We start from the raw sequence: 72,089 nt of genomic DNA, 5'->3' as shown, positions 1-72,089 counted from the left end.
GTATGCTTTTCACTTAGAGCATATTCCCTACTATCACTAGAAATGGCAAGCAACAGTTGTGAAAAAATGTGTTTCTGTCGACAGAAAGGGGATGGGGGAGGGGGGAGGACTGAACTCATGATCTATTATTTGTAATGAATTTCTGAATGGGACTGCTTGTAACAGTTCCCCTTTTTACTAAAGTGTGTGTAGTGTTTCTGTGCCATAAATAAAAGAAACATTATGTCTCAGTTGGACACACATTTTGCATGCTAAGTGAAATATTGGAGTAAATGGGTTTTTAAAAAGAGTTTCCATACATTCTCCATCATTCAGTCCAGAAATGTACAAGACGTACTGTCATACTTCAAAATAAGCAGAGAAAGTGAAGCATTATTCCATTCCTGAAATGTTTCATTGCCCACAGACCTTTAGTTCTCATGACTTCCTTATTGTTCAGCCATTTGTATCAAAGATATTTTAGCCATTCAGGAAGTGTATTAAGCTTCAGTACAGAACGTTACACACTATAGTATCTTTCATTCAAAATGGGCCTCTGAATAATTTATGGAGAACGATTACAAAGGCAACAAGAAATGCTATTAACCATGGCTATAAAAAAGGGTCTGTTTGTTTTTTTAAAAGATTATATTTTCCAGCAATGGTATTTTTAAAATCTACCTATGCCATTATTGGCCAGATTGGAAGCTGTATCAGAGAGATTGATCTACCGGCATATTTTCTCTAGGGTTGAGCTGAAATATCCCTCAATTTCTCTTTCTCATTTGCAAGTAATGAAATGGGAGCAGGCAATTTTGTTTTATTTTGTTTTGTTTCAACTTATATACCACCCCATAGTGCTAGAGCCCTCTTCATGGATTGCTGCCTTGTCATGGCAAAGGGGCTTGAGTAATTAATTCAGAGAAGCTATGGGCTATGCCGTGCAGGGACACCCAAGACGGACAGGTCATAGTGGAGAGTTCCGACTAAACGTGATCCACCCGGAGCAGGAACTGGCAAGCCACTCCAGTATCTTTGCAAAGAAAACTCCATGGACAGAAACAAAAGGCTAAAAGATATGACGCTGGAAGATGAGTCCCTCAGGTCAGAAGGCGTCCAACATGCTACTGAGGAACAGCGGAGGACAAGGACAAGTAACTCCAGAGCTAATGAAGTGGTTGGGCAAAAGCCGAAAGGATGCTCAGCTGTGGATGTGCCTGGAAATGAAAGGAAAGTCTGATGCTGCAAAGAAAAATACTGCATAGGAACCTGGAATGTAAGATCTATGAACCTTGGGAAGCTAGAGGTGGTCAAACAGGAGATGGCAAGAATAAACATCGACATCCTGGCATCAGTGAACTAAAATGGACAGGAATGGGCGAATTCAACTCAGATGATTATCATATCTACTATTGTGGGCAAGAAGCTCGTAGAAGGAATGGAGTAGCCCTCATTGTCAAAAAAAAAAAAAGAGTGGGAAAAGCTGTACTGGGATATAATCTCAAAAATGATAGAATGTTTTCAATACAAATCCAAGGCAGACCTTTCAATATCACAGTAATCCAGGTTTCTGCACCAACCACCAACGCTGAAGAGGCTGAAATTGACCAATTCTATGACGATTTACAACACCTTCTGGAACTGACACCAAAGAAAGATGTTCTCATTATAAGGGGCTGGAATGCTAAAGTAGAGAGACAAGAGATAAAAGGAACAATGGGTAAGTTTGGCCTTGGAGTTCAAAATGAAGCAGGGCAAAAGCTAATAGAGTTTTGTCAAGATAATAAGCTGGTCATTGTAAACATTCTTTTCCAACAAGAGACGACTCTACATATGGACATCACCAGATGGGCAATACCAAAATCAGACTGATTATATTCTCTGTAGCCAAAGATGGAGAAGCTCTATACAGTCAGCAAAAACAAGACCTGGAGCTGATTGTGGCTCTGATCAGCTTCTTATAGCAAAACTCAAACTTAAACTGAAGAAAGTAGGGAAAAAAACCACTGGGCTAGCCAGGTATAAGCTAAACCAAATACCTTATGAGTACACAGTGGAAATGAAGAACAGATTTAAGGAACTATATTTAGTGGCCAGAGTGCCTGAAGAACTATGGATGGAGGATTGAAACATTGTACAGGAGGCAGCAAGAAAAACCATTCCAAAGAAAGGAAGTGCAAGAAAGCAAAGTGGCTGTCCAACAAGGTCTTACAAATAGCAGAGAAGGGAAACAAAATGCAAGGGAGAAAGGGAAAGTAACAGAATATTGAATGAAGACTTCCAAGTGATGACAAACCTAGACAGCATCTTAAAAAGCAGAGACCTCATTTTGCCGACAAAGGTCCACATAGTCAAAGCTATGGTTTTTCGAGTAGCGATATATGGAAGTGAGAGCTGGACCATAAAGGAGGCTGACCGCCGAAGAATTGCTGCTTTTGAATTGTGGTGTTGGAGGTGACTCTTGAGAGTCCCCTGGACTGCAAGGAGAACAAACCTATCCATTCTAAAGGAAATCAACCCTGAGTGCTCACTGGAAGGACAGATCCTGAAGCTGAGGCTCCAGTACTTTGACCATCTCATGAGAAGAGAAGACTCCTTGGAAAAGACCTTGATGTTGGGAAAGTGTGAAGGCAAGAGGAGAAGGGGACGACCGAGGATGAGATGGTTGGACAGTATCATTGAAGCTACCAACATGAATTTGACCCAACTCCGGGAGGCAGTGGAAGACAGGAGGGCCTAGCGTGCTCTGGTCCATGGGGTCATGAAGAGTTGGACACGACTAAACGACTAAACAACAACAATCCTGAGTTCCGTAGTCATGCTGGCCATGATGATGATGATGAGTCGGACACAACAGTGACTAAAAAACACAACAGGTGATAGAGCTCTCTCTGGGCTACTTACAACATAATTATGTAAAGAACAACTTCCCCCCTACTGAGCTGGGTACTCAATTTACTGAACTTGAAAGGAAGGCTGAGTCAACCTTGAGCTGGCTAACTGAACCCATCAGGATCAGGTTCAAGTCATGAGCAGAGGCTTGACTGCAGTACTGCAGGTTTAACCACTGTGCCATGAGGCTCATTTCCTACTATTCAGATCAGAGATGAGGGACAGAAATCAGGGTGAGGTGGTAAAATTCACAGCTTCTGCCAGCATTGATCCTATTGGCTGCTTGTTGGCAGTCAGGAATGGGAAGGAATTTCCCATTTTGGACATCATGGGAGTACTGGTGGAAGAAAGCACACCTCCTTCTGGAAAGATGTACAATTGTGGGACATGTGATGTGTCTGGGAAACAAAAGTGTATACAAAATTCTATGCATGCTTCAGAAGTCTGTATAACTGAAAATGTGTGCATTGGAAAAAACATGCTTTAATTAATTCCAAAATGGAAAAAATGTTGTATGCTAGAAAGATGAGTACAAAGCATGTACATATTTTATTAAAATGTACACGAAGATATGCAGACATTTATGTGAGGAAAAAGAGATTCTTGCAACCTGATATAGGAATGGTATCAGAATAAGAATTCTGACGAGAATCATATTAATTAACTCATTAGATTAAATGTGTGAACAGGGAGTGTTACATTTGTCTGCTTCTATCATCACTTCATAGAGTCTGAACAGAAGAGGCTCCTGTTTACATGGAGCTTTTTATACAAGTAAAATCCTGTAAAATCAGGGGTGTTGCTTGTGTAGAGAACAGGGACCCATAGGAATGCATTGAAATCTAATTAATGTATTCCTATGGGCAAAAAAGTCAGAACAATGTCAAATTTGGTTTACAAAGGGTTTATTAAGTGCTCTTTAAAGCTATACATATTGTGCAGATGATTTTAAAAATTTCAGTCAAAAAGCTTTAACTTTTTAAACATCATAGAAAAACATTTAAAAATCAGCAAACATGAGGCAGGAACAAACAACGGAAAACATTCATCTTGCAAAATACGGCCACAGGAACATTTGTCTTGCGAGTCATCAACCCCATTGACAAACCCATTTGTCTTGCGAGTTTTTGTCCTGCTAGGCATTTGTCTTGTGAGGCACCACTGTAAACTCAATGAGAATGTGAATGATAGGTTTACATATCTCCTTAATGTTTCTCAGAGACCATCCCTCTGATAGAAACTTCTGAAGATTGGCAGTCATCCAGGTGAGATTATCTGGAAGTTGAGCCATGGCAACTATAAAGGTAAAGGTTCCCCTTGACATTTAGTCCAGTTGTGTCCGACTGTAGGGCGCGGTGCTCATCCCCGTCTCCAAGTTGTAGAGCCAGTTTTTCTCCGTAGACAGTTTCCATAGTCACGTGGCCAGCATGACTAAACATGGAACACTGTCACCTTCCCACTGTGGTGGTACCTATTTATCTACTTGCATTTACATGCTTTTGAACTGCTAGGTTGGCAGGAGTTGGGACAAGTGACGGGAGCTCACTCCGTTGCATGGATTTGATCTTACGACTGCTGGTCTTCTGACATTGCAGCACAGAGGCTTCTGTGGTTTAACCTGCAGCACCACCACTGTACTTGTTTCTTATTTGGTTGAAAAGTTTCACTACTCATCCAAGTAGCTTCTTCAGGTTCTGAAGGTAAATGGTAGTCATTAGTGGAGCAATGGCCTTCAACTCAAGGTAAGGAATGCTAAAAGTTCAGTATAATGGGCTATATTATCGGATTTAAAAAATAAAGATAACATGAAAGCAATATATCAAAGGACTATACAAAAAAGATGCAATGTGACAGATTCTTTCAAAGAAGAAACCTATGATGAAGACAATGCAGTTTTAGAAAGTAAAGTGAAAGTTTTTCTCAAAAAATGGAAGAAATAAAACTTCAAGACTAGATGAAGTATTCATAGAGTAATTTCAAGCAATAGAGGTTGAATCTTATCAAAATCTTGACAAGAATACGTCAACAAATATGGAAAACAAAATAGAGTGATCCACAGACTAGAAGTGTTTAATATTTACTCCAATACATCTATAACCTTGATTTGGGAGACACTGTAATATTATGAACAGAATATCAGAGTAGGATTCAGAAGACCTGGGTCGAAGTCCTTGTCTGGCCAATGAAACTCATTGGGGGAGATGGCACAAGTAAAAGGTTCCCCTTGACAATTTGTCCAGTCATGTCTAACTCTAGGGCATGGTGCTCATCCCCATTTCCAAGCCAGCATTTGTCCGAAAACAATCTTCCGTGGTCACGTGGCCAGCACAACTAGACATGGAACCCAGTTACATTCCCACCGAGATGGTACCTATTTATCTACTTGCATTTGCATGGTTTCGACAAGCGATGGGAGCTCACTCCGTCACGTGGATTCGATCTTACGATGGCTGGCCTTCTAACCTTGCAGCACAGAGGCTTCTGCGGTTTAGCCCACAGTGCCAACACGTCCCTCGGCACAAGTAAAACTACTCCTTAAATATCTCCATGAAACCATGTTTGAAACCATAACAGAGTCAACATAACTTAAAATCAACTTGATTTTTATTTCATTTTGTTTTCTTGGATCTTGCGGGAGGGATCTTTTTTTCCCTTTTTGTTGTTTTCTTCCATTTTTTCACCGATTTTTATAACAGCTTGTTTTCTCCCTATGTGCAAGTCACTGAAAAGTTGCAGCTAAGATTCTGACCCTGTTTCTGTCACCTTTTATTTTTGCTTCTTGTCTGTTCTTAACAATTTTAAGAATCTGGTCCAAGGAATTTTATTTTTGAGCACCATCTCTTATTAGGGATTATCCTGTCACAAGGTTCTCAGGGTGTAATATATTTAAAGGAGGTTTACCATTGCCTTCTTTTGCACAATGCTAACAGAAGTTACTGCTGCAATCTATGAAAAATCCTATATCTATGTCATCTTCCACTGCTGTTGCTGCTCAGTAGCTGCCATTCAATACTTCCTCATCATCACCTTTGTAATTTTCAATTCTCTTTTGCTGACCATTTGTTTCTAAAGTGGATAAATACATAAGAACATAAGAAGAGCCATCTGCTGGATCTGGCCAAGGACCCATCTAGTCCAGCTTCCTGTATCTCACAGTGGTCCCACCAGATGCTACTGGCAGCACATGAGACAACTAGATATCTGTCTCCTGATATTCTTCCCTGCATCTGGCATTTGAAGCACCTTCCTTTTAAGCCTGGAGATTATAAATCCCCATCATGGCTTGTAACCTGCGATGGACTTTTCCTCCAGAAATCTGTCCAATCCCCTTTTAAAGGCATCTAGGCCAGTTGCCATCACCACATCCTGTGGCAAAGAGTTCCACAGACTAACAACATGCTAGGTAAAGAAATATTTTCTTTTGCCTGTTCTCAGTCTCCCAACACTCGATTGGAGTGGATGTCCCCTGATTCTGGTATTGCGTGATAGGGAAAAGAGCTTCCTTCTATCCACTTTATCCATCCCCAGCATAATTTTATACGTCTCAATAGTGTTCCCCCTCAGGCTTCTTTTCTCTAGACTAAAGAGACCTAAACGCTGTAGCCTTTCTTCATAAGGGAGGTGCCCCAGCCCAGGAATCAATTTAATTGCTCCCTTCCGCATCTTTTCCATTTCCATGATGTCTTTTTTGAGGTACGGTGACCAGAACTGTACACAGTACTCCAGGTGTGGCCTAACTAGTGTTTTGTACAATGGCATTATAATGTTGGCTGTTTTATTTTCAATAAATAATGATACCTAGCATGGAATTGGCCTTCTTCACTGCCACTGCACACTGGGTTGACACTTTCATCGAGCTGTCCACCAGCACACAAAGTTCTCTTTCCTGATCTGACATGGACAGCTCAGAACCCATCAGCTGATAAATAAAGTTTTGATTTTTTTTTTTGCCCCCATGTGCATTACTTTGCATTTTCTTATATTGAAACACACTTGCTATTTTGATGCCCATTCTCCCAGTTTGAAGAGATCCTTTTGGAGCTCTTCACAATCCCTGCTGGTCTTTACCACCTGGAAAAGTTTCATGTCTCATCTGCAAACTTGGCTACTGCACTACTTACCCCTGTCTCTAGGTCATTGATGAACAGGTTAAAAAGCACCAGTCCCAGGACAGAACTCTGGGGCACACTGCTCTTCACCTATTCCGTTGTGAAAATTGCTAGATTAGTAACTGTGCCAAAATTCATAACTGCCCACTTTGGAATACACGTCATATTACCACAGATGGTGAAGAAATTTGTTCAGTTCAAGTTTTGCTGTAAACTTAATTTGTGCTTCTGAAACTGCTTACCTGACTCACAATGCAGCTACCCTTCAGTCTTCATTCTTCCCTGATTTTTTAAATGAGGTTTTTGAATTTAGAAAGATTTGTATACCAGGAAAAGGAAATGGGAGCAAAAACATACTTATTAATGAACATAACATGCAGAAATGCTTTATGTTAGGAGACATTCATGGAAAAATAGGTATGCATTTTGCATGCAGCTTTTTTAAAAATCCAGAACTGGGAATGCAACGGACTGGAATAAGCCTGATAAGAAAATTTGGAACTGAGAGTTTTATCCATGGTATGAATGGTAGCCGATAACCTCTTCTAGAGTTTCAAAGATTGCGGAGCACCATTTTTCACAAAATTTCTTTCCTCTCTCAGCCTGTAAAACTATATCCTACACATGAAAAAGAAAAGGTGCACAAATTGATTGTTTCCAAACACAGTTGAGGAGAATAAAAAGAAAAGCAGCGGCGGAAAGGGGATGCACATTCTTTCATCAAGGGAAATACGTTATTTGTATTTGCAATTCTTAATGAAATCTCCTGGGGAATTCCATAGCTCACTAATGCAGAATAATTTGAGTGTTATACATATACTGCAATTTCAGAATGCTGTTTTTGAGCTTTGGTACTGGTACTAGAAATTAGACCAAGACAGAGAAAACAATAAAAACTGTATGGGTGAAAAGAAATGTGATCATTTTGATCAGTTGCCTTTCCCATCCTATCTTATATTCAAATTAGACAATAAAGTCAGCCCATTAATAGAAGTGATGCTCCCTGAAAAAAAAAAGCAAAGTGTGCTGCTTATATACCGCCCCATAGCACTTCAAGCACTCTCTGGGCGGTTTACAATTTAATTATGCAGGCTACACATTGCCCCCCCAGTGAGCTGGGTACTCATTTTACCAACCTCGGAAGGATAGAAGGTTGAGTCAACCTTGAGCCGGCTACCTGGGATTTGAACCCCAGGTCGTGAGCACAGTTTTAGCTGCAGTACAGCAGTTTAACCACTGCGCCACGAGGCTCCATGTGTGTGTGTGTGTGGGGGTGTGTGTGGGTGTGTGTGGGTTTGTGTGTGTGTGTGTGTTTGCCCATTAACATACTTTTGTCTAGGGACTGGTTGATGCAAGAGAAACATAGGCCTCCTATGCAAGTCTGATTGTGCCTTAAAGGAATTGCACATCTGGAGAGAAAATGTTGTAATAATAGAATATACATATGTCTTTTAACATAACTACAGAATAGCTACCAAGTGATGGCTGTTAGCTGGACTCCTGATCTGGTTCCATTTCACTTCAGTTTGCATACCTTCATGTTTGATGTACACCTGATAGAATAGGTGTCTGGGCCCTCTTTTTTCAGTGCAAAGAATATTGATTGCTAAACAGGCAAATATATGTGAGACCAGATTGTGGACTGATCAAGAAGGACTGAAGTGAAACTGACTCATGTCTTCCTAAAACACAGGGAAAAGCTTCCCAAAGCATATTTCCTGAAGCATTTCTCATGATATTTGCCTAGCTCTCTCCCGGCTGAATACACTTTCACCAACCTATTATCATTCTTCTGCTTGGCTTTCTGGTTATGTGTTTTCCACCCACACTGGTGAAGTGATTCACAAAAGGGCAGGTTGTCTGACAGACAGTTTTATGAACGTGTGGTAAAGTGTTGTTATATAAGAATCATAACTGTATCAGGTAAAATAAAAATTCTCCTTTCATTCTAGCTGCTGGCTGGGAACGAAGGAAAATATTCTGAGTAGCTTTTTAAATTTTAAAATGGCTACAGTCAAACCAGCCAAAATTACTCTGACAGCTTTTTAATACATGAGTTTGGCAACACCAAAACTATCTTCTTGTTAGAAGACTCAGAATGACTGCAGACATCCTGACCCGACCGGGGAGATCCGGAACAGGCTGGCAAAGGTGGAGGAAAACACAGTATCCTTCCTCTACCTAGCTTCACTTTCTCAGTCAGGCCTTGGCAATGGAGTTCAAAGGCCTTGCACTGAGCAGGCACAATAACAGAGAACCACTTTCCTTCTTTGGTTGCCCTACAGACCAAAACATTTTTCTGCTTCAGGTGGAGCACCAGAAGGGAGTCACACCCTCTCACCTGCATCAAGGCATATATCACCTGCAGCCAGCCAATTTATTTTTGCAACTGAAGCAGAAAACTCCCACAAATGCCTCTATCTATTCCTGATATTAAAAATAATTAAAACATAGATAACAGAGAGTTTGTTGTCTTTTTCATGACACTCCCTTTGTGACATCCCAAATCTACTCCCCTGGGGGGGGGGGCTGCTCCACTTTGCTAATAATAGGGCTGGCCTTGACTCCAGAAATGTACAAAATGAAGTGAATCCAGGCAGAAAGGAAGGGACTATCATTGCTATTAGGAAAACCACTGCATAGCACTTAGAGGCAATTAGGTAATGATATCAGAAACTTTACCAGCCTTGAACCAACCTTGAGCTGGGCAATGGTCACTCATTGTAAAAAGTCCAGTTCCCTTTCTCAGATAAATGGAACAGAAGCTTTTTTTTTGGGTGGGGGATCAAAGTCTACACCAAGCTAAAATATTGCCAAACAAACAAGGCATTAGGACACATGACACCTGGCAGATTCTGTTTGCACTGGGAGCTAGAATAGCTCTTGTGGGTTTGTTTTGCTTTGTCCTTGGATTTGTCAGTGTTATCTTTTGCCAAGCAAAGGGCATAGTTTGAGAGCTCCTTGGGGCCATTCACTAGTAAAATGGTACACAGGCTGATGTAATCACACCGGTCCATTTCATTCTGTTGTCTCCCTCAGTCATTTTGTATTAATGCCATCAACTTCCCTAAACATGAGGGAAAACATGGAAAAATATTACAAGGGATGCTATCTGTATTTCTACTAAATAAATTCCCTTACGGGCCATTGTAGTTTCTTTCAAACATTTTGGTCTTTTTGTGTGTATTTGTTCCATGTGCAAGAATACAGTGGCATCTCTGTCCAGACATGGGAAGTAACAAGTTACAAATATAATTTAGTTACAGGAAGCAGAATGAGAGTGTAACATGGTTAGATTTCAAAAGTAACACAAGAAATTAGGTTGAAATTGTTTTATTGGTACACAAGTTTCATTTTCCAGTTACCTGTACATGGTATTTTAAGACATATTGGAGCATATTGTCATGTTTAAGAATTATGTCATTATGTTATTAATCTTGATTTTAAAGAAGTAACATTAAGTGATGGAAATACAATGCATAGAGTAGCAAGCAATTAAGTTACTTTATTTGACTTTATACTGTGTAAAAATAACAGGCTATTCTTCAGATCATGTAACAACTAATGAGGATGGATTACTTTGAAAAAGTAACTTTTCCAACTCTGGCTCTGTCAGACAGCGCTCACCACTGTGATTCCGAATATCTGAAAATTGGCTGTTGGCACCAGTACTTGGAAGATAACTCTGCCCTTTTAGATGGCATCTAGAATGTGATGGCACATTTGTTGTAAGGACTTGCATGCTAGAAGCCTATTGCATAAATTCAACAATTTTTTAAAAAAGATCATTGGCATCCCATTTGTTTCTGGATTAAATGTAAAGAGATTGTTATGATATCTAAAGCTCTTACTATCCTAGAGTCTAAAATGGAGGAATCACCACCAGTTAAAAAGTCAGCATAAGCATTTGTTGTGCCTGTGCTAAATTCCTGTGACAACCTGCCAACATGTTTTACACCAATTGTGTTACCCTGGCTGGTGTAACTAATAAGATTTTGGCCACTGTTCATCTATTAGGAAGAGTGCCTGATGGGACTCTTCCTAATAGATGAGATGGTTGGGATTGTTGATCCCATTCTCTTTCTGAGAGAAATCTGCCAGATCTGCATCTATGGTTCTCTTAGAACAGTGGTAGGGAGCCACATTAGATATAGGGGCTGGAGTGTACCCAGGTGTCATCCAGAGAACAAGACAATCTGAGGGTGTGTGTGTGTGTGGAGGCCTCTCCAAAGCCTCTACCCTTAAGTTATTTTGGTTCATGTTGCCTTTCTGTGTCTACAGAAAAACACGGAGCTTCTCAATGATAGGCTACCCCAATTAAAAAAAAACAGGGGGCTGCAGATCCATATGGGCTAATTCCAGCAACCAAGTAAATTTGTCTGTTATTTTTACACTGCTCTCAAAATATTTATCATTCATACACTGCAGGTCTGCATGTTTCAAGATCTCAAGGGCAGAGCAGGGCCTGATTTGATATATGAGAAATAAGCATGCAATCATTTTCACTTAGTATGACCTACCCTTAAAAATCAAGTCAATCCTTATCATGACTCTGATCATGACTAAAAGTGGGTAGAGTGCGAGTGGAAGGATCTCTTTCTTGTGCACAAGAGCTCTGCTGGTGCAGACAAAAAGCTTGTCACATCCACTATCCTGTTTCTCACGGGAGCCAGCCAGATACCGAGGAGATGCTCATAACCAGGATGTGAGTGTAACAAAATTCTCACTCTGTCTCCATCCAGAGACCTGCCTTTTCAGGAACAATTTCTCTCTCTGCTAAAATAAAGGATTTCAAAAGGCAATTTTTTACTACAGCAAATCAATTTGTAGAATTTGTCTTACTGCATTTTGGTCCTACTTGTTTAAGACTGCATTCTGAATCATGTTCACTCAGAGACTGAAAAATTAATTTTAAAAAAGTATTTCATATCCATTACTCATTACATGCTTATTTGTTTCATGTTTGCATTTTTTTTAAAAAAAAAAATAATCCATTGCTTTATTCACTGCATTCTTCTTCTTCTTTTTTTTAAACTCTGGAGGGAACACACTGCTAATAGAATTGAGTCAAACTTGAAAACTTATTTCAGTTTGTCTTTAATGATGACCTTTCAAAGTAACTTTAGAAAATAATTAGAAACTGTAACATTTGACATCTATACATAAGACACTCATATGCGTTTTCAGATGTGTAACTTTATTATGTCCTCATTATGGAAAAGAGAGTAGCTCCTTGCGAGTAACCATATTCCTTCTTTCTTCCAGTCTCTCCTTTCACAATTCATTAAGATTAGGGTTTCCAGATCTCATTATTCAGATTATTGCTATGATTCTCGAGGTCTGCTGGTGGGGATGCAAATCTGAGAGGAAGCAGCACTGGAGTAGAAGACAGTTTGATTTTTATGTGTGAGGGAGGTATAAAGCTTGGGCATCCATTTATGTCCATTCCCTGCTGGCATCAGGACTCACTGGCTCAGTGCGAAGAGGAAGTGTCTGTGTGTGTGTGTGTGTGTGTGTGTGTGTGTTGCTCCAAGTGGCATGATGGGACCAAGTCTATGTACCCACAGTCTCTCTCTTCAGTCCCCCTCACCTTGTTTTTGACTTCCCAGTGTGCTAGTACTGGGCCCACTGAGCCATTTGGAGCAAGGCATGGAGTGAAAAGCTCCTTGTTGCACAAACCGTAACAGCAGCGGCAGAAATAGGGAAAAAAGCCTAGGGAGCAACCCTCCCTGCAACCCTCACCTACCTTGGTTCTGTGGAATTACAATCTTCCACTCTTGTGACGTTCTGGATATTAGGCTTTAGCCCTGAAATCCTAGGGAATGGGAGCATGTGACATGACAACACTAATTAAGATCTGAATGATGATACATTCAAGAATGGGGATTGTTTAAAAAAATATCCAAATGTCAATAAGAGTTGATAGTTTTTTTCCTCTGGTCCCCCCATGACATTCTAGTGACTTCAACCATCTGTAATTGCTGAGCTTCTCTCAATGTAATTTCCACTGTCTGGGGTTTATGTGGGACAAATGACTTGTCAATGAACTAGTTGAGGATTCAAATTAGCTCGGTCCTCTGGAGATAGCATTGCAGAGGTAAATATGTTGCCAGTTAATTTTGTTATATTTTACTCCCTATTTCTTGTTTAATTCAGTTCTTATAAATCAGTGGCACCCAACCTTGGGTCTCTAGTTATTCTTAGACTTCAACTCCCAGAAACCCTGGTCAGCATAGCCAGAGGTGAAGGCTTTTGGGAGTTGCAATCCAAGAACATGTGGGGACCCAAGGTCAAGAACCACTGTTATAGATCCTTGTGGTTGAGATGGAAGAGAAGCTGGAATTGAAGGGTTCTATTAGCGATATTGAATATACATGTTGGAAGTACTACTGGAATATACACTGTGCTATTGCCTAGCATTCAGAGGCACTGATGTGTTTCTTTCTGAACAAAGTTCACTTTCTCAAAGTTGTGGTGGGCTTTGCCTGTAAAGGCACTCCTATCTGGCCAGTGAAAACACACTGCTCTCATCCTTAGGCCATTTGGATGAGAAAAGAGGAGAGCACAGAGTTCCTCCATTCCTTTCTGGCCTGGGGCAGTTATGGAAACTGTTTTATGCATAGGCCAGATAAATGTGAGAGTAATAAAGTGGATGGGAGTTTCCTGGTAAACAGAAAAGACCTAGCCAGCTTACACTCATTTGCCAGGAATAGGGCTTGCTGACTTCATTGACTGTACATCTGCAGTTACACTCAATTCACAGGCTCTAGTTCTCCAACTTACATCAAACATGTGGGTTGCAGAAATGCATTATCTATCTTTTACATTTAGAGACATCAGGTGATAATATGATTTGCCCAGTAACACAAAGTGCAGGGGCAGATATCCTGATTGCTACTCCAAGTGAGATGGATAATCTTGCAGAGCAGGAGAGATGCTTCTCTCTCTCTCTCTCTCTCTCTCTCTCTCTCTCTCTTGTGGAGATATGATATGTGTAGAACTCAGGAATTGTGGTAGGTTTTTTCCCCAGTTTTCCCATAAAAAAAGGATATTTTCGTGCTGGGAAATGGCATAGTGTTTCTCCCATTCATAAAGGTACGAATGATGTTTTTCTGAGGGCAGGGGGAAATCACTCTGTTGTTAGTTTTTCACATTCTGACATCTTGGTGATGTTTGCCACCTGTGTTTATTAAACTGTTTTATATATTTGTATTGCATATCATTGGTGTCTACATTACTTTATTGTGCTGCTGACATTGCATTGTTTTTCTTGTTACCTTTTATTGATATTGGTTGATCTTTCTAGATTTTATAATATTTTATTGGATCCTTGTTTTTAAATGTTTGCATAGCTGCTAGAAATTTATTGGGAGATGTCTCATCAATAAAAAAATGAAATTAATGCTTCAAGAGTTACAGACAAATCAACTGAATTATTGGTGCTGGTGACGATAATGTATGTAGGACTGTTAATATACATGTTTGTAATACAAGCAAAAGAACACCTCACATATATAACTCTTTCATCACCTAGATGTATTGAAGGCTGTAGTCCTATAATCAGGTAAGTCTTACACTCCGGTAGCCTAGTTATTTTATCCTATAAATGTCAAATTCGAAATATATACTTATTTCCAATATGGAGACAACTGTATCATAACTGCTTCACTTAGGTGTGCCTGCCGTTTTGATATTAAGGAGGAGGAGCTTATCTGGGGACAAAAGGGAGGTGATAAATGCCATTAAGCATGAACATGATAAAAACCATCGCAGTTCAAATCCAGACTTTTATGAGATAAGCACAAATGGTGGTTCCTATCCTTGGATCCCCAGATGTTCTTGGACTATAATTCTCAGAAATCTTGGCCAGTATATCTAGTGGTGAAGGCTCCTGGGAGTTTTAGTCCAGAACATCTGGGGCCTAAAGGTTGGGAAGCACTGATTTAAGGGGTTTAGCACAACATTACTTGAAAGCTACATAGGAAAGCTTTAACATTTATTTTTTGTCAACACTGAACATTTAGAATAGAACTACATTTTAGTTAAAACCCAGAATTCCTCAGCCAGCATGACCCACTAGCATGTTTTGTTATTTAAAATCAGCATAGCTGAAGAATGAGATATGAGGGGGAGCAGTAGGCTGTGGCAGGATATTTCAGGACACATGGTTTATGACACATGGTTTGTCCTTAGCCCTTTAAGTTAGTACTCTGCCCCCAGATGCAGTGGAGAATCCACTTAACTTCCACTGCAGTTGACTGCAATACATGGAAGGTGAAGACTGTCATCTTGGTGTATCCCCCAGGCTGCACAATAATTTTGGCCTTCCTCTAGTCAGTTAAGCCATGTTAGTCAGCACCTGATGCTAAAAATGACAGGAGAAGCGGATATGTTGCACTATAAAAGATGAATTATTTTACATTCTAATGAAGTTTTTTTTTTACCTAGCAAAAGAAAGCTTCTTTCCCAGCATATGGTATGGGCCAAGCTATTTCACTGTTTGTTGCTATTTAATTCATTTTAGCCACCCTTGCCAAAAGTGTCTTACAGTTTGCTTGTTCTCAATGGGAAGATAAATCGTGTTGAAAGATTTAGAGGTTGGCTTAAGCTCACTCATGGCACAACCTCTGGGTCAACATTTTATTGACTTCTAAAAATGTCTGATTTGATCCAAAATTTACTGATCACCTACTGAAGAGGCTGGGTGCCAAACAGACAAGTGGCTTCATTACAAATGGAAAACTGAAAAGCTCTCTTTTTTAAAGAGTCATTATTGTTTTCTGAACTCCATTTTATGCTATTACAGTATGTACAGAAAAACAGTGGAGCCAAACAATTCTACAGTGTCCTCTCTTTATAAACCACCTAAAGTAAAGGTTCCCCTTGACCATTTTTGTCCAGTCGTGTCCGACTCTAGGGGGCGGCGCTCATCCCACTCTTCAAGCCATAGAGCCAGCGTTTGTCCGAAGACAATCTTTCCGTGGTCACATGGCCAGTGTGATTTAGACACGGAACGCTGTTTACCTTCCCACCGAGATGGTACCTATTTATCTACTCGCATTTGCATGCTTTCGAACCGCTAGGTTGGAGGGAGCTTGGACAAGCAACAGGTGCTCACTCCGTCGCGTGGATTCGATCTTATGACTGCTTGGTCTTCGGACCCTGCAGCACAGGCTTCTGCGGTTTAGCCCACAGTGCCACCAAGTCCCACTACAAACCACCTAATGCAACCTTTTTCTTTGAAACCCTTGACAATTTTTATAAACAAAAAGCAAACTTTATATTCAGAGACTTCAATAGCCAGAGTAGTGCCTGGGGTATGCACTTGATGATAACAGCAAAGAAGCAGTGCTGAAATGGGCAGAACCCCCCCCCCCCAACTATACCTTTTTCATGATAGGAAATGTCTCCCATATTTCAATAGTGTAAGATGGTAATGTAGTTATACCCCAGACTTTATATTTGCTAGTCAGTCTATAGCCAAATAGTGCATGAAGCCTTTCTGTACCCCAATTCCAAATAAGTGGCACCAGTCCATACTATGTAAACTCATGGCAACAGTCTGACTATCAACAGTACTATTTCACAGAAGATATAATTTTTGAAAAGCCAATTGGCAGAAGTTCAGCACAACTTTGGATGGAATTATATTGAATAGTTCTCCTGCCCCAGAAGCCTATGAACAGTTAGTTAGGACTAGGAAATGTCATCCTAACTGTCCATGGCCCAAGAATGCAGACCCAACTACCTAACATTAGAAATAGCCACCCAAATGGATAAATATTTTTCACTATTTGAACAAAAGCCTTTGAGCAAAGAAACCATTTTGGCTGGGCAGCAATTAATTTCCTTGCTCTCAAAAACTAAGAGAGATAATTGGATGAAACTCATGGAAGAAGTAAACATTAAAAAGCAGTCAAAAGACATGGAGAGTACAGTGGACCTTCTACTTACGGAATTAATCCGTATTGGAACAGTGGCTGCAAGTTGAAAAGTCTGTAGGTCGAATCTCCATTGACCTACAATGCATTGAAAACTGATTAATCCCATAACCAGCGGGTTTTATTCTATTTTTGTTCCATTTTGGTTTTTTTCTGGTCTGTAAGTCAATTCTCCAGCTGCAAGTCGAATCTAAATTTTGTGGCCAGAGAAGTCTGTAAGTCGAAAAGTCTGTAAGTCGAGCCGTCTGTAAGTCGAGGGTCCACTGTATTAAAGAGGCTTAACAACTACCCAACCAAAGTTCCTATTTAACTTCTCAGTGAATCGGATGGCCCTACTCCTGGAAGACTTTGGAGTTTGATTTTTCTCACTGTGCCTCCTGGGAGAAGAGCCAGCTTGTGTAGCCATGGCAAGCTGCACAATCCCAGATTGGCCCCAGAAGAAGGGAATGGCTAGCTACTTTCTCTGGCTAGAAAAGCCTGGAAGGGTTTCCCTGAGTTAGAAGCAAGTTGATAGCACACAGTTATTATTAATTGCAGAGACATAATTCATCCCTTGCTAACAAATTTTTGAAATGCATAGGGGTTTGGGGGAATTGAACAATTTGTGGTTAGCATTCTCCACAACCCAGAAAAAACACAGATATATCATGGTTGCATCACAAAATAGGTCTTGTTCATCCCTATTCAGGGATGACCAGCATTCTAAATCTCTGAAAGCCCAGCATTGTCTTGGAAATGGAACAAACCTATTATTCCACTGTTCAGTCTACTCCTGAATAGTAGAACAATATAGAACACAGTTCTATTAACCACACACACACAAGCTTAATGCAGAGGATAACAAGATGGCACCTATTTCCTTTATATTTTTAATGCACTTACAAATTACTGGAGACAACCTGCTTTCTCTCTGCAGTATCGTGGGTTGGATTAAGGCTCTCCCTTTTGCTGGTTTACAGGACACCAGATCTTTTGAAATCGGATCTTTTCTGGGAATGATGATTTCAGTTTAGCCCTGACGTTAGTCTCTTCCACATAAGCCCTCCATGCCCATCATTATTTTTCATGAACAAACAGTCCATCTGCCAATTCAGGCCTCTCAAATTAATCAATATGAAAATGTATAATAGATCAGAAGGATATTTTGTACTTCTTAATAGGCATATGAATAGAGGCAGCCTAGTACACACCTGTCCTTAAGGTCTGGTTTAGTCAGGAGACACATCTTGTGAATGTGCAAGATTTAAATTCTGTGGTTCAAACATTAGCCATTACACACAAAAAACACTTCCCCCCCCCCTTTGACATCTTGTCTGCTGCAAAGTTTTGGAGACCTTGGAAGATTGCATGGTATTCTGTGTGCTTTCAGTCAGCCTATTAAAAAGTATTATCCTAATATGAATTATTGTGTTTTCATGTTTCTCGCACATTATTTTGGAACTGCCCTACAAATCTAAGATTCGGATTATGACCGAGAGCCAAACCAAATATTATTATATTTTGAACAGCGGAGATACAACTTGTCCTCTGGATCTTTTATAACTTCCTCTACTATAATTTCTGGCTTAAAGAACAGTGACCTATATTGGAGCTTCTTTGGCTCTTTTCTGCAGTCATAAAATGAGCAGGTGATAGGTTAGTCATATGTCTTCCTTTTGGAGGAGAGCCTCCCATTTCCAGGGCTGCTAGAGGAAATGCTCTTTTGAAACATGTCCTCCATTTGAATGGTTATCTTAACTTCTTCAATAAGATTCACTATAATTTTGTTTAAGTTATAGAAATCATTTCTAAATTTGCATGCATAGTATAATTCAGGACTGTTTTATACAATTGCAGGCTTAAAAAATTAAAATAAAAAAACAATTAAAGAAGACAAAAACATAGTGATATATTAAAGACTAACTTATATTTTTACAGTCCTGGGGGACTGCAGTCCAGGGAGAGTCCCCTGCAAGGAGAACAAACCTATCAATTTTAAAGGAAATCAACCCTGAGTACTCACTGGAAGGACAGTTCCTGAAGCTGAGGCTCCAATACTTTGGCCATCTCATGAGAAGAGAGGACTCCCTGGAAAAGACCTTAATGTTGGGAAAGTGTGAAGGCAAGAGGAGAAGGGGACGACAGAGGATGAGATGGTTGGACAGTGTCACCGAAGCAACCAACATGAATCTGACCCAACTCCGGGAAGCAGTGGAAGATAGGAGGGCCTGGTGTGCTCTGGTCCATGGGGTCACGAAAAACCGGACATGACTAAATGACTAAATGACAAATTTATATTTTATTGTGAGCTTTCGAAAACAAGTCCACTTCATCAGACATATGAGAGAGTTATAACATGGCTAATATTTATTTATTAATAATATTTATACATGACATGACATAATAATATTTATACATGACATGACATAGGTTGTGGTTGGTTGGTTGGTTGGCTAGCTGGCTGGCTGGCTGGTAAGAAAGTCAGTGAGCATTTAACAGTGGGGTGATAGCCTTGTTGATATATAGGTATATTTCATTGAAGCCTATGCTGTAAAGGACATAATAACTTCTGTCAGGAATAACTGTATTATTATACTGAGGAGACTGGCTTTTTACAGTTGCTAATGACCTTTTCTTTATAGGAGGTTGTCTGGGTAATTCAAACATCACAATTATGTTTTATACAAATGAATATTCTCTTCAAGTCTCCCCCATCTCACCTCCAGTAAGTTGATGGCATGAAAAAAGAAGGCTGAGCTTAGGCAAAAGTATCCACTAAAGCTGAATCAAGGTCCATATGAAACAGGAAAGTGTAACACTCCATACCATCACTCAATGAGTTGAAAAACTTGAGGTGATCCTACATTTAGGAGCTACAATGACTGAGACAGCAATACAGTTTCATGACTTGCACCATGTTATGATGCTTTAAGAGGCAGATCCAGAAATCCTCAGTAGTAGCACGCCTTGTAGAAAGAACAAAAAAGGGTGGTTATCCATTTGAGGCAGAAAGTAGGAAGAGTTTGGGGTCTGTAGATATCCGAGTATGATGTTGTTTCTCATAATTACAACAATAGGAAGTAGAAATATTTGGGCAGAGTTCAAAAGTGTCCAACTTCAGTATCCAATGTCAATAGAAATGGGGCATTTATCTCTTCTCTGTAAGCCTCTGTGTTGCCTATGAGGGTTTTTCCTCCCAACTCTGCAGACTGCAAGGGTGGGAATGGGGGCCAGCAGGAGAGAGAGGTTTACTACTTCAGACAGATCAAGTGAGATACATTAGGTCGCAGCCTCTTGATTAACAAAACGAGGATAAAGAAGTCCAAGCATTTCCTAAAGCATTTAAGACAGACAGACAATGGGGCCAAGACTTACTGTCTTCAGTAGCGTTTCAACACTCTGGCCTCCATTTTCCTTTCAAATTGTATATGTTGCCATCTGTGTACTTAATTTGCTTCGAAGCATTCTTAACCTTGGCTTTTTCTATAAGAAGTTGGCAAAGATCAATGGATCTTTAATTGCTTCAAGGCCTCATTATTTGGAATATTTGGTACATTGATTCAGAGCGGTAGGTTCAACCTTATTATTATTATTTTTATTTTTATTTTTATTTTTATTTTTATTATTATTATTATTATTATTATTATTATTATTATTATTATTATTATTATTATTATTATTATTATTATTATTATTATTATTATTATTATTATTATTATTATTATTATTATTATTATTATTATTATTATTATTATTAAAGTAGTTACTAATTTTTTTAAATACATGCTATTTAAAATTTAATGAGGCTGAACATTTAGCCGTTCAGTGCCTAAACAATGTAAGGAGATCATTCTGGCTTTTTAAAATAAACCACTGCAAAAGAGTAATGGCAGTACAGATGATATTTTATTACTTCTTCGGCACCACAAGTGAGTTCACTGCTAAGCAAACTCTGTTGCCACCACTGAGATGGTTCCCAGGCTTAAATTTAGACATGTGGTTAAGTAGCTTGCTGAATTGGAGCTATTTGTGTTGATGTTATTAAACAGATCCAATTTTGTGGAAGATCAGCGCCACTTTTAATTTCATTTTTTGCTATTAAAATAAACCTATTTAGGGCCATATAGTAAGAAAAAAAATGTAACCTCTGCTGTTTTATTTTGGAAGAAAAAGGCAACGCTTGCTTTGAATCATCGTCAGGAACTAAATTGCTGGATTCCAAGACACCTTTCAACCTCAAAAATTATTGAAATGCTGGTCATTTAAAAGGAAAATTGAGGAAGAGTTTAAGCGGAGCATAGACAAAGGGATCATTGTCCAGGCATGAAAACATGAGTTTTAAACACGCATAATTATCTGTACAACAGGTTGCATGATGAATTACAAATGACTGGGGTTGCAGGTCACAGAAGAATCAGATTAACACTACCAGAATACTCTAGTATTGTTTGTGCGTTGCCATTGCATTAATTAAAGATGCACTACCAGGCTATAGCTAATATTTTTATTTCGTGAATGAAGCCAGTGTTAAATCTTATGATTGGTCCACAGTGGAGACAAGGTCTCTTTTTCTTTTTGCTCATCATGGGACTATATCCAGCATATTTCAGACAACCTTAGTAGAGTTTGTGGTGTCTAGGCATGGAGAAAGAATGGCATGAGGCCTGGATAGCTTACAGTAATATATTCTTACCTTTAAAATTGTACAACTGGTGTGATATTAATTAGTGAAACCTACATCAGCATCATAATTTCATTTTAAGATGTGTGTTGCCACAGGTTACTGATGTTTCACAGTGCTTCTGACATTACTTTTTAATGGAGCAGGCAGCTTTTGCAATTAAACTGCTGCTCCTTCTGACACTAATGACACTCTTGTTTGTGGTGCTTATTTTTCTTAAGCACCACATTTCATCTTTGGGCATGCAAAACACATGGCTCTTTGTAGTTTTCTAAAACTACAAGGAGCTGTGTGCTTTGCCTGTCCAAAGAGGTAGCCGTGTTAACTAAAAAAAGAAAAAAAAGAAGATAAAAATGTTGTTGAATTGTAGATTAACTCCTATATTTTACTGTACAAGTCTACTTCCTTAGGCATTAGAGTTTCTGTTTTTGTCTTCTTTATTTTCCATTTATTTTTTTAATTGTTTTTACCTGATGTGCTTCTTTGTGGCTTCCCAAAACAATGGAAGCCATTAAAAAAACTACCCCCCCCCCAAAAAAAAGAACCGTTCACAATACTTTCCCACCAAATTATTAAATATGGGCAAGCTTTTGAGTTCCACAGAACTCTTCAGTCTGGGCCATGGAGAGCTTAGAGAGAGGGCAGGAACAAATAGGGAAGCCAACAATTGTCTTGGCATTGTCCACCCTTGCTTTTGGATTTGGTACAAGGACCACAACACTTTTTCCTTCTTATTATTATTTTAAAAGTTTTTTTTTTAAAAAATTGAAAAGGCCTTGATACATTTACAGTAACGGCATCCTCCTAAATTCCTTCCCGATTTTATAGGTGGTGGTACATGATATAAACCTTTTGTGGTTGTGTTCTACCACCTCTCTTTTTAGGTCATGGAAACATAATAAGGCTTGTATCTTAGACATAACACACAAACCCAATAAAGGGTGTATCCAACCTGAGGAAGACATCATAGACAGAATTTATATGTCCTCTCATCTACTCCAGAGGGGTGGAGAACAAATTTGGACAAATATGTGAAGAGCTGAAGAAGGGAGGTGAAGACCAGAAGTCTTGTCACATCAGTGGGAGTTTGCTTGCATGTTACTCTTTGTACTTCTCAGCCTGCAAAGAACTCTGACCAATTATCCTAGACATTTAGAAATACATCTTTCCCCTCTCTGTTCATTCAGACTATTTATTTCTGAATGCCAAGAGTTGTGAGCTTTTGCACCGACTTAGCCATATCAGAGTGATTTGATGGCTTTTCTCTTTTTACAGCATGAGATGTTCAGCTAGAAGATATTCCACAGAGTCAGGATCTATGTTCTTCAGACATAACCCCAATATCATTTTTGGATAGAAAGATAGTCTCATTTTATTGCCACATGGCCCATAATAGCCTGGAGAAATGGGTTTTGCTCCAGATTATATTAATATTTATTATTACTTCTTTCCAGAAAGATGGTGTGACAACACAGGTCCCAAAGACGTAGAAGAGCTTAGGCGGTGGTGCTCTACATATTGTCTAGCAGTCAGCATCTGTTGGAGATCTCTTCAGTGGCCCAGTCACTTTAACAAGTATTTTTTTGTTATTGTTGTTGTTGGATGAGCCTCAAACAAAGATCTAAGGTGGAGGTCTTTATAGCTGCCAAAGCAGCTTTCCATTGTGATGGCTTTAATTTTGATTTAAGCTTCCTATTCCACTGAGTCCAAATGAACTCCATGTCTGGCTGCAGTTCTTTTTAAACAATAGCGTAAAGAATCCTATTGATTTATGACAAGCTGCAAAGTCCAGTAGCATTAGGACTACATGGGACCCTGTAGCCGTTGTTGTGTCTAGGCTAAATTTGGAGACTGGCTTCTTCTTTAACCAAATTGTGTACTTCATTTTGTGGCCCAAGAACAGTAGCTGAGATTCATCTTGAATGATAAAGTGGCACATGCTTTCCAGTTTACAGGTTTGTAACCTATTAATATGGGCTGGTTTCCCCATGAAAGTTTCCTATAGGCATGAAAGTGGGTCATCCTAAAGCTGTTGTGCCATTTCCTTCTTATGCCTGTCTTGTGTCCCCGATAATAGACAATTAGTTTGTCCAGATTTTGTGGTGTTTTGATACCCAAGATGCCCATTCCCACAATAGTGATACACTAAGGCCTCCAGCGGTATCCATTGGCTGTCCTCAGCTGTCTTGTCTGCCTTCAGGGCTGGGCTTCAGCTGCGTGGTAGGTGTCATGGTTACAGCTGCCTGGTCTTAACCTGACATCGGAAGTCTCAAGAAATTACTATGCTTCTCCAGGTCACTGGATAAAAAGATAAATCTGAGGAAGAACAGAGAGAGAGAGGTTGGCTACATGGGAGTTTTATCACATTTTGTAGTCCCCTGCTGGAACATTTGGGATTGTTCTAAAAAAACATTAATTACACCACTTTTGGTAGAGCATTCTAAACCATTCCTGCTGAAGATCAAGTCATACCAGATTGGTCTGGGGTTAGAGACTACTGTTTAATTTGAAGAATTAAGCATTGGTCCAGATAAACACATTCTCTTGATGTGCAATCGTCTAGATCGCTCCAGTGTCAATTTGCTGGTATCATGAAGTGGCTTAATAAGCAAGCCGCTTCTAGAGAGTGGCAAATGAATCACTTGTCTGTCCTGGCAGAGGGCAAAGGAAGTGAAAAAAAATCTTTTTTTTTTCTGTTTGACTATCAATGATATGCTATGTTCATTTTTTTAATGTAAAAATGTATTTTCTTTGCTTTCCTGGGTTTCCATCCTCCCTTTATATAATTTACAAAAATGGGTAGCCATTTTTGTCTTCTGTAGTAAAAACAACACCGTGTTTTGGCACTCAAAAGACCAATGTATTTTATTTGGTATAAACTTTCAAGTACTGCACTCTGTTTGTCAACTGGCTTTTTGATGCAGAGAATTTGTTTTTAATATAGACCAATAATGATCAGGGCTCCAGTAGTTTGAAGTGGGACGATCTATTCAGTTCCCTTGGCATTCTGCAATCGACTTATACCATAGGCATAGAAGAGGTCTATGGGTTCAGGAGTGTCAGTTCTTGGCCTGTTTCTAAGTGTAACACATTACACATTTCCACTTCCTAGTGAAACTTGGCAGGTTTTTTTTTTTTTTTTTTTTTTTTTGGTGGAAGGAAATAGTACACTAATTACCAAAGTGCAGATAGCTTGCTTTGAGGGTGTGTGTAAGTTGAGAAGGGCAAAGTAGAAGCTTTCAAACAAGTGCACAGTTCAGTCTTCATTGCCAGTGAATGAAAACAAATGTTCTTGATCATTGTAACAATTGATGAAATATGTAAAACAGAAACACACACACACACACACACACACACACACACACACACACAGAGAGAGAGAGAGAGAGAGAGAGAGAGAGAGAGAGAGAGAGAGAGAGAGAGAGAGATTTGAATTTATGGCAAACCCTTGAAAAAGATTTCTATAACTCTAAACTGCTAAACATGTTTGGATTTGGATACACAAGTACAATTAAATGAGGTGGAGTTTGTGCCTTAAAAAAAGATATATTTTTTCTTTTATCTCAGCAGTTTATTCATTCGTTCATGTCATTTTTCCCTGGAGTGGCTTAACACATTTTTTTTCACAGCTGGAGCCCAAATATATGTAATGAGAGACAGCCATGTTTGTCTAATGTCGTTCGCCCCCTCCATCTGTAAAACAGTGTGTGTGACAAATGAGGAAGACTAATTTTCAGAACAGAAAAGTTCATGTGAATGAGGGAAATTGAACACACCCCCTTTAACCTTACTGCATAGTGTACATTATGTCTGGTTTCTCTCCCCAATCCACATCACTACAAAGTAAGACATGCAGTTTCCTTCATCAATGCATACCATTTGTTGTAAACATTAGATTCTCCTCAAATCCAAGTGGACTAGGCTGAAAAACTCTGGCCCGGCGTTCCTTCATCTCTAGTTGTTGCAGAGTAACAATCCAATCTTTCAGTCAGGAACATCAAAGAGGCACTGAGTTCTGCCTAAGACAGGGCTTATAATTTTTTCTACTCCAAACAGAAATGTGACATTAAAATATAGCCATGTATATATTTCCACATTTTTCTATGTGGAAAACACACTGGACTGATGTCCTCTGGGCCTAGGTGATCTCACTGGGGAATATATTGTCAACATAAATTGATATTCCATTTTGGTATCTTTGACTAAAGACTCAGAACGACCAAAGTTCATGTCAGAAATCTCTGACTTCAGGTATCATAGCTCAACCTGCTACTAAATGCTCATGCCCGATGATATGGCCAGTGAGAACTAAGGAGATAGCACATAAAATATCTACTCCATTTAAAAAAACTATTCATTCATTCATTCATTCATTCATTCATTCATTCATTCATAAGCCACCCAGAGTGGTCGACCAGACCAGATGGGCGGGATATAAATAAATAAATAAATAAATAAATAAATAAATAAATAAATAAATAAATAAATAAATAAATAAATTCATTTAATTTCATTTTTTTCCTTGCCTTTATCTCTTGCAGGACCCAGTGTGTTTTAGAATATAAATCTAAAAAACTAAAAGGAGCTAAAGATCACATTAAAATCAACACTACATGGATACCATGTAAAAACTATTTTAAAGTAATAATAACAAAAAGCACAAGAACATCCACCATTAAAAGATCCTTCCTCATCAGTTGACCAGTGGTCAAATGCCTGTCTAAATAAGAATGTCTTTGTCTACTGGTGAAAGGACAACAGAGAGGGAGCCAGCCTGGCCTCCCCTGGGAAGGAGTTCCATAGCCTGGGAGCAAACACCAAAAAGTCCGACCGAATGAGATGTGAGGATGGTGGGACAGGAAACATTTAGAGTGAATTATGATAGAACATGCATGGCATACTGTAGATGTTGCAGGATGAGTTTTCAAGTATCTCTTTCGACATATGCAATAGATTTTGTTGTATCCTTGATCTTATCTGAGGAACCTCTCTCACTTCCATCAATACTTACAAAGAAGCCTTCCTGGTTTTTAAATTAATTTTTTCTTTAGGGAAACTGCCTTATTAAAAAACATTGGGCTGGGCAGGGTGGTTAGTTTTTGTTCCAAAATCGGGTCTGACTCACACAGGTGTGTTTCATTGCCAGGTTTGTTAATCTGAATATTTGCTGAGAGAAATTTGGTTCCTTCGCACATATAGCTGGAGATTGTTAGTCAGAGGGACTCCTGCAACCCCCATCTGCTACACATGTATTATGCAGGTTGGTTGCCTGGCTTTCTTTGGAAGGAGAGAATGTAGCAGGTCTGGAAAGATCTAAGCTGATCGCTTTTAAAAGTCCAGTGAAAGAAGGACAGCAAAGTCTGTAGTAAACTACAAGCTTTGTTCGTGCACTGTTTCCTTCATTACAAGTTGAGATGTTTTATCTATAAAAGTGGTGGATCTGGTCTTCAGGAGAGGATTCCCTAGAAGTGAAATGTCACGGGGGGGGGGGAGGGAGATATTCCAGATTCCCACTTTTCCCCTATTCATTTTATGTGGACTTTCTTCCACAAACCTAAGCCCTTGACAGTAATTGTCTTCATCATTCTTAGAACTAGAGGCTGTTTTCTTGTTGCTTCAGTATTCTACCCAATAAGACAGTCATAAAGTCGGAAGTCTCAGTCTAGGCAGATTGGCAGCAGAATCCTGGCATTTGACCCTCTTTACACCTGTAGCATGCCAGGAAAAAAGAAGACAAGCTCTACTTTATTTGCTGTCTTTCACTGTTTCTGCCTCCACTACCGGTGGTCAGAAGGGGCTAATAGTACAGCTATTAGCTCAACAGAGGTAGAACCAGATATGGGAAACGCTACTGGGTTAGAAGTTGGAGTGGTATTCTTAATTAGAGTCCCAATCTAAAATAAGCAGTGTATCCCAGGCTTTAAAAGCTTAATTCCTGAGTTATGTTACATTGCTCAATTTCATGTTTGCATCCAGAGTTCTTGCCTGTACCTGCTCCCTGTCTAGATTATCAACTTGTCTCCTTCCGCACTGTACCATGTGGATTCATAATGGTGTCTCAGAAGCATTCTGTTTTCCCATGTGTCCAGCTTCCTAATACTGTGTAGCTCATGTCTATATGAATATCTGTGGTAGGTGCTTACTACATAAATATTTATTTATTTATTTGAAATATTTTTTTGCTCCACCTTTCTCCTTAAAAAGGACCCAAGGTGACTTACATCATTAAAAGACAATATTTAAAGATAAAAACAGTAAGTATACTAAGTCTAAAAAAGATTCTTTTAAAAAAAAAAATACCATGGCAGGAAATGGTAAGCCAAAGCAATATTAAAAACACATTCAAAGCAGAAGGGACAACAATCCATGTACAAATCCCACTATGGCAACCCATCACCAAGGGAAAGCTTGCCTGAAGAGAAAGGTCTGTGTCTGCTTTTGGGAGAACAACAAAGATGGGAGCAGACTGGCCTCCTTTGGAAAGGAATTCCAAAGTCTGGGACCTACCCTGGATCCGTTTCAGTCAAGATTCAGGCTCTGCCATGGTACAGAAATGGCACTGGTCGCCCTGCTAGATGACCTATTGAGAGAGGCCGACAGGGGCAATATGTCCTTGTTGGTTCTCCTCGACATCTCAGCCGCCTTTGATACCGTCGACCACGGTATCCTCCTGGTGAGGCTCTCCGAGTTGGGGATCGGTGGTCTTGCGCTTGCCTAGCTCTGGTCCTTCTTGGAGGACTGTTCTCAGAGAGTCCAGATTGGGGGGAATGTATTGGCCCCATGGCTCCTCAATTCTGGGGTCCTGCGGGGCTTGATCATCTCTCCAATGCTGTTTAATATCTACATGAGGCCGCTGGGTGGGGTTGTCTGGAGATGTTATCTACATCTCCTTTTTCCCATCAGCAGTCGATGCTGTTATGTCCCTTGAGAGCTGCCTGGGGGCTGTTCTGCAGTAGATGCAGGAAAATGGGCCGAGGTTGAACCCGGACAAGACAGAAGTCTTGAGGTTGGGCGCTCCTATCACCTGTGGTTTGGGAAGCTCCTTCTCTTTTGGGGGAGTAACTCTCACCACAAAGAGTGTGGTCCACAGCTTGGGGGTTCATCTGGATCCGGCGCTCACCATGGAATCCCAGGTAACGTATGTGCTTCGCACCACCCATTTACATCTTTGGCAGATTGCCGAGCTGCATTCCTATCTTGATGTTGGGGCACTCATCACACTTGTTCATGCACTCGTAGTCTTGAGATTAGACTACTGCAATGCACTCTATGGATGGATGCAGAAAGTTCAAATGGTCCAGAACATGGCAGCCAAATTACTAACTGGAGTGAAAAAATATCATCATATTTCCCCCACTCTTGCTGCCTTACACTGGTTACCCATTAAATTCCGCATTGATTTCAAGGTTGTAATGATTACATATAAAACCCTAAATGGTTTAGGACCTCAATACGTGTCGGAGCACCTTCTTCTATCTAGTTCTACCCATGTCATTCATTCTAACCAGACTGGCTGGCTGACGGGCTTAAGTCTGAGAGAGGCCCGGAAGGAAAAAACTAGAAACTGGGCCTCTCAGTAGTGGCCCCTTGCCTTTGGAACGTCCTCCCCTTTGAGATCTGTCTGGTCCCCTCACTGGGAGTTTTTAACAGTAAACTGAAGACCTGCTCTTCAGGCAGGCCTTCGCTCCTGCCACTACTTAATTTTTTCCTCTGTTTTTTTTGGCTTGTTTTTGTCTTTTTATTGATGATTTTAATTTTATTGCCTTTTTGGACTGTAAACTGCCCAGAGTAGATTTGTCTAGATGGGCGGAATAAAAGTCAAATAAATAAATAAATAAGATAAATACCATAGAGAAAGCCCTCTCCCATGTCCTCAACAAATGCACCAGCGAAGGTGGTGGGATCTAGAGATCCTGTTGATCCAAACACCTGAGCAGGCTCATAATCGGAGACATAATTTGAGATAGCTTGGATCCAAGCTATTTAGGGCTTTATAGGTTAGAACCAGCACATTGAATTGTGTCCAGAAATGGATGCTTGTACCGGGGGGGATGTTATGTGTTCCCTGTAACCAGCCCCAATCAACCATCTGGCTTCAAAACTATGCCCCTGTTCTGGAAATGTTGGCATGGTATTGCAACTGTGGATATGGTACACATACAAGTACATTAACATTAATACTGAGGATTCTAAGTTTGGCTGTCAAATCCAGACTGTGTCCATCTAAGCCATATTTCATCCACAGTGAATCTGTTAAGAATAGAGGCCTCCTCCAGAAACACTAGAAAGAGGTATACTGTATTGTGGATGTTGGTCTTTAACTATGCAAAACCAGAATAGTAACCAGAGTCATGAGACTGGCAAGCAAGAGAGACAAGGAGGGGAAAGCATATAACTGCATCGCTGCAATTCTAAATCAGTCTAACTCTAAGCCATGGAATAACTGAATGGACGTAGAACAACTAAATGTTCTAAGTTCATCCCCTGTGTGAAAGAACAACTAATCATCATCACCATCATCATCAATTCTAAAAGGTAGCATTGCTAATGGCATGCAACCTTCAAATGCAGGATGGGTAGAAACAAAGCAGACAAAAATTGCCTTTTGAATGGTCTCTCCCTAAATTTCCCAGGCAATATGAGAAACTCTCCCAAACTCTCCCAGGAATGAGAATTTAGGATACCAGGTCAGACTATTTAGAGAGTTTGCTCTGATCTGTATCATGTCAAACTGTTTGTTAGTCTAACCTAATATCATCTGCTCTAACTGGCAGCAGTTTCTCAGGGTCACAGGCAAAGGTCTTTCCCATTAGATATTGCTTGATCCATTTTGACTGGAGATGGCAGGGTCTGATTCCAGATCTTTTGCACAAAGAGTGTGTCCTGTGCCACTGGATTTTGATCCTTCTCTGTGATTAAAAGACTCTTCCCACTGGATACTTTGGATATATTATTACTAGCTCTAATTCCTCCATCTTCAGTTCTTATTGCAGCCTATATCTTCTCACTGAAGGACTAAAAAAGACAATTGTGAGGGGAAGGAATCCATGGAACCATTTGACCATATCACATTGAATAGGTACTTTATTTAAAAAATGCTTCCTTGGTGAAACCTTACTGTACTTTAAAGGAAACAAAATAGCAGCAGAAGGATAAGGTCCAGCATAACATATTCCAATATTATGATGACTGAATCAGATGACCAGTCAAAATTCCAATTGCTTTACATATAAAAGCATGGCTTGGTCAAGAATCAATACCAATCAGAAGCAAAGGTGAAAATCAAAAGGGTTTTTCTAGTGGAGCATGCATCATACCAATTTCTGTGATGGGTACTGGCAAATTGTTGAGGTTAAGTGCTAAAATTGGCTAAACAGTCCCTATTGTGAATTGGAAATTACTCTGAGAGTTGTTTGGACACCTATGTGTGGATTGAGAATATCAGTGTTTTCCTTAAAGTAAAGTTATGCCAAATGCTTGAGGTGAGTAATTGTCTGGATTAATCCCAAGAAACACTAGCATTATACCTGCAATTCCTCATGTCTCGCCAAAGGTATCAAGAACACAGATGAACAAATTCCATAACATGAATTTCTGGCAGTAACATAGGCACCTGCATATTTGAACTGCAGCAATATCTTAGACTCTTGTGTATTCGCTTGTTTATTTAAATGTTTAACTTCTACCTTCCTGGAGTCTTTGGATAGCAATGTTTAACAACATACCTTTAAAACCAGTAAAATAATTTTCTCTGTGTGAGAGAGACTAATGCCTTAATAGATTTTAAATTACTCCATATCTGCTGAACCATGGCTATTAAAACATAGTCTCAACGAGAGACTGCGATTCTGCTATAAGCAAATATTTCCTGGAGATTCAAATTCTGTGGTTGTGTGCTCCAAGGAACATCCCCCTACATACCCTCATGATTGGACACCAAGATGGTATAGTAAAAGGGATCAGTAGATTTCAAGATCAGAAAAGGGAGGTAAAGGAAGGAAGGTTACATCTATGCGTTTTCCCCATAGTTGTTTCCTCAGACACCATCGTCCTCCCAACCACCACAGCCAATGATCAGATATGATGAGACGTGTAGTACAACAGAAGGGGACCCATGACAGGGAAAGTCTTCTCTACATTATGTAGAATTCAATAAATATTGCCATATATTTTTCTCAACAGAGACCTATCTGCATAGATAATTCTGAAGGCCCAGAGGCTGTTGTGAGCAACATTCTGTGCATTCATGTAGAGATTTGTAGAGAAAAGCCATTTGTTAATTGAACCCAAGTATTATGCGATAATTTGCTCTTTGTGAATCACTGCGCAAGGCACAGTAATCTTGACTTCTCTCATCATTTATGTTTCTCGTTTGTTTATCTAAAACAGCCTGACGCCTATGTTCATAACGACCTGACCTGTTTGCTATTTTTCCCCCTTGGTATGGCTCACTGGCCTTTAATAGCACTGTGTCACCCAGGAATCAAGAAGGGACAGCTTTCTCCACCATGCTAGTAGAAACTTTACTTGCAAAACCTTTGTCAAAGTTCCGCTAAAGAAGGCATAGAAGCCAGGCCAGTAAAAGGGTATAACCAATACAGTAGTAACCCTTACGTTCAGAATAATTCAGTTCATTTAAATTCCTGGTTGCAAGTGCATCCTGTATATATCCATCAGGTTGTTTCCTCAACTGTAGCCATGATCAAGGTCTCTGAAGATAAGCCAGATGGGTCTTTGGGCCCAGTGAATTCGTTTTCTTATTTGGCTGGAGACAACTGAGTGTCACATCTTGTCCAGCCATGTAAAGAACCTGAAGGATAGGGGTGAGGTAATACTAAGTGTTCAGATGCTTCTGTATGCTTCTTAGTGAAATTAGTGCAGGGCTAACAAGTTCGAAAGGCACATGAATAATTATTATTCATATCTGCTGGTCTTTTGCTCTCAACCTCTTGTAGTGCCAAGTGTGACCTCTAGAGGAGGGAGCATGTCATTGTCGGCTGCAAGGTTTTCATCCTGGCAAATGGGGCTGGTTATGTACCTCTTGTTCTCTCCCATCCCCCACTGCAGACCAGCACTGGTAGGAAGAATAAGCAGAAGAGGAAAAGCAGGCAGCTAAAGCCTGTCATAATCAAACTGGAGATAACTGTTTGTAAGAAATATTTGGTAGAAACTGGGAGATGTGCAATCAGATGGAGGGCAGCCTGTCGTTTCACGTTGGGTAACACCTTGTCCTGCAATAAAATACATATTTGGTTTCCCATTATGAAAATCCATGTACAGTATATGTTTATTTAAAACAATAAGCCACATTACTAGCTCTGTGAACTTTCAAAGCAACTAAAGGTATGTGTGTGTTTTAGAAGCGTGTGTGTCTTCATAGCAGAATATTATTTGAATACAACATAAAAAAGCAGGAAAGTTGGATATTAATTTATCTCTTTGCTTAAAGTTTTTAGATATAAGGAGGGAGCCAGACTGACCTCCCTCGGGAGAGAGTTGCACAGTTGATGTTGTTTTTGTAGAAAATGGTTTATGTTATTTATTTATTTATTGTTATTAAAAAGTATAGTATAGGAGGTTCTCCTCCTATATTCACCATCTTAGCCTCTTGAGATGATGGGGCATGCAATAGGGCCTCTGTTGAAGATCTCAGATTCTGGCCAGGCTTGTACTGGGTGGTGGTGGGGTTTTACAGATATTATAGCCCCAAGCTGTTTAGAGTTTTACAAATCAAAACATGTACCAATTGGTCCTTCACTGACTAAAGTAAATTCCACAATGAAAAGACTTCACCACCATCTGCTGAGCTCCCAACAGCAGACATTCATAATATTTCTGGCATGAGAGAGAACATTTTACACCCTAGCAGACAATTTGGTTGTAGTGGTGATGGTAGTAGTACTATTGTTGTTGTTGTTAAAATGTTTTTCTCCTTAAAAGGACCCAAGGCAAGTTAATTATAAAATAATAATTTTGTGTGTGTATGTGCTGTGTATAATTTAATTATAGTTACTTCAGCTGTGTTTTAAAGCTGCAGTTAACAGATATCAGGCAGTACACTAGTGGCATGGAAAGATTAAAACATGCTGCAGGTATAATGCAGTTAAACAACATAATTGTTAAACAAATCAGAAGCATATAAACAGCAAATATCACCCTCCACTTTTCCCAGAACTGAATCCGAGGATGGCCATATTTCTCAACTCTATGTCACAGCTTTGCAGAGCAACATTTCTGAGAATATAGTGTCTCTGCTGAAAGTACAGTTTGTACAATGTCTCTGTCTCAGTCAACTTGTTACCTGTTCCAGAGGTGAAAGAAAGAGTCATTGTGGTATCGCACAGTAGACAGGATACAATTTCAGGGTTCTGGATTCTTATCTCAATCGAGTCTTAGAATCAGAGACATAATAAAAAGGGAATGAAATCTACTTCTTGAAGTCACCCAGAATGGGAGAAGCAACTTTATTCCCTACTTAATGGTGTTCCTCAGGTCACAAGTACACACGTTTCCTCTTCTAGATGAATAAATAATGGTGTTTACCCTACTACTCACTTCTGCAGATGTTCATGATGTACAGGCTGTGCACTTTCTCCTTGTGTTAGAAGTGGAAGACGTTTCATTGGTCTTGACTGCCTGTTCTTGAGCTGTTTCTGTATGTCATATTCTAGCATGACCAAAGAAATGGATTCCAAGGTTGAGTTATGCAGAAAAAAAGAGCAGGCTTGATTCATGCCACCCTCCTTCTCCCAGTATATTGTGTTGGACAAAGTCACTGACCTGCCTTTGGGGAGAATGATAGGGAAAGGTGAAAACTGTTCTTTCAGTGAATTACCAGGGACAGATTTGGACACCATTAAACTAAAGTCAAAACCTGTTTGACACAATGACATTGCATTGTGCCTTCTCCCTGTAATTTCTGCTATACCAACAGTCCTTTATACATGTGCCAATTTGAATATGACAGAATGCAAATTGCATGCTATGATTCAGAGGAGGATAAAATGCGCTTGGGAAGAAAATCAAAATAGGTTGATGAGATCCAATTCCTTAACAAACTCAATTATCTCCCATACAATCTCTTGATTCTTTTTGCAGCTGAAAAATAAATATCCTGACAGAACCACAGGGTATTCTTCCTCCCTCCCTCCCTTCTGATGGGTTTCCACACTTTCAGGTAATAAACAAGGACGAGTTCCTCACTTTGACTGGATTCCCAGCTGTCCTTTGACGGGGCAACAGAAGATCCGTGCAAGTCTTGCATTATTATCTCCTGTCATTGTGTGCCACCTTTCATCCAGGGTGCTCAAGGGAGGTTATTCACCATTGCTCTTCTTCACAATCTTCACAAAAGATTAGAGTAAGAGAAAGTGATCGGCCCAACGCCAGCCACAGATTTTCATGGTTCACTGTGGATTTGGACCTGAGTCTTTCTCCCTAGTTGTGTTTGTTTGTTTGTTCATTCGTTCATTCGTTCATTCGTTCATTCGTTCATTTATTTATTTATTTATTTATTTATTTATTTATTTATTTATTTAATACCCTGCCCATCTAGACTGAAGTCTACTCCGGGCGACTCGTAATCAATCACATTAATTTAGGAATGAGGAACATGGGGCCCTCCAATTATTAGACTGCAACACTTACCTTCCATCATAATTTCTGGACAGAGGATTGTAAAACAGCATTTGGACAGCCACAGCTGTCCTCTAACCACTAAACCACATGGTTTTTATGGTCTCAGTAGGTGATCAGAGGTGTTTCCTGAAGCTGCCCATGTAAGACTAGTGAAATGAACATCCTCCATAGTGTTACATTAATGGTTAATCCTGAGGCAAAGATCAGCTTTACTCTCTTGAGAACACAGAAAATGAGGACAACAGGAAGGGGCTTAAAACCCAGGACTCATTGGTTGCTGGCCTTGTGAATAGTTTCCTCAAACATGCTGGCCAGTCAGTATTCACATAAGGTTTGCATAATCTGCTGTGGGTAATTGCAGCTAATTGATGAGATCCTGAGGTACATTTTGGTAGTGAAGTCTGGCATAACAAAGCGCATAACAGAGATATGCCCTGGCGCTTTTTAGTTAGTTGTAATAAACCATGCCAAGTTATTGAGCCTGCTACCTGGGATTGGCTCCAGATTGCAAGCAGAGTTTTGGCTGCAGTACTGCAGTTTAACCATTGCACCACGAGGCTTTATGTTTGTTTGTCTACAATAAGTTGTTTCTGCCGTTGAGTCACATCTGATCACAGCGAACTTAGTCTCAAAGACAGGAACATACTGTAGTGTTAATGATTTTATGGACAATTCCAAGAAGTGGAAAAGAGTTTAGCTCAGAATATATTTCTGAGGAAGAAGAATCCAAGTTTCATTTTATACGGCATGTACTCTTAACATGTTGCTGTTTTGAAAATATAATTTTTAAGAAGAGGCCTCTTTGGGGGTAATTGTCTGAAATGAAAGTGAGATAATGAGATAGGTTTATCCTGTTCCTTGCCCTTTTGAGTGTCCTATCTACAGGAAAATCCTGTAATCATGCAGCTCTAAATATAGTTGAAAGTTCTAGCTAAACTTGTCCCACTGGATGCATTGTTGAATGGTAAATCAACACCTGTGTCAATCATAGTGATTCAGTGGGGCTACTCTAATTGGGATTAACAGCTGGATTTGTATGTGAGTCAGCTGTGAAGGTAGACAGGTGGGACTGTTATTTAATAATCACTTCGCTTTATGTTCGTTCCAAGTAGTGCTCTAGATTCAAATTCTGACTTCATAGTGGCTATAGATAGCTCACTGCCTGTCAGTGTCATTTCCCCAATCTGTAAAATAGGCACAGGTAATGATTCACTTATATACCCATGCACATATAATAATACAGTATAACTATTGGCCCTGAGTTGGGGATGGGCCAGGGGCTACTCATAGACCAGACATATGGGTAGCTCCCCTCAAAAACCCCAATAGATACTTAACAAATCAGTGAGACTCCTTGTAGCTTTATTATTGAGATGTCTGAACCACCAACTTTGTATCAGCTCTGAATTCCGAACTCTGTGTTTCATAGATGAAGTTCAGTTTCAAATCAAATCTTAGTTAAAAATCTTACTTCCTCCCCTTTTATTTCCTCTCCAGATCAGCAGATGAAGTCAGACCTGGGTGTTCCTTGCCTTTCCTTAAATACCAGGAAGAGGGATAAAAAAGACACTGAAAACAGAACACACTTTTGTGCCTGATGTTTGTGGGAAGGAACCATACCAAACTATGCCATTTTCTAGGATGCATCAGCACTTTCCTGGAAAATACAAAAGGACAAAATAATAATTAAAAAAAAAAACACAAAACACCAGAGAGTGGAGGGGGGGGGAAACATCTTTCTAAACAATAGAAAACCCTGCTTCTGTGTCACTTTCCACGTCATAAGAAAATATTTTCCAAAGTTTGAAAGCATATTTGAAAAGGAAAAACAAATCAAAGGTATCTAGAGGTTTTTTTAAAAATACAACAAAGGAAGGTTCCCACTCTCTTTTTCTTTCCCGAGTTTAAAAAAAAAGAGAGGGGGGGCGAGAGTTTTGAGAATTTTACTTTTCTATTCACTGCCGTCCTGGCCAAAGTAAAGCCCTCTTTTACATTGACGTCAAGATCTTTACTAAGATTAGGGTTTCATTTCTCTATTGCAGCAATTAGCCAGGGAATGTATAAAAGGCTTGAGGGAACCGAGCTAGGACTCCAGAGGGAAAGCGCTTCGTACCACAGGCAGATAGTGAGAGGGAGAGAGGGAGGGAGGGAGACAGAAGAGTGGCAGAAAGGGAGAAAGAGAGGAGGGATGAGTTAGAGAAGTACAGAAAGTTTGTGTACAGAGAGTTTCCGCACCTCCCCGAACCAACAGCGAGAGAGAGAGAGTATTGTTCACCTGATAGCTTTGGTGATAAGGAACGAGAGAACTGCTTAGTGCTTAAATAGCTCAGAGTTAGAGGAAAGTTAGCAGTTCTGCTACAGTTTTAGAACTGCCGGGAATTGGCAGGCTAGCGCTCTCTCTTGTTCTCTCAAGCAGACTGAAAAGGGCTACTGGCTAAGGAGAAACAACAACAGTAGGTTGACTTAGAGTTTCTGAAAAATTAAAAGCAGTTCAGGGTGGAAAGATTTCGCGCTGGCAGGGTTTTTTTTTTAAGAAACTTTTTTTTAAAGCAGCGCCTGCCGCACTGAGACAACTTTATGAGAGAGGAGACAGAGGCAACCATGAGTTTTTAAGAAACACTTGTGATTTCTTGTATCCTTCTTTATTTTATCATTACTATTATTTTTTGAGGAGGACACAGGGCATGACGAGGGAACTCAAAGCGAGCCTCTGAAGGGCAGCAAAGAAGCCAGCGAGCAAGATGGGTCTGTTAAGCGTGGACCTGTTGATCACTCTGCAAATCCTGCCCGTTTTTTTCTCCAACTGCCTCTTTCTTGCCCTCTATGACTCGGTGGTCCTCTTGAAGCACATGGTGCTTCTTCTGAGTCGCTCCAAGGCTGCACGTGGAGAGTGGCGAAGGATGCTCACCTCAGAGGGGCTGCGCTGTGTCTGGAACAGCTTCCTCTTGGATGCCTACAAACAGGTGGGTTTGTGAGACTAAAGTCGTGGAAGGGGATGTTGCTGGTAGACGAGTTCTCTGAAGGCAAGACCTCGGTTTTCCACTGCTCATCAAGAAGGGACCTGGGATAAGATTTGCCAAACGCTTGTTGGAAGATTGTGAGGGCATGAGCTATTTGAGCTATTTAGCACAGAAAATGTGAGAGCCAGGAATTCAACACTGACATTCCTGTCTCTTAGTTCTGAGTTTAACTTATTCTATTGTGTAATTTTAAGGTGTTTTTTTTTTAAAAAAAACCTATCCACTTTATTTAAGGTATGTACTGTAAGTTTAGTCACTTTGCATTGAACCTACTGAATAAGAACCTCTTCTGTGTTGCCTGTTTCCTGGCCAATCAGGAGGACTGTGAGTTTTTCACTGTTAATGCTGTTGCATTCGCTGGTACTATTTTTCCTCTATAAAATGACTCTCTTTATGTCTTGAATACCGAAGAAGAAATATATAAATACAGATGTCCCCTTTGATGTACAATAACGCAGTGTTGCGAGTATAAATATGCATAGGGGTGATGACTGAATTAGCATGCACATAATGTTCCACCTTCACAACTGTCAAAACCAGGCAGTTACCCAGCTTGGAGAAAATGGTATTTCATTGATGGTGCTTCCCATTAGGTTCAGATGACCTAGGAGAACTGAAATAAGTAATATCCTGCATAAAACAGCCTGTTATTGATGCCATTTTGCCTATGGGAGCAAGGAGGTGGGCAAGATTATGGTCATTTGTGGAGCTGTCACCATGGCCCATGTGAGAAAGCTGAGACTGACACTGCATTTTGCAAGAAGGAGCCTAAAAGTTTTAAGAACAGTTAGTGAATGGAAAACTTTCAGTACTTGTGGTTAGCAGATTGACTGAGTGGATCATTCAAGAGTTTCGCCAGTACTTGGGATTTCTGTGTTGTTTTCACTGATGTCCTTTTTGGGGACTGGGTTAATCAGTTCAGAAGCAGCAGACAGTGATGCCTGAAATGATGCGCCTTTCTTTGCCTAGCAGATTTTCACTTAACTTCCTGTTGCTTCCCCAGCTTTTGTTGATAGGATCAGTATGGAAAGTGTTTTAATTGGTGTAGGTTAAAAAACACCCAGCAACATAAGTGTTAAACTAATCTCTTAAAAACTGATTTTCTAAAATATATATAAATAAATATCTGTGAATATCCATTTGATGTATATAATATAACTATATGATTATATAATACAGTAGCTAATTCAGTTTTTTAACCATAGATGTATGGGGAATTTTCACAATTTTTGAAATACTGGGGACACTTTTTTAAAAAATTGTGAAATCCCTTGCAGTAAAGTAAATCTGCTGCTGAGTTGTATAATAAAGGCACTTAATGTTACAAGTCTTGAGGCAATTCAACCCCATTATTTACAACACAGTGTGTGAGAATATGCTTGATTCTCATTCATACCAACTGCAGCAGCTGGGTCTTGCCTTTCAAAGTACATTGTACCGTGAGAATTTCCAAAACCCTGATTATTCAGGATGGCTGTAAAATATCCTAGTCATTATTGCTTCTCAGTTTTCCCACACTTGGTATCCTCCACATTAGCTGGATTACAGCTCCTGTCCTGTGTCACCATTGGCCTGGCTACTTGTGGATGATGCAAATTACATTTGGAATGCCAAAGGCTGAAGAATGTTGTATGGTGCATGCATCCTTCTGAGGAATCCTTGCACCATGGAGAGCTCCCATGGTGAAATCAAAATAAAAGCAGGGGGTAAGGCATCTATGGATCATCTTTTCATAAAATATTTCCCACGTGTTAGGTGCAACTATCCCTGAATAAATGAGCTTCCCGGACACTACAGATAGTCCAAAATCCTAATTGCACCTTTCTCTAATTGCATGGTTTTTGTTGATATCCCCCACCCACTTTGAAAGTGGTCTACTGCTTGGACGTTCATGGATGTCCAAGCATATATCAGAATAAAATCTTTGAAATTATCACCCGACTAACTCTTTTTAGAGTGTTGTGGAACAAATTCTGATCCTAGCTATACCCTCAACTGCAGAATTTATGCAATAGTAGACTTAGCCCTTCTAGGAAATTTCACCTGTATTCACATGTCATGTATTTACCGTTTTGAGTTTTCTGAAGAAGACCATATAGTGGTATCAGCAAGCACATTCCTTGATGGCAGATCAGAATTTGGTGATTAGGCTCTGATGCAAAAAACCTGAAACTTGGAGGATGCAAAAATCTGCTGTTGGAAGTTTGAGAACCTTCCTGTTGGTATTGGAAGCGCACGCCTGCCGTAAGCATGACATCCACACACAGCAGGAGAGGATCAGCTTGCCCAGAGGAATCCTAAGCAGAGGTCATCCTGCTGGTTGCATTTGTCTCCATTTATGATCAGTTTTCCATTTTGGTCACAGATTATTTGATTTGGCAACCACGCCACTGATCTCTTGGCAGGAACCTCAGAATAGATACAGGTTCTCAGTTGACAAGTGTAAATAAAGTGTGGAAGGGGATTGTCGTTTGGCAAAGGAAATAAAAACGATAACTCTAGTTCAAGATTCATAGAGATATCCGACTGAAAAAAGAAAAACTGACCCGATCATAAAAGAAAACTATAAAGCAGGTGATGGTAAACACTCAATGGCCACAGAATTCTAGCTGTCTTTTAGAATAAGGAAACTATAAAATTACCAGGGAGGGGGCAGTACCATTGATCAGCCTTCCTCAACTTGGTGCCTTTGAAATGCATTTGGCATTGTGATCTAGGAATAAGGGGAATTGTAGTCCAGTGTATCTGAAGAGCACAAGGCGAAGAGGGCTGAAATAGTATTATCTGAAAGAAGGTAAGGATGGCTGTGGCTGGCTGGAATCCTAAAGCAAAAGTAAAATAACATTGTGTAAAATAACATGGTGTTGCAGAATCACTTAATACTTTCTGAATACTGCTATCCTGCTGGAAAAGCATTCTCTGAGCTAGAGAGCTGATCCTTTTCTTTAAGCTGCCTCTGTCCATGCAATAGGGGCTGTTAATGATATCAAACCATGATAGCTTGCAATTCCTGGTTCACATCCCAGGTAGTGGTAACAAAGGGGGCACAATGGGGAAATCCTGGAGGGCAAATGTTCATTCGAATTCTCTTCAAAAGACTCTGGTTCTTCCCCTACCAGTATCCTATTGTTGAAGCCTTACGCTTACGGGGACCCTAAGAAGGAGTGATCTCCAAAATATCCTGTCTTCAGCAGCCCTGCTCAGGTCTTGCAGATTCAAGACACAACTTCCTTTATTGAGTCAATCCATCTTAGGGTTGGCCCTCCTCTTTACCTGCTAGCATCAGCTTTTCCCAGCATTGCTTTTTTTAAAACGAGTCTTGTTTTCTTATCATGCGTTGTATAGCCTCAGTTAATCATTTTTACTTTTAGGGAGAACTCAGGCTTGATTTGATCTACAACCCACTTGCTTTTCTTTCTGGTGGTTTAGGTCTCCACAACGCTGTCCTCCAGCACCATAATTTAAAGGAATCCATTTTTGTTTCTTGTTAGCTTTTTTTTGTGTGTGTCCAGTGTTCGCATCCATACATAGTAACTAGAAATGCCATAGGATGGATGTGACATATCCCTATTATTAAGGATATTTTCTGTTTTTTCATACCTGCCGTTTCACATGGCTAGTTTGCTTTTTGTTTGTCCTAGTCTAAATATGACCAAGTCTAGATCTGACATGTAGTGAAGTATATTGGTCTGTTTGAAATGACAGAAAATGGCAAGAAAGTGTATTTTGATACACTAGGTACGATACACAAACATACATGCAGATCCTCCAAAGGGATGTGCTATATGTGCTTTTAATTTTCTTTGACTCCAAATCCCATAATTCTCCATTTGGTGGGCCCCATCTGACAGACAACTAAATGTGGCTAACCTGGGAGAAAGGCCTAAACGGGAAAGCTTAGTATGGGCCTAGCTACACCTTGGTTCTTATTCAAAAAGGAAGCTGCCAGCAAGCACTGGGACAGCTTTCTTTTTGAACAGGAAGCTAGGTACTTTTAGGCCTATGCTCGGCCACAATGACTTCAGCTTAGGACCTTCTCCCAGGTGATCCACATTTAGGTGTCTGTTTGTCAGATGGGACTCTGAAAGTAGACAGTTATGGAATTTGTAGTCCAAATCCACAAATGGCACATCCCTAATGCTCCATAGGCAGTATCCTGAAAGTTTATGTGCTCTAATTTGGTGAAAAGTTGGCTCATCACCTGTTTCCTCCTGTTTTCATTGTTTCATTTCTAGAGCAGACACAAGAGAATAAAATTCTTGTAAAAAGGAGGGTGTGTGTGTAAATATTATCTGGTCATGCTGACACCATGCCTGCTAGAGGTCCTAATTAGTGAAAATGTGGAGGGAAGGAAACAATGTCATGCAATAACTCTCAGAGAGTTAGAGGTATATATATGAGAAGAAAGATTGTGTGATATAGCAGATGATAAAATAATTGTGTTTCTCTTCTATGGAACCTTATGCAACAAGAAAAAAAAAAGAAGGAACAGTCATGAACAACTTTAATCTCATTCCCATGAATAGCATTTTCAGGTTGTGTACACTGCATTGCTCATGTGTTTATGCAACACTCAACTGCCTTGTGGAATCGAGAAAGTCCAGAATTTGGAAGTCCGGAATGTGCGGTAGAATAAAAGAGCAGAATAGATTTAAGGATTGCAAGTAGAAAGCCATGTTTGTTCATATAGGGTAGAGTTTGAACTACACACTACTACATTTGTGCAATGCAACCCCCAGAATCTCCTAGCATTCATGAACAGTTTCCAAGTGTGTCTCTTCTCTTTACTAACCTAGTGTTCAATTAATATACCTTTAACTAGCATCACTTCCAGATGTCATATATAATTTAATGCATTTGTCTCATTCATAAGGTGTCTCTGGAAGCAGCAAAGGCACATGTCTTAATGCAATCCTCTTACAAGGTAGCTGGCACTTTGGGTGGTAGCCATCAGAAATGGTGCTACAATTAATATTGGGGGTGGAAAAGTATTATTTAATGGGCTCCTTGAATATGCAGGTAATTAGTTGCTGAAGCACTAATTACTTTGCAGAAATCATATTACGTTTCTGTTACGTTTGCCTAACTTTTCCTTTTTGTGCCTTATTTCAGTGGATTTCTCCATAGTTGCTGAACTTTGCTTTCCAATTTGAACACTTGCCAGATTCAGTGAGGATTTTTGTTGCTCTGTTCCCTCCTTATCATTTGAAAAGCAGCCCCCAGGAGGCGAGCATGCCCTGTGTTGCACGGAAAGGTTCTTTATAACAAGACTAATTAGCATAATGAGGGTTAATGGGGCTAGTTTTTAAGGAGAAGTATCTTTACATTAGAGCAGAAGAGTTCAAAGGCATGGCTTGTCTTTGAGGAAACCTCATGGCATACCCTGTCTCCAAAAGTTTCTGTAACATGGCTGGACGCTGTTCGCTCTGAATGAAGAAGAGGCATCCGTGTTCCATCACATGTTTAGAGATGATGTGACTTCTGGGAAGGCATGGCGATGAAAAAATCTGATCGTATATATTATATTCCCACTATTTCTACATTGTATAGGTCACCCAGAAGAATACCAAGGTAAACTTTGTGGCAGGTGGTTGCTGTGTTTCATATCTATGGATAATAAGCCAATAGTCACCGCAGGGACTCTCGGGGGGGGGGGGGGCGGAATCTCTCTTTGTATCAAGCTATGCTCCAGCTCCACATAACCTGTTTTTATGAAGTCCGGAAAGGAAGAAGGAAATAACATACAGCAAAAATATATTTTCAAATGAGCTAGCATTGCATTACTGTGCAAGAAGTAATGCTGAAATGTTTGTGGTGCTTTTCAGCAAATGTTACCTATTAAGCTGCAGTAGGAGGTTGGGGGTTAAAATCCAGCCTGTCTAGTGTCTGCATTTTAGTCTGCAGTCCCATGTATATCAGAGATTGGAAACATTTTGCTTTTGTACTATACATCCTTGGATATCCAGTATGCTAAGAGCTCTTGGAGAGAAAAAAAAATAATGTTTCCACTGACCTCGGGTTAGTCCTATTGAATTTATTTCTTAGTAGATCTGTATAGAGTTTGTTTATCTATAGTCAACAAGGAATTTGATCTTTCAAAAGTCAGAAGGGGAATTGTATGGAGCCCAAATACTCATGCAGGACCATATGAGTGGTCCACGTGGGACCTTGGTCTTCAGAGCAGTGTCATGTTTGTCTGAAATCCCACTATCTGATTTCTTCATTACCTTGTGACATTGTTTCAGGAAGGATAACAGATGCCTCCAGATTTGCAGTCTGAGTTAGGTGATTTGGATGAGAAGGCTGTGCTGGAGGCTACTGAAAACTTTCTAGCCCACCATCCTGTTTCCCACAGAGGTCTGCCAGCTGCCTCTGGGAAGACCACAAGCAGTACCTGGTGGTAATCATCTTCTCTGTTGTCACCACTTCCCAGGAACTGGTAGTTCACATACACATACTCATAGGAACACCGGATTTCAGAAAAGAGCCTCCAGGCCATACTGGAGATGTCTAAACATTTGCCAGGGATCTTCTGCTTGCAAAGTATGATCTACTCAACAGCAGTTCCTCCCTGAAGACCATGTTGAAAAACATCATGGGAATGGCTCAAGAGAGGGCCGAGCATGCATGTGACATTTCTTGGTTCACACGTAAAAACTTGGAACTGTAGAGTTGGAAGGGATCCTATGGATCATTGAGTCCAGCCATTGTCAAGGAAGCACAGGGGGGAATGAAACATCCAATCTCTGGCTCCACTGCCACAGATCTAAGCCACTGAACTATCTTATTTCAAAGGATACTACTAAACTTATTGCATCTGCTGTTCTCTAAAATATTGGTTCTTGATAACCTAGAGGAGTTGAACAGCAATTTCCAGAATTCCTGACCGTTGGCCATATTGTAGTTGAAGTCCATCAACATCTTAGAACTCAAGAGCACCCTGTAACTTTTAATGCTGGTTCACAACCTTTTATGACTGGGGATCCCACAGATGGGTTTCCCGTTTCAGAAAGTGAAATGCCTATGGCAGGGCTTATCTGGGCTGGCATCAATGCAAGATTAGGTTAAGCTTCAAGGTCATGTTTGAGGAACGCTACTCTTCACAGGTCAGGAACTTAATCATGTATGCTGTTCCCCAGCAGCTCAAATGAAGTTTAAATTAAAAGAAATTAAGCCGGTGAAAGTATGCCAGCACAAATCACAAGCTGATGACTGATTTCATGAGTGTGGTTGAAAGCCACCAGAGAGTAATGTCTTCACACTGAAGGTATTCAAGAGAAAATTGGACAGACATCTCAGATCTGTTTTGATTTGGATTCTTGCATTGAGCAGGGGGTTTGGACCTGATGGCCTTATAGGTCCCTTCCAACTCAATTATTTCATGATTCTATGATCTTCCAGTCTAAGCCAACTGAGAACTATCCTTACCTCAGTTCAACCAATGTCTATGCATTAGTGCTTGTTGCTGAGAAATTCCTACTAGATGGAGTATAAGAATTGTCATGGGATAGTAGGGGAGAACTGTTGGTCCAATGGTTGTTGTGGGTTTTTCGGGCTCTTTGGCCATGTTCTGAAGGTTGTTCTTCCTAACGTTTTGCCAGTCTCCGTGGCCGGCATCTTCAGAGGACAGCACTCTGAGATGCCGGCCACAGAGACTGGCGAAACGTTAGGAAGAACAACCTTCAGAACATGGCCAAAGAGCCCAAAAAAATCCACAACAACCATTAGATCCTGGCCGTGAAAGCCTTCGCAAATACAAGTTGTTGGTCCCTCCAGTCATATCTGGCAGAACCTCAGGGCCTCTGCTGTCATTATTACTCATGCTTGGGTGTTTTCCCTTCTTGGTGCATAAAACTATTTGAACATGAACAAGTGCAAATAGGATAAAAATACTTTAATGTTTCACAATGATCTATGTGGCAATTTGGATGTGTGAATACATCTCAAAAGGGGACATGTATTGTTTTTGATCTGGCCAAATTTGTGTTAGGATTTAAGTTGGTCTCACTTTTGGGATGCAGTTTTTCCTAGAGGGAGGTGCTTTCAGTATTTCCCAGAACAACATCCCAGTATGACTGATGCTGAGATCAGAGACGGTAGCATGCAGCATCATTGTGAAAGCATTCTTTATGAAGGCAGACAAAGTGGTGAAAGGAATAATGGATGGGCATCTCGCTGACTTTTGGTCTGTTTGACATAGCACTGGGAGAGTCAGCTATTTTGGCAGGCTTTTGGGGCAGTGGAACAGGGCCTCTGAGTCTAAGCCCATCTGCTTTCATCATCTTTGTTTACTTTGGCCTGGAGTTCAAGGAAGTGCCTTTCTTTGTATTCCACAGCACTGAGTGTATCTTAAAAAAGAAGCTCTCTATTTAAAAAAAATCACGGTCTGGTAGTTCGAAGTATAAAGTAGTCTTATTAGATGTTTATTAAGAGCAGTTCCTCTCAAGCTGATGTTAAAGAGGTCTGGACATACTTACCATCCAATTTGCAAGGAACCAGTTCCAGTAGCTTAGTAGGACATTAAAAACATCCACATATTATTTTTTAAAAGCAGAGCATAAATTATTTTTATATGATTTGGATAGCACAAACTTACTAATCTCCATCATGGACCTGGGAATCTGTTTATTCCTGCGATTACTGCCCCCCCCCCCAGCCTATTGAGCTGTAAATAAAAGAGTATACACTATCAAGACTAATTTCAGGAGCTAAGTAGGATGAACCAGGTTAGTATTTGGGTGAGACTTGTTGTTCAGAGTTGTTAAGTTGCTTCTGCCTTATGGTGACCCGATGAATGAGTGACCTGCAAAAGGTTCTATTAGCAGTCCTGCTCAGGTGTTGCAAACTCAATCATGTGGCTTCCTTTATGGAGTCAATCCATCTCCTATATAATCTTCCTGCTGCCTTCAACTTCTCCTAGCATTATTGTGTTTTTCCAGTGTGTCTTGTGTGGATGTCAGACTACCAAGGAATACCAGGGATCAGACAGGGCTAGGGAAGAAAATCTGCCTATATCCCTGGAGAACAGTTGCTAATCAGAGTTGACCATGCTTAGCTTAATGTGCCAATCAATATGGCATAGCCTCCAAAAGTCCTATAATGATATTAATGTGGATTTGAAAGAATGACTTCTCTACTTATGTGACAAGAACTTGCAAAATTTCATGTTATCAGCAATTATCCTAGTGTTCCTTGAACACCCTACTGAGATTTCTCAGTGCATTGTCAAAATGTTGGTCTCCTTTTCCCATCTATTTACATATTATTGTCATATTTTGCCCAATTGCTCTGGGCAGGAATCCACTAAAAGTTGTGCAACTCCATGCTCCAGTGAATGCTGTGTGGGAAAGCTGCCATTCTGTACATGAATTGTAACAGTCCTTCATAGCCTAGAGTTTCTATTAGCCTTTTCCAAGGCATCATAAGCAGGAAAGATGCACCTGGATTATAACAATCCTATGGAGTCTGGCATTTCTTCCAGAAACAAACAACCATGAAAACTTCCAAGATTTCCCATGAGATTTCCCCAACCTCAGGAGGGGGGGGGGGAATCTTATGCAGAAAAATCTTGCTGCAAAGAAAAAAGAAAGACTCCTCACCATTTTTTTTTCCAAAGGCAAGAGGCTACATTTAGGCATGGGATTTTGGAGATCTTTGTGACTACAAATCCCATAATTCACTGTTCTGAGAGTTCCATCTGACAGGCATCAAACTTTGGCTCAACTGAGAGGCAGGCAAGATTCTCAATGTTGTATGAGGCTCTGTAATCTAGATCTTTCCATAGGCACCTGTGGATCTTTTTTGGCATTCTTGACAAACCTAGCATTCTTCCTGGACTGATATCAACAATGTCTACTTTAAATTTCGTTTCAAAGGAGACTCATCATCTAGGAGTCTGGACACTGCAGTCATTATCTAGGCAACAGAGTGTACTTTGGTTGACTGGAGTCCATTTGTCTCATTTAAGGTCCTCCCCCCCTCCATTCAGGTGAAACACGAAAAAGTTTGTAGTGTAGGGTCTGGTGTGTGTTAAACATGAAGGATGATCTCAACCTCTGGTACATGAGAGATAGTGGAGCTACCCTTCTAGGTAAAAGGATGACGATAAGGTAGTATGGCCAGCAATTGTTGAATTGATGGCATTTGAGTAGAGCTTGAACAAGTTATTTTGGGGGGCTGTAACTCAAACTTTTCCAAGCTTTGTACTGAGGAGGTTTGGGGGGCATGTTCGGCTTGGCAGCAACCAGTTATTCTTTCCCAGTGGGCATGGCTTTCCTTAACTTATATAGTCCCTACTCTGAGTGCCATAAAAGAAGAAAAACAATAGCTACGAACTGTCTTCCTGTCAGGGACTGATGAAATTTGGATGAATCACTGCAAATGACAGACTCCTAAAAGCTTGGATGGATGGGAATGGAACAAAATCAAAGAGAAGGTCCTCAGAAGTATTCTCTTGGTAACCCTAATGCACCATGCCTGCATTTAAATGGTCAGTGCCTCAGCCTGCTAATTACCTGGCAACATCTATTTTTCTGAAAAGAGTTGACACAGCCTGCCACAGAACTCAGAAGTCTCTAATGATGGGGCTTAAAAGCATCCGTCTGCAGGATCTGAAAAGGTTTATAATTTTATCCCCTAAAATAAGGATTGGGGGGAGGGCGCGAAGTGTAAATGCTGCGATGCTTTGTTCATGGGTGTTAAATGAACAGTGTTACAGAGGATTATGAATGGGTCTCTTTTTCCTCTGCTTCTTCCACCTCATTTTTCAATCTGCATGCAAAAGCAGCACTCATCGTGCCCTCCACACTGAGTGCAGTTTGAAAGTTAGACTCCTTTACTCTGGGCAGTGAACTAAACATGCAGGTTGAACCTCATACTCAAACAGATGTCCGTCTAGTCCATTTCTCTCACTTTCCCAAAGCTAACTGGCCAAAGGCTTAACATCGGGATGTGTTACAAACCAGTCCATTGTTGCTTGTTCCTAATAACTGGAAATCAGTAATCTCAAGGGTGACTTGTGGACCTAGGTGAGGTGCTTCCCCATACTTAGGCCACGAGCCGTCTTTGAATAACCTGGGTACTCAAGACATGGACGGTTAATTTGATTTTATGCAGTTTTTGGATACTCGTTTTGGAGAATGGTCAAAATAAAAGGTTGAAATAAATGCATATTTCTTGCAATCAAATTGCAGGATTCCTCAGTAGTTTAGGCATCAGGCTGTGCAGCCAGAAACTGGGAATTCAATTCCCCACTATGCCTCCTCCACAGGGGCTGGACTCAGTGATAAATAGGGTACCTTCTATCTCTGAAGTTCTAAGATTACATTTACTATCAGCGTATTTTCCTCCATGAATGGGATTTCCTCAGAGATGTATGTGCCAGACTTGCAAAGTAAGCACATGTTTACCTCCTAGTAACCAGTCACAAAATAGAACATGATGTGGTGGCGCTGTGGGCTAAACCGCAGAAGCCTGTGCTGCAGGGTCAGAAGACCAGCAGTCGTAAGATCGAATCCACGCAACGGAGGGAGCGCCCGTCGCTTGTCCCAGCTCCCGCCAACCTAGCGGTTCGAAAGCATGCAAATGCGAGTAGATAAATAGGGACCACCTCAGTGGGAAGGTAACAGGGTCCCGTGTCTAAGTCATACTGGCCATGTGACCACGGAAGATTGTCTTCGGACAAACGCTGGCTCCATGGCTTGGAAACGGGGATGAGCACCACCCCCTAGAGTCGAACATGAGTGGACAAAAATTGTCAAGGGGAACCTTTACCTTTACCTTACAGACTGAAGAGGACATAGTTTGGCAAACAGATGTCTTTTGTTACTTGAGGGAGCACTGCTTCTAGGTACCTGCTAGGCATATTGTTCATTTTGACCTTGAATGTAATCCTTTTAAAAACCATTTAAGCATTACCCATTGAATAAAATATAGCTTCCATTTATTTATTGGACATCTACTTATCTGTTTCCGTCAACAGTCCTGAGTTGAGGACAGGTGAAGGGAGAAAGAAAGGGAATAATCTCAGTTGGTAGTTTTGAGTGCAGAAGATTAGATTACTCGAGTTAGTTGTAGAACGGCAGTTTCCTAGGTTCTTTGTGGAGGAGAACTAGATGAGATAGAAAATCATATTCCAGTTTTTGTGTCAGCTCCCAGCGCGAGGAAGCTCACTGTGTAAGCTAACTGGTTAGCACAGAAGTCCATGATTATAAGAACTCTGGAGCCAGAGTTATTGCGTGTGAGTGGAATTTTCTGGGTTGATTTCTCAGAACAGCTCTTTTGCCTGCCTTTGTCTGTAATTTCAAAAGAGGTTTGGCAGAACAATAATTTTTATTTATTTGTTTTTTTGGATGACATTTCATTGTGGTGTGTTGTGGGTATCTTTCCAAGAGCTAATTCCACCCCCCCTTTTTTAATAATGAATAACAACAACAAAGAAACAAAAAACACCCCCGTGAAGCGGATGTCAATCTCCTTCGTGAGGCTGCTAGAATAAAGAGACCCTTTGGGAATGTTAGAGCTTCATCAAGACCAATTAGCAGGAGATGCTGCTGGTTGTGTCTAAGCATTAACTACTGGGCAGGGTTGGGGCTTTTGGAGTGGCTGATGCTAGCACGGAACAAGGCACCGACCTAATTACTCCACTGCAAGAGCAGAGGAGGCCTTGTGAATGTCTGCTTGGCAAGCCTTTCTCATTAAGGATAAAATCTCCAAACAAACACAAGGACTCCTCGTTGCAAAAAATTAACACGATAGGTAACCTGTGGCCATGAGATTTCCTTTGTTGCTGTGGGAAATGCAGTGATGCTGCCCAGACTAGACGATGACTTGGTCGCTTCCCAAATAGGTGATGACGTGAAACCAGCAATTATTCTTTCGCCAGAGTCATCTTCTTCCCTTGATTTGCAAGGCACTGCATTGAGAGGGGAGATGTAGAGAACACCCTTCCATTGTTCGCATGTAAATAAACCAAAGCCTGGGCACTAAAGAGGTTTCATTACTCGAAGCACCAAGTGATAACAAATGCCCTGCAAAACTGGGTTCTTCCCCGTCCCACTTTTCAATGCTTTTAAGGATATATTTGTTTTAAGAATGGCATTGAACAGTGCTAAGTGGAAGGTGAAAAAGGAACACTCTTGCCTGGATTTTGCTTTCATTTTTCACCCCTTGGGTATCCCAAACTATGGCCCCTCATTTGCAAGACCATCTGGACTGTAACTGCTGCAGGGAAAGCTTGCCTTTTGTACACACTACATAGCCTGCAAATATATATGTGCAGGCTACTACCATGTGCAGTATATATTTATATATGTGTGTGCAGGAGATGCAGGATCTCCTGCACATGGTAGTAGATGTATACATACCCATAGGCTGAAAGTCAAGCAACGTAGGTTTCCTGGTATTTTCTCCACAGTTACCATGTATATGACGGTTGGCCTTATGAATAGACTCTGATATGTGGATTGACTCTGAGTTCGTACTTCAGATTATCATTTCTGATTGGATTTTTTCCCCTGGCATTTCATGAAGAGCAGTAGGAAACAAAGTGTTCCCCTCCTAACTCTTTTTATGATGAGCACAGAATTAGGATTTAATATTGACACGGATCCTCTGGAATTCCTGACTTTGCCAAAAATCCCACTTACCTCCCCCCCCCCGAAAAAGAGGGGAGGAAAGTCTGTTGATGTTCCCGGAAGTGTCTAAGAGCTGGGATTTACCTTTTAAATAGGTTGCAAAGTCTCCCCTATACAGTAGAACTACAGTATCGGCAAGGGATTAGTTTCAAGCATCTCCCCCCCAAGCATGTCCCCCCCCCGCTGAAATTTGTGCAAGTATTGAACGCTGCATATGGTGTGATCTCTAGCTCCCTCTAGTGGCCAGTTCTCGTCAATACACTCTGGATATACATATAAATATTTCTTGGGGGGGAGGGGTTGTTTAGTATTTTCAAACACCAGATAAGTGAATCAGTGGATACTGACTCCATGAATAAGATGTCTTATTGTGTGTGTGTATTTATATATTTAATGCTAAAAATTAAATTCCCTCTCTCCCTACCACCGAAGCTTCCATCCACTTCCAGTTTTATTATTGCTGCTCTTTGCCAATCTGCAGCTTCTGGAGGATCCTGACAGACAGAATTTTGGATCTGGCCCCTTAAATTATCCACGCTTCATTTAAACTATATCTCATTGAGTGTATTGAGAGTTACTTCCAAGTAAGCATTTGAAAGATTGGTCTGTTGGGCGACTATCTTCTGTCCTGTTCTAGTGTTCCTTTAAATAAGTTCATTCATTCTCTTCTTAATATAATTCAGTGATTTGGGAGTATGCATGTCTTGTTCCACACTTCGGAAATCCTCTTTGGGAACCCCTGTTTCTTTTTGTCATGTATGATAAATGAAATAACATGGTTTTCCTTTGTGAGTCTTGAGATATGCACAGAGAAATCATGTCATTAAGTGGGTTTTTATTCCGATTTAATTGTTTATATGAGCACAGCCTTAGTCATGAATAGCTATGTCTGGACCGTAAACTGAATTTCCTGTGAATGTTGCATCCTCATTCTTTGATGATCACTTATTCATCACCAAAGAGGGAGAGAAAAGAAAATAAATATTGGGATAACAAAACACTGGCATGACAATGGCAGATGCTGATGTATCTGCATGGATGAAAACTTAGAACGGCCAAACAGAAATACAGTACATCTCACCAGAGTGGGGAGGACTGGCCAGGTGATCTCTGTGCCTGCTCACTCTGCCGTTGCTAATTCTTGACGGGCAGCGTCAAGGCCTCTGCTCCCTTCTCTTGTGTGTTCCAATTGAGATGAAAGATAGAGGATTAACTGTAGGCTCCTTGGCTTTCATTTTAAAATAGGTTTCTAGCCTCATGCCTGAAGTGAGGCATGATACAGTAAGTCCTTTCAACTTAACCCAACCCTGACAGCGTATTCAAGGTATTTGAGATGTTCAAGGAGGGGCTTACCATTGTCACTCCACAGTGGATTTTTCATGGCTGATGGCTGAGCAGGGATTAGAACCCAAGTATCCTGAGTTCCCTAGTCACGCTGGCCACGTGGCAACGGAAACTGTCTTCGGACAAGCGCTGGCTCTATGGCTTGAAAACGGGATGAGCACCGCCCCCTAAAGTCGGACATGACTGACCTGAAAATGTTAAGGGGAACCTTTACCTTTATCTTTTTATCCTGAGTTCTAATGTGGCACTCTAGCCACTAGTCTTCATTGACATAGAGCATGCTGTACTTAGGTACCAGACAGTACTTGTACTGTATAAAATTGTAAATGTTTGCCCTTCTCTTACCTTTACCCTGTCTCCTTGTTTTTGTTTTTTTTTTTAGCCCTGTTTCAGGATTGCTCCGAGCATGGTAAACTGAACTTCTTTAAAACTGACTCAGAAGCTGTAGTGTTGAATAATAATAAATATTAATAATGATGATGATGATGATGTGCCATTAAATCAATTCTGATTGATGGCAACCCTTCTCAGGGTTTTCCAAGCCGCCTAGAGTGGTCCATTGGTCCAGATAGGCGGGGTATAAATCAAATAAATAAATAAATAAATAAATAAATAAATAAATAAATAAATAAATAAATAAATAGATAGATAGATAGATAGATAGATAGATAGATAGATAGATAGATAGATAGATAGATAGATAGATAGATAGATAGATAGATAGATAGATAGATAAATAAATAAATAAATAAATAAATAAATAAATAAATAAATAGAAGATATTCAAAAGTGGTTTATCGTTCCCTTCTTCTGGGGGAGCCCTGGGACTGTGCCACTTGCCCAAGGCCACATAGGGTGGCTCTTCTCCCAGGAGGCACAGTGGGGAATTGAACACCCAAGCTCTGGCTCCACAGACAGATAGCTAACTAATCAACAAGTTCTAAAGCTAGAGGGTGTCATTGATGTTAGTTCTGAATATTGATGTTTAAGATGTTGATCAAAAAAAGGAAGACAGGGGTTATATACAGTAGCTTAACCGTATCAGCTGTATAGGGCCCCCTGATCAGGAGAAAGGTGGCCTATAAATAAAATGATAGATAGATAGATAGATAGATAGATAGATAGATAGATAGATAGATAGATAGATAGATAGATAGATAGATAGATAGATAGATAGATAGATAGATAGATAGATAGATAGATAGATAGATAGATAGATAGAGCTAATAGTATCAAATGCAAATTCAAGGAAATGAATATACTTATATGTTTAGGTGAAAATGAAAAGGATTACGACCATGTTTTTTCTTTGATAAACACAGCATCAGTGCAGCAACTATTTGTTAGTGAGAATGAATATAAAATACAAATGTCAGTACATTGCAGAAACTGATAATTCCTTCTTCTTTTTTAATTCACAGGTGAAATTGGGTGGAGAAGCTCCTAACTCCAATGTCATCCACATAGCCAATGGGACTGGTGATGGCAGCAGCAGATGGAAAAGTTCCAGTGGGAAATATGGTTCTGAATGCCACCTCTTAGACTTTGCCAAATCAGAACGGCCGCTGGTGGTCAACTTTGGCTCAGCCACCTGACCCCCCTTCACAAACCAGCTGTCAGCTTTTGGCAAGCTGGTGGAAGAGTTCTCCGGTGTGGCTGACTTCCTGTTAGTCTACATTGATGAGGCTCACCCATCGGATGGCTGGGCTGCTCCTGGTGTCTCATCCTCATTCGAGGTCAAGAAGCATAGGAACCAAGAAGACAGGTGTGCAGCTGCTCATCAGCTGCTGAAGCGGTTTTCCTTGCCACCTCAGTGCCAGATAGTGGCTGACTGCATGGACAATAATGCCAATGTGGCCTATGGGGTCTCATTTGAGCGTGTGTGCATTGTACAGAGACAAAAAATTGCCTACCTAGGGGGCAAGGGTCCTTTTTTCTACAATCTCGAAGAAGTTCGACTTTGGCTGGAACAGAACTTTAGGAAGAGATGAAGTCCAGATCTATCGAAGGAAGATTTGTTAAAGAGTGCCCCTTCAAAGTGGTGCAGCTGAGAAACAGATTGCATCCTGATTTGAATAGGGTTTTTTCCGACAGTTTTAGACGAGGAAGGTCAAACGAACACAACTGATAAACAAGCAACCTCCTCCCTCTGAAGCATCCCCTTGCTTTCCCAAGAAGAGCTGAGAAGAGTTTTGCCTTTGAGAAAGGAGGATTAATGGAACAAGAATGTTGTGTCCTAAGTTGTGTTGAGATGTTTGGTGCAGAAAGACACTTTGGTGAGAGAGCTGTACGATCACTTAACATCAAGGGAGTATAAGTTCTCCTATGTTTGTCCTGCTGAATTCCACTTCATCAAAATGTTAAGAACCTAAAGTTTTGTCACCATTGTGTCTCTAATTGTGTAATAGCCAGGGGCAGGTTGATATATATTACCAGTTCCAGCATCTGCTACAAACTGGCTACTTATTTATTTTTTGGAAGTAGAAAACAGGTATTGCCATAATTAGATATTTTCTTTTGCAGCATAGTTTAGCTGCACTTCTAAAGCCTTTTAATCTAAACAGAAAATCTTATGCTAGTTGGTTGGTTTCAATTACTGAAGCTGATGCATTCTGTTGTTAGGCTGTGGTGACATCTTAAACCTTTTCTAGCAGCACCCAGCACAGATGTCTTGTAGGGTGTTTTTGAATCTTAGTCTGCATCCCACATTCTAGCAACTGATAATGTTATAGCAAAAAGATACGTTGTATATTGGACCAACTCTGCCAGTATAGCTCCAGTGGATTCCTATGACTTTTTGACTGCAAAAATAATCAAGGATGGGAAAAGCCTGATGGATCGGAGTCCATCCACTGGATCTTTTGCGTTCCCAGAACCCATTCACATAACTGATTGGGAAAGATCAAGTGACAGAGTTGCTACATCTGAGTTTGGACAGAATCCAGCTAATAAGCATTTCTCACATTCATTCTATTGTGTGATAGTAGTCAGTTACATTTGGATAAACTTGCAGCTGTTAGCGATAATTTGTTTGTCTCAGACTCAAAGACTTATCATTTCAGTGCTGCCTTGCACTTGGAAATAAGCTCATCAGATGTAGAGCTGATCACTTCTTGTCTGTCCCCAAACTCAAATGAGCACATTCACATGCCGGTCTTTTATACACTCTACATACCCAGAAGACAGGAGTTTTCTCTCTCTCTCTCTGGCATCCCACATTGTAGAAAATTTACTATTGAAAAGTCTGCAGAATTCATCTCACACCTTTTAGCTAGTGGAATGGGTATAGGCAGAAGATCCTGGTAGATGTGATCGCAGCATGTGCTGAAATTTTTCATCTGACCCCTTTGCAAATGAACCATATGAAAATGATGTTGGATATAACATTCTTCTTACAAGGGTATAATGTCAGGATTACCTCTCTGTAGGAAAAACTGTGTTTCACCATTTTTAGAAGGAAAGTAAGGGAGGAAGTATTAAGTGGAGAGGAGAGGGCCATGTGAAATGTGAAGTCTGTTTGTGAAAGGTCTCATTTTGGCACTTCAGACATGGCACTAGTCATGGTCTTCTTTACCCAAACATATCCCTTGGTGTGCATGTCTGCATTCACAATCACACAAGGGCATGTCTAACCAAGAAAAGCATGGCTAACGCTGGCCCTGGATGCCTGGAACTGAAACAATGTATTTATCAGTGTGCTTGCTTGCTTGCTTTTCTAAAGAAGAATAGTAGTACATTTAGAATTAGGCAATAGTGTTTGTTTTAGAAGGTTTTTATGTAAAAAACTTAATTTATTGCATTTGGAAACAGTGATGGAGAAGGTGTATCTTTGTATGAGGGGGGAAAGCATGGGGGGGATGGGATTGGGGTTGTACACCACTTTACCTCATTGGTTCTGAAACTTTGTCCATTATATAAAGTGGTAACGTTGATTTTCCACCCGGTTTGGCCTAGAAGCCTGCACTTAGTTTTTAATCCTATTAGTTCAGTGAAGTTAGTTCAGCACGAAGGAGATTTCCATCTCAGGGTTGATGAACTGCCAAGCCGCAGCAGCCTAGCCTCTTTGCCCATCTTCCCATTTCTAAGGAATCTTCTCTTAAAATTCATGTTGGTTTTACAAACATAACCCACTGCCCTCCCTTCCCTTCACCCCGCCAGCCCCCACTGACAGTATGGTGAAGAACACAAGCAGTTGTACGAATTAGCTGGCATTTCTATGAAACAGAGGAGAGAGAAGCGGTTTTGAAACGGCCACTCAGCTCAGTTCACTAATACCTCACAAGACCATTGGAGATGACCAAGAGTGGCATGAGCAACAATAAAAAGTCTGGTGACACCTTAAAGGTTAAAAGGTTTCATTTGGCCTAAGACATTGCAAACCGCAAGCCAGATTCATTTAAAAAAGAAAGAAAAAAGGTAGATGTGCAGTGGGGCTGCTAGAAGAACCACCCAGTGGATTACGCCCACTCCATTTTTATTCGACTTATTCAAAGATCACAGAGTGGAAGAGATAGGTTGTGATTTGAACTTCACCCCCTTAAGTTATGTGGTGAGGCTCCTGTCCCAATTCATGAGCCAGCCTTGGGTATGGGATCATTTTTCTCAGATTATTTAAGAATGAAATGCAAAACAAAACAAAACAAACAAAAAACACTTAAGCAGTTGTGAATTAAGGTAGCATTACCTCTTATTTGCACATCCCCATTTGACTTTTGTTAATTTTGTTAATGCGCAGGAGGATTTTGGAATATATTTTTGTGCCATGTAGGTATGAAAACTTGAGGAGGAGGTATTAATGCTACTTCCCCCTCCCATTATTTGCCTTCTTTCCTTCCCTCCTTTATAAAGACACATAGCAGGTGGGCACATAGATTCTGAGAAAGTATTATAAAGAAACTGAGGAGGAATGAACTGGGGAAAGCTGCAGCGGGAAGGCAGAGAGATGTATGTATGCTCTTAAAAGTTCAGGGTATCACACAGATGAGGGAAGACTTGAAAGAAGAAGGAGAGAGAGAGTGGCAGGAAATGTGAGGAACTTGAGGAGGAGAAGATGTTATTATAAATAAGGACAACAGTTGTGCAGTAGTCAATAACATACAGGCCTTCTCCACTTCTAGAATATTGACAAACCCATGAAACCTATTTCTTGGGAGATATTTCCAGTCTTTAGAAATAATATTCCAAGGAGCAGGTTCCTTAGTGAGATGTGTTCTAGTATCTTTTTTTAAAGTTATCCAGATGTTACCTCTAGACAACTATGCTGAAATTGCTACTTTAACCATTTCAAGTCACCTAGACTCCTATTTTGGGCAGAAGGACAGGATATGAATTAGACAAAAATAAAAGAATAAATTGCAGTCTAATCCACTTAATCCAGTATCCTCTTTTCCACATCCCTCAAGAGGCAAGTTAAAAGATGTTATAGTCCTGTCCACAGCTGTTTGCTAGGGAATGTCATCTGCTGTGTACTCTAAATGTTCACAATGATCTCTGAACTCATTAAGGCATAACGGAGACTAAACTCACCATTTATGGCACATATTCTCTTTAGTGGGATTAAATTATAGAGGTGCTGAACAGCAAGGGTGTGAATGCAGTATTCTTAGTTTAATGCACCTTACTCCCACATTGCTCTGTTTAGAACTGTAGCCATACTCCTACAACTAAAATCTATGCTCTACTTTGGTTGGATCTTGCCCATGCTCTTTTCTTATCCCATGTAATTCACAGTCAACGAGAAGTCAAATTTTTAAATCTTCCTTTGCTTTTACTCACCTACTTCTTCTGCATCTAGTGTTTGCGGAAGCATGTTGTCAGTGGGAAAACAAGCTATTTGCAGAGAATCCTCATCCCCTTTCATGGCTGAGTTGACCTTTTGACTTATATAAATAACTTAGTATTCAAAGTTTGTGTAAATCAACGGAAGCTCTAGACACAAGGAAAGTAACTCAACATTCTTATAGCATCTTAGACTTTCAGGTTTATTATGGTGTCTACTTTGCTTAGCTTTTACCTGTTAACTTTCAGTGTGCCACAAGATTTATGATCTTTGCACAATGCAATCCTGAGCACTCTCACTCCATGATAAACTAAGTTGTGTTCTGTGAGGATTTTTTTCAGTTGAGTGTGGGTAAACTTGCAGCCTCATGTCTACATCACTGGGCATGACAATCCTCTTACCGTTTCAGTATGGGCTTTTCAGTAGTCTGTACAACCTCAAACAATTGATTTGATCACATTTGCTGTCATTTCATTTCACATAATGTTCTCCTTTCATGTCTAGTTAGGGGAAAGGACATTCAGGCCAAATTATATTTTATCACTGACTTGTATAACCATAATCTCGTTGCTTCATTCTTCTCCAAAGTCTTTCTAGGTTTTTTTTAATTTCATTTTGTTTTTGGGTAAATGCTTTCTTTTTATGTCGAAGATAGAAACAAAGAAGCAAGACAAACTCAAATCACTATTCCGGAGGGAGACAAAAGTTGATTTCCCTTGTTATGCTCTTCTTTACATTCCATTTGGGCTTTCAAAAAAATTGCAAAAATTGCTTTTGTCAAAAATTCCCTCTCTTCCTCATTTGTATGCTTTGATAGAAAAACCTAACAAAGTTTTTGTATGTGACGGTTGAAATATACCTTACATTCACAAGAGGGATTGTGGGTGACTAAACTGGAATGCAAATTTGCATATCTAAAGTCATGGCAATTTTGCATGGCTGTTTCTCCTTCTTGGTTTACATTATCCTGCCTTTTTTTCTTATGAGCAAAAGGCTTGTAATTCGTAGACATGTGATTTTCACACAGAATAGGGATTAGGAAAGCAGATTCTGCCAACAGAAAGTGCATCAGATTTCTTTCTTTTTCAACAACACATATCGCTGACCCAGTCCACCAGCTTAATCAGGCTCATCAACCAGCACATTAATCACAGTGCACACTCTTAAACACCCTAAGAAAATAGAAACACCTGTTACCTCACCAGAACAGCATATATATTTTTTTATCCAAACCATTCACCAACAATGTAGTTGGAAGAACATTTTAATTTTTGTAGCTTCCCTTCTGGAGTTCAGTTTCCTTTAGTGTTTTATCGTATTAGCAGCAGTATTGTTGTCAGCATCCTCGGAAAAAATTGTATTAGAGTTCATAGGCAACCTCTTATCATCAGTGACAAATATGGTGGATATTAGATCACACGTAGAAAATAACAGCATTACTGGTAGATCAGTAGGAGTTCATAAAATAAAATCAGGATATCAGGTTTGAAATATGAGCAAGAAAGTGTCTGAGAAACAGTTCATTTTCATGTTAATTGCCCTGGTACATTATGGGACTGACTTCTGCTGAAAGCACGCTACTGGTTTATAGATGGTATATTGTTATATTTTAGCTAATTATGTTCCTGGGATAAAGAATTTTCCAAAAGAGCCTTCTGCCATCTACATTTTTGTTCCACTGATAGGAGATTATTCCTATAAATATAACACATTACATGTGAGAAGGACTAGCTGCCTGGGAATGTAGTTTAGATTTTCATGCTCTAGAATGGAGTATTGGTTTGGTACCGTAAGATACCAAATTCCAGGGCAATATATACATTTGAACTTCACAAGAGTATGCATTGGGCCAGAGCAACCTGAAATGGCTAGTGAAGTATTCTAAGTAGTCAGATTCAGACATAATTGTACTTTAAGATCTGTTGATTGCCTTACATCCCATTTGATGAGGAATTCTAGATCCACTGCACTATATGTATGGAGAATCTAGTGCTGGATACAAGTGTTAGCCTGGGAAACCAGATGTCTTTTTCTTTATATCTTGAACTACTGTGAAGACTTCTAGAAATGGCTTTCATGTACCGTCTTTAACACTTCTTTCTGTTGAAAACTACAAGGCATATGTCAATGGATCAGATACAATATAATTTTTTAAAACTTTCTACAATGCTCTGTAGACGTGTAAGAAAGCTGAAGGTGAGATCATGTACATGAAGAATATTTAGCCCAGTGAAATGTCTCATGAATTTACCTAGCATGCTCTGTGTGCCTTTTGTGTTTGCTGGATGTTGGATTTAGATCTTAAAACCCACATTCAATAATATAACCAAAGCAATAAGAGATGTATCAGGTAGGGAATACAGGCCAGTCATTCATTGCTACACCATGTCAACTCAGGACCCATATTGACCAAACTTTGGCTGGACCTAAGACTTGGCGCGCAGGGGCGAGAGGTGAGGATGAAGGAGAGGTGCCGATGCGTCCATGAAGAGCACTAACAAAAGAGTGTCTCACTCCGTTAGTGTTCAGATGTTTCTTCGTTGGCATTTCTCTCTGTCTGTTTCTCTCAGCCTTCAGAAATGAAGATGAATTTAATATCCATACAATATGGGTCCTGAATCAATGTGGTGAGGAATCACTTTTTTGTGTGTATGCATGTATCCTTGTTTAGCTGTCACAAATACACTCTGTAGAAGAACAAACACAAACATGTTACAATATTGGTGCTGCGTGGACCATGTACTTTGTAGAACTGTTCTTTTTTTCCCTTGCATTTTAATAAAACTGGGGGAAACACCCCAATCTTCCCTTGCTTGTTCTTTTATGGATATTTAGATATAACACAGACCTCAAGCTCTTCCAAATGGTGAAAGGCCAGCTTCAACAGCAGAGTCTTTGGAGTGGTTTGATCCTCATTGACTTGAGAATAGCACTGTGAAAGTAATTTATTTAAACTGTGAATGTAAGAGATAACAAGAATTCAATGAGCTGTAATCCACCCAAAATTATCAGTGTTAACACCAGGTATGAAAAGGCCCTGGATAAGACATCCTCTACTGCAGTGGTTTCCAACCTTATATCCCCAGATATTCTTACACTACAACTTGTGGTGAAAGGATCTGGGAGTTTTAGTCCAGGAACATCTGGAGACCCAAGGTTGGGAGCCTTTGCTCCAATTGGCCTCTCCTAAGGCTATAGTGATTTGTTATCTCAAAACGTGCCCAACAGCTGAAGTGGTTCCACTGTTCCTCCTACTGTGGCCCTGCACTGGTACAGTGGGTTGTTGAAGGCTCATTGCCAGTCTGTGGGTTTCTCCCTTCCTAGGTTCTGAGCTGCTGTTACCAAGCCTTGGTCAGCAAAAGGTCTCATGAGCCACACCAGTAGCATTCCACTGCATATCTTGTTTCAAATGACACAAAAGGTTTAAGTGTCTGCCAGTCACACCAGGCTCTCTCTCTCTCTCACACACACACGGTACCCTGTCCTTATTCTTATTTTGGTGTTTTGCACAAACATAACATACATTAAATCACCTTCACACTTAGCCATTGAGCCCTGGTGCCAGCTGGCAATGGGTTGAGGTGCTGCTGCCAAAGCTTTAGACTGTACATGATCTCACACACAAAATCCAGACTTTCTTGTGCTCTGATACTTTTGAACCTGACATTTGACAAGACACCTGGAGAAGCATAGCCAGTGCTCTAAGATCTAGCAACTCAAGTATCAGAAAATCAGTCCCAAAATTTTCAGCATTCTGCCTTCTTTGTTATTTTTGAAAAGCCTTCGTGCCTTATTACCCAGACCCTTTTAAACGCCAAATCAATGAACAACTAAAAGCAAAAATAAAAATATCATCCTTACCCAGGAAATTATTCCTGAGAGGTCAACTTCTCCCCATTTGGGAACTGTGAAATTTGTCAAAAGGCAAGAGAGAAGGTATGATGGCATTTCTGGGACCCTTGTAAGAAAGGATGAATGAATTGGATTGAGAGTGCCCATGCCTATTATATGGCACAGCAAGCATCTCACTCCAGACTGCAGATATTGGGGAATGGTGGAGGATATCTCAACATCAGTGTTTAAGAGCAATTCAAATGATAATCCCATCAGTTTTGGTATATGACATAGAAGCCATTTTGTTTTTCACCTTGGACAACAAAGTATTTTTGACCAAATCTGTTGCCTTCACACTGAAAAGCCAGCGACAGCTGGCTTTTCGTTCTGTAATCATCTCCTACTGGCCAGATGCCTAAGTGAGAAGGTGCTTCATCTCTTAATGATCAAAATATCAAGTGCTATTTGGCCTTGACTGCACATTTCTCAGGGCCAAGATCCACCTATGACTGTCATACAAACCACCAAAAGCAGCAGTTGGAACAGTGAGTCTAACATTTATGGCCAGGTAGGAATGTCAGATAGCTACCAGCTGCCCTAGCCATCAGGACCTGTGCCTCATAAGACCATATGAAATTAAGAATATAATTAGAGCTGTGCTGGATCAGACCAAATGCTTATCCAGTCAAATATTCTCTTCACACATGAGATGTAAGGACTAATCAGAAAATGTCTTGCTCTGATTTTCTGAATCCTGCCATGACGAGACTCCCTGATAAGTCTGCCTATTGCACCAATGAGATTTTCTGGCTAGGATACATTTCCGATCTACACACATACATACACACAGCTGTTGTTCTGGTTATGAAACTGCCAACTGAGAGTCTGATGGCTTTTTCAGTTGATGTTGTGAAAGAAAGATGCTATTCTGTGCAGAGATTAAAATAGTCCTATGAAGCTTGACTGTCCTTTCTTCTGTCCTTTCCAGGTGAATCCTGCTCAGAGAAAATGCCACTCTGTGCAGGAATTGCATAGTTGGGCATTTTTTTCCAGGAAAAAATGACTGTAAAATGTCCAAGAAATGCTTTGCATGGAGAGACATAGATCGAGAAAGAAGAACTTCCTTAAATTTCCTAGACTGTCCTTTATATGCTCTGACCTATGCTGACCGTTCTTGACTTACACTGATATTCCTAGGCTTGCTAATATAATTTCTTCCTCACACTTCCTTCTTGATTCTCTTGGGGGGGGGCAGGGGAGAAAGAGAGGACATATTGCCTTTTTTCTTAAAAGTTGAGGGGATAGACACAGTTGCCTTCACCTGGTTGTTTAATTATACTGCACCTTTCTCCTTTGCCTCCTTCAGTTCACAATGGAAATCACTCGCACACATAATCAATAACCTACAACTAGAGATGGACACAAACAGAAAAAAATCAGGCTATTTTGTGGTTTGTGAATAACAATGAACCACCAACCACCATGGCTCCTGGGAAAATGAACCTGTTCATGGCTTGTTTTTGGGCCTTGCTTCTGAAGAGTGGGGAACCTATTACCTTCACCCCCTTTGACCCCTGCCTGGGCCCTTCCCACTACCCCTATCGCCTCCCTGCCTGATACCACCACCTCCTCCTTTGCTGCTAACACCATTTTTTAGAGAGAGCAGGGCAAATTCCTGGAAAGAAGGTCAGATGTCTTCAGAAGAGTGGGCAACAATGGCTGCATCATCTGCGAAGAGGAAGTCCTGCATGACTTTGGTCTTTGCTCTCAATCTAGAGAGAGCAAAGAGCTTTCCATCTGATCTAGTCTGGAGATAGACACCTTTTGTTGCAGTTCCAAAAGCGTGCTTAAGCATGACAGCAAAAAAAGATCCCAAACAAAGTCGGCATGAGGACACAGGCCTGTTTCACTCCGCTTCAGATGTAAAAGGGATCTGATGTTGAGCCATCAACAACTACAGTGCCCTTCATTTCCTTATGAAAAGACCTAATAATGTTAAGGAGTCGAGGTGGACATCTAGTCATGGGAAGTATTTTAAAAAGGCCCTCCCTGCTAACCAAATCAAAGGCCTTTGTAAGACATGTGAAGGCCAAAAAGAGTGGCTGTCATTGTTCCCTACATTTCTCCTGCAACTGTCTGAGGAGAAATACCATGTCACTGCTGGATCTATTAGCTCGAAATCCACACTGTGATTCTGGATAGACTCTGCCTGCAAGCACCTGGAGCCTCTTCAGCACAACACGGCAAGCAGTTTTCATACAATGCTGAGAAGAGAGATGCTACCATAGTTATTGAAGTCACTCCTGTCACCTTTGTTCTTGTACAATGTGACAGTGTTTGCATCATTCATGTTCTGTGGTATTCCACCTTCCCTCCAGCAAAGATAAAATACTTAATACAGCTTGATGGTGATGATCTCTTTACAGCACTTCAGCACTTCAACAGGGATGTTATCCTTCATAAGTGCCTTCCCTGAGGTGAGGGAATCCAAGGCCACTTTTATTTCTGCTGAAGTTGGTTCACTGTCCAACTCTTCAAGCATGCACTTGATGTTATTTAATGCCTCTTTGGTTACTACATTCTCTCTGGAATATAGCTCAGAGTAGTGCTGCAGCCAGTGTTCCAACTGCTGTGCTCGGTCCTGGATGATCACGCCTGTAGCAATCTTCAAAAGACCAGATTTCTTCTGTATTGGACCTGAAGCCTGCTTTAGGTCATACCGTCATACATTCCCTTGATGTTACCTGTGTCCGCTGCTATCTGTATCTGAGAGTAGAGCTGAAGCCAATAATCATTAGAACATGTCCTGGCAGTCTGTTGTACTTTGCTACAAGCAACTCGAAGAGCCTGAAAGCTGTACTCACTAGGACAGGCTTTGTATGCTGCTAGAGCTCTCCTCTTTTCCTCGAAGGTTGACATCAACTCCTCCAAATGGGCTTCAAACCAGTCTGCCATCTTTTTGGTCTTCTTGCCAAATGTGGACAAGGTGATGTTATAAACAGCATTATTGAAATGTTCCCATCAGGTGCATTTGCACCAGCCAGGCTTGGAAGAGTTTCCTCAAGTGCTTGGACAAATTCCTCCACTTTTCTCTGATCGCAAGTCTTGCTGATGTCAATACGTGGTCTTCCTTCTGTTTTCATACAATTTCTTTATTCGCTGAGTGCTCAGTGGAAGGACAGATCCTGAAGCTAAGGCTCCAGTACTTTGGCCATCTCATGAGAAGAGAAGACTCTTTGGAAAAGACCTTGATGTTGGGAAAGTGTGAATTTGACACAACTCCAGGAGGCAGTGGAAGATAGGAGGGCCTGGCGTGCTCTAGTCCATGGGGTCACGAAGAGTCAGACATGACTAAACGACTAAATGACGAGAGCGTCTAGTGAGGATCAAATCGAGCTGATGTCAATGCTTCAATCTTGGATGTCTCCAAGAGACTCTGTGTTGAAGCTTCATATTAAAGAATGTTTTGCTGACACAAAGACCATAATAACAGCAAAACTCCAGCAAGCATTGGCCATTTTCAATCATCTTCCCAATGCCAAAGCAGCCTAGACAAGTGGGCTAAGAAACAAGGCCACACATAATATTGGGAGCTAATTTACCTATTTATTTGTTAATGTAGTCCCATGTTATCCTTTGCCATCAGGGCTTATCTGCATTCTTTCTAGGATAAACAGGGCAATCTCTACACCAGAAAGTTAATGGACATAAACCTGACATTAGAACACCAAAAGAAAAAAACTATTTCAGGGGATTTTGATCTCTCTGGACACTATAAATTACCCATAAGTGACCGTGGTGGACTAAAATAATTACAAGCTGAGGTTGGAAAGAAAGCCAGCCAAGACAAGACATATAAGTTCCGGAGCATGTCAAAAGAATCAATGATCAACTAGGGATTCTTAGCTCATTATATACTAATAAACATTTATCCCTACAGTTTTGTATATGGATTAGACCTAGACATTGATTCTGGGAATTGATTAGCTGCTCCTTCCAATTTGACTCCTGACTGAAGCTCCTGTTACTTCACACCTCATAGGAAGTATGTGAGTATCTATTGATGTGTATGGAAATCAGCATGACTATTAATTACCTGTGTCAATAGTGCTATTGTCACCTTGCTGTTTCATTTCGTCTGCTAACACTGTATATAACCTGTAGTTTTGCTTGACTCTAATATGCCTGAAGAAGTAGATGCTGAAATTGATGCAGATTGTTTTGCTAGCAGAAAGACTCTCTTTCAATGCCCCCTATCTTCAGACAGGAATAGGTAAGACTTCTATCTGAAAACATGGAGATCCACTGGCAGTACATGTCAATAATTCTTAAATGGACCAGTGGATTAATCCATAAGATAGCCTCTGAATGTTGAATGCAAGTACCAGGGTAAGAGTGTTCATTTTTTTGTTTGTTTTTAAGAGGACAGGGTTCCTATTCCTTTAATACAGGTACAGTGGGGTCTTGACTTGAGAACTTAATCCGTATTGGAAGGCAGTTCTCAAGTCAAAAAGTCTGTAAGTCAAGTCTCCATTGACCTACAGTGCATTGAAAACCGATTAATCCCATAACAGGCCGTTTTTGTTCCATTTTGGTTTTTTTCTGGTCTGTAAGTCAAATCTCAGTCTGCAAGTCAAACCTAAATTTTGCGGCCAGAGAAGTCTGTAACTCAAAAAGTCTGTAAGTCAAGCCGTCTGTAAGTCAAGGGTCCACTGTAGTTGTTTAGAAGTTGTTTCAGCTGGTATAAGCATATGAGTCACATGGGTTTAAATTTTCGTTTCCTCACAACTATTAAAGGTGCAGGAACCCTGTCCTTTTTAAATCTGATCAGCATTATTAGTCGCTATAAATAAGGGTAACATAGAATTTTGTCTATCCAGTGGAAGCAAAACAGCCTGTATAATGTAGGATCTTACAGAATGATTACAACCCAAGAACACAGAAAATCTCCTTCACACATGTAACAAAGAAGAGAAGCATTTTAAAGGCATAATTAACCTTTCCCCAAGTATAAACATTCAACAAAAGGCCTAATTGCTAGCTAAAGACCTTGATCACAGACAAGTGATCAATTTTAACCAAAGTCACTATCCCCTCTACGGTTCAGTGCATTAATTGACTCACTACATTTTGCCTGCCTGCCTCTAAATTGCCAGTCACATTAATGAACCCACTGGCATACATATGTTTTAAAGCAACTAATGTGGCATGAGACACTCTGGGAATGCCTACTGTTTGTTTCAAACCCTTTTGGTCCTCAGAAACCAAACTGGTTGGAAGCTGGTTGCAATATATCATTTAGTGTGAATACGGAATAACAAAAACCCCTGTCTCTCTCACACAGAGAGTAATCATTTGTGTGATAACTCTAATGACCATAATGCACTTTCTAGACCACTGGTCTAAAGCCTGAAGAGGAACTAAAAGGAAATGGGGACATCACAAAGCTCTGTTATTTATATCAGCTGGATTCTGTTCTGTGTTTTGTTAGCACCTGTATATTTTCTTGAGTACATAGAGTTCTACCATCCTATCCAGACCCATACAATGGTAAAGACAGGTTAATCCCAGTTAAAGCTCATGTAAGTATTTCTAAAAGAAAATGGTGCATGAGAGCTAGCCCATATTAACCAAGCAATTTTGTACTTACCATAAGCCCAGACATCTGCTGCTGCTACACAGAGCCTGGAAAAAAAATACTTGTACGGACCACAAAGCAGTGGAAGGTTCAATCCCAGGAACTGACTATTACAAGACACTAAGATGTTCTAGTAGGATAATAGGAGAGATCCCACCATGTTAAGAGCTACTAGTTTAGTGAATCTTTGAACTTAAGTGTTTTCTCTCTCTAAATGTTGCATTTTAGGTCATTTTCTTGAATAAAATAATTGATATATAAAACTGAAAATATTTTTCACTTTTAATATGTGTTTAATAATGATTGTTAGTTGTTTTGAGCATTTTTTGGGGGAAAGGGAAAATATGGATGTAATAAACAAATGAACCACACTTTTATAAACCAATGACAGATTAGGCAGATATTTTTGCATGGAATTAAATTGTATTTTATTTCTACAATTATGGTCTGCATGCAGCCAAATGATTTTATATTTCCAATTTCATCCTGTTTTGGAAATGGGTTATATTCTGCAATTAAATAGCCTCTGCTTCAACACAGGTACTGCTGACCCTTATTTGATGCATTCATCTATTCATTGCTTAAGTGGTCTCATTCGTCCTTGTTCCCTGAAGTCATTTTGCTGATATTTCAGCATTGTTAGCGTTGGTAAAACCCACTAAACTCAGTGGGACTGCATCTCATTAGACATCCATGAGTTTGCAATGTTAAATCTTATTCCTAACCACACCCCTAAATGTCAGATACTCTTAAACATTGATGACTGCTTTTCCACAGCTTTTTTATTGTATTTTTTCTTAGGGGTTTCTTTTATTTTGTTTTTGCAGGTCATTTTTATAAAAGAAATACAAAAGTGAACATGCATTTTCTCATTATTACAGCTTTAAAAAGTAGAATTGTATGGAATAGAATAATGTGAGCTTAAAAAAGTAGAATTGTATGGAATAGAATAATGTGGTTTTATTGTAAGCTCACCTTAATGACTGAGTTTTCTTTGTAGGGGCCTTTTCTTGTATCACTGCTCACAAAGGAGCTACTGGAGAAATTATCCGCCCACATCTGTAGGCATCTGCTATCCATTATGTAATGAAGGTTCCCAATGAGTGGCAAAGGAGACAACAATTACGAATTGCTAGAATTCTGAATTCCCCCAAATTCAAAAAGCGCCTCAAAATGGCAGCCACTCTGATTCTTTTCCTCTTAAATGTATTTCATACACAGAGAGCAGAGATATAGTCAAAACAAAAGAGCTGATTTTGAACTGGCTGACATTTTTGAACTGGCTGACAATTTGGCACAGCCCTAGTTAAAGAAATGGGGTTTAAAATCAGGCAGGACTTGGAAGTTTAGGCAGCAGGAGGACTAAATTAAAAACATGACATTGCAAGGGTTACTTGAAATATGTTTGTGCCCAGCCCAGAAGTGGTTTCAGATGCCTCTTCAAACCAATCTGAGGTTGACAAAGACTGTGAATTAAATCTAGGTCAGTCTCAATGTTGTGGAACGTATTTCATGGTGGTAGGCTCTAGGGAAAGCAGCAGGACCATGTGGAAGTATGAACACATCCGGATTAACTTAAGCAATGGCCACATTGATTCCGCCATCCACCAATGTGTACGGATGCATAAAGAAGTGGGGGCAAACATTGTTTTGCACTCTGAAAGCTTCATGAATGATGTGCCAGAGTTGTGTGACTCATTGTTTGATTACAATATCTCCAGAACATGCCAGCTAACCACCTGGCTCCATTCTTAAGATGAAAGGTAAAAAAACCCCAACAACTAGGCATGAATTCTTAATAACTCATGTATTCCATTTAAAACAAAACATATAGTGGTAGTAACAGCAACCTATTTGGGAAATTACTAAAACTGGGGACCATCAAGAAAGAAACCAAAGGCTTGATCTTTGCTGCATAAGAACAAGTGCTCCAAACTAATCTCATGAAAGCTATTTCAGAGGATTAGTGTAAATAGCAAATGTTGACTCTGCCAAGAAAACGATGTAACTGTGTCACATCTCATCAGTGAATATTCAAAGATTGCACAGACTTCCAAGCTAAATGTGATAGAGTTGGAAAATTAATATACTGGTCATTATGTAAAATATACATATATAAAAACTATCAGCATCCAGGAATTCGTGGGAATATCAGGTAGAGAAGGAGTCAGAAAATTTAAGATCTTATGGAGCCTATGAATTCAAATAGACAGACAACTTGAGCGTAATAACTCAGACAGAGAAAGAGAATGATGAAACGTCTGGTTAATTGACACTGCAATTCCAGGGGATGACAAAGTTGAAGATAAAGAATTGGAAAATTAACAAAATACAGAGAGCTGGCAATAGAAATTGCTTGTGGATGAAACACATTTCAGTGGTCTCCATTGAGAACAATGTTGCAGAATTTAATAAAATATTATAATCAGCTGCAGATATCTGGAATAACACCATCAGAGCTTCAAAAAGAGAGAGAGAGAGAGAGAGAGGCAGTATTAGGAACAGTGTTCATACTACATTGATACTGAAATGATACTTAGTTTTTTTGTTAAAACTTGCATCTGTTATACTACCAGTCAAAGACTGTGTCTTGTATTTTCAAATAATAATAATTGAATTACCTAAAAATTATGTGAAATCAAGATGGGTCTTTGCTTCCCTTTTATTTGGTGAACAAGTAGCAATGGAGTGTGGTTTTATCTGGAAAGTCATTGTGACTGCATTTATCTTTATGCTGCTGCCAATAGTAACCCAAAAGGCAATTTCCCCAACGTAAAGCCGGTATCTCCACATGTATCCCCCCCCCAAGTCTTTCAGGTCTTCAGGAGAGGGCCTTTTCTTGGTCCCATCCCAGGCACATTTGGTGAGGACCTCCAGAGAGGTCATTTCTGGTGGCTGGTCCCACCCTATGACTTTTTTTGCCTCATGAAGCTAGATTAGTTTCTTCCTTACAGTCCTTGCACTGGCAGATGAAAAACTTCCTTTTAAAGTTGTTTTTGACCTCTAAATGCCTCATAGAAATGTATCTTTTTAAAATTAGTATATTTTTTGTCAGATGCTTTAAATATGTTTTAACTTGTTTCAGTTACTGTAATTACATTTCAATACTCTGTTGGTATAATGTTAAATTCTTAATTTATTGCTATTTTAAATATTGTTTGTTTGTTTGTTTGTTTGTTTGTTTATTTAATTTGATTTATACCCCACCTATCTGGACTACTTGTTATTTTGTTGTTGCCTTGGTTTATATACCTTCCCATAGTGCAAAGGCATTCTCTGGGTGGTTTACAACGTAATTATGCAAGCAACACTTTGTCCTCCAGTTAGCTGGGTACTCATTTTACTGACCTTGAAAGGATGGAAGCTTGAGTTAAGCTTGAGTCGGCTACCTGAACTTGTTCGGATCAAACTCAGTTTCTGAGCAAAGGCTTGACTGCAGTACTTCAGTTTAAACACTGTGCCATGGAGTTAGCTAGTGTGGTGTAGTGCAGTGGTTCTTAACCTTGGGTTACTCATGTGTTTTTGGACTGTAACTCCCAGAAGCCTTCACCACCAGCTGTGCTGGCTGGGGTTTCTGGGAGTTGCAGTTTGAAAACACCTGAGTAACCCAAGGTTAAGAAC

The 72,089-nt window shown here is 40.1% G+C and overlaps 1 protein-coding gene and 1 long non-coding RNA gene across 3 annotated transcripts in view; both read left to right on the top strand.

Moving 5' to 3' along the window:
- Positions 1-2,135, top strand: part of LOC144585991 (uncharacterized) — a 13,301-nt gene extending 11,166 nt beyond the window's left edge. The window contains exon 2 of the long non-coding RNA XR_013540653.1: positions 1-2,135. This exon is cut by the window's left edge and continues 5,370 nt beyond it. This is a non-coding gene — a long non-coding RNA (uncharacterized LOC144585991).
- Positions 2,136-37,279: 35,144 nt separating this feature from the next.
- DIO2 (iodothyronine deiodinase 2) lies at positions 37,280-58,905 on the top strand. 2 transcript variants are annotated; one of them, XM_020794367.3, is made up of 2 exons: positions 37,280-38,182; positions 54,639-58,905. In XM_020794367.3, the coding sequence occupies exons 1-2, from the start codon at positions 37,961-37,963 to the stop codon at positions 55,266-55,268; spliced, it is 852 nt and encodes a 283-aa protein (XP_020650026.2). In that variant the 5' UTR covers positions 37,280-37,960; the 3' UTR covers positions 55,269-58,905. The 2 variants fall into 2 exon arrangements, with proteins under 2 accessions (XP_020650026.2, XP_020650028.1); XM_020794369.3 differs by having other exon boundaries at positions 37,343-38,182; positions 54,639-55,208.
- Positions 58,906-72,089: the final 13,184 nt, after the last annotated feature.

This window comes from Pogona vitticeps, chromosome 1 (genome assembly GCF_051106095.1).
Source record: "Pogona vitticeps strain Pit_001003342236 chromosome 1, PviZW2.1, whole genome shotgun sequence".
In the NCBI taxonomy this organism is placed as follows: domain Eukaryota; kingdom Metazoa; phylum Chordata; class Lepidosauria; order Squamata; family Agamidae; genus Pogona; species Pogona vitticeps.
Note: the sequence above shows the minus strand (reverse complement) of the source record. Positions and strands in the feature narration are given on the sequence as shown.